This window comes from Muntiacus reevesi, chromosome 1 (genome assembly GCF_963930625.1).
Source record: "Muntiacus reevesi chromosome 1, mMunRee1.1, whole genome shotgun sequence".
Taxonomy (NCBI): domain Eukaryota; kingdom Metazoa; phylum Chordata; class Mammalia; order Artiodactyla; family Cervidae; genus Muntiacus; species Muntiacus reevesi.
In genome coordinates, this window is record NC_089249.1 from 220,232,015 (window position 1) to 220,304,103 (window position 72,089).

Here is a 72,089-nt window from a genome sequence, read left to right on the forward strand (position 1 = left end):
CTGTTGGTGAGGGGAAGTCCCAGGGTGCTAAAACACTTCCTCCTTCACAGTTCCCTCCTTGGGGTACAGGTCCAATCCTGATTCCTTTCTCTTTCTCTCTCTCTCTTTATTTTCTTTTCCCCTAACAGGTTATGTGGAAGTTATCTGGTCTGAGATCTTCTGCCAGTGTTCAGCACATATTCTGTGTGAATCTTCTACTTAGAGATTTATTTTTTATATATTTGTGGGAGGAGGTGAGTTCTACATCTTATTTCTCTGCTATTTGGTTTCTTCCCCCTTTTATAGTTTATAAAACTAAAATAAAAATAGCTACACAAAGTACTTCTATATCAGTGAAGAAATTCTTTTGGGCATACATTTATTTGTGGCTCTTTTCTATTAAATTTTTCTTGATTACTCTATTTTACCTGCATTCAATTCCAGCATGCACATTTAGGATATCATTAAACATTACTTATAATTTTAGATGGATGTAGATTATTTCATTGTGTGACAAATATATCTGATAAGCTATTACTAAAGTTTTTACCTCATAATATGAACACTTAAAATTATAAAAAATTGCCAATGGTTAAAATGTTTTACTTAAGCACTCTATTTGAGAAGCAAGTATCAATGACTAAGTATCAATGATCAGTGAAGGAAGTATCAAAGTTTTATGCTCCTGATGTCAAGAAAGCCAGTGGTCTAGGATGAAAACTATGCCCTAGTTGAAAACCTGTAGTATAGCAAAAGATCAACAGAGCCAGTTGCCACAACTGATATCATCTGTAGGAATGGAAATGAGACAAGGGCTGTGAGACACACATGAAGACTGCATTCATCTCCTCTAGCATACACTCAGATAAACAGGTATACAGAGAATATGTCAAAGTGTACCACTTAGAAAATCAGAATTCTAATTACTTTGGTGACTAAATGGCACATGAGTAGAATTTTTGAGTGCTTGTAATATTTTATTTATTCAAGTGGTGAATGCATGTTTTGTGTTTATTTACATACATAACCAACATTCTTTTATTTTTTACTATGAATTTTGTATCTTAGTTAAATTTTTATATAAAAAGAAGTGTTAATATGAATGTATATCTGATAGTTAAGTAAATTTTCTTGCTTAGTTGAGATGTGCAAGTATGGTACATGTGTATGTGCATCATGGAAAAGCAATGAATATGCTGGAGTTCCTTGGAATGCAGACATGATGGAAGGGGTTCACTCAGCTGTCTTTGCTAAGAAGAGGAATCCTTGCTCTAAAAGTGTTGAAAAGGAAAAGAAAAATAATATATGCATATTAGTTAAGTGGTATCTGGGTCACAATAAAAGCAATGGCTAGGAAGTAGCCACAGGACTCTAAACCCTCTGGGAAGTCACAGAAATCTAAGAGGACACGCATGTATAATAAATATTGAATAGCCAGTGATTTTAAGCCATCTTACCTAGATACAAAGAGTTGATGTGGCATACATATCTAACAAGACTAGAAAAGATTCTTGGATCCCAGGAATTTTTTGTAGTAATCAGGTAGTTTGTTAGTAGGGGCCATTTTGAGAGTTTTATGAGTGTAATCAAAGATCCTTAGGTATTAGTTGTATTAGTGCATTAGTCAAAGATTTCCAGACAAACATAGCCAATAGGGGCCAAATATATAGATATAGATATAGGCAGAAATAGATGGGGCTTCCCAGGTGGCACTAGTGGTAAAGAACCTGCCTGCCCCTGGGGCCAGAAGATTCCCTGGAGGAGGACTTGGCAGCCCACTCCAGTATTTTTGCCTGGAGAATCCTCATGGACAGAAGAGCCTGGTAACTACAGTCCATAGGGTCACAAAGAGTCAAGCATGACTGAAGTGATTTGGCACACATTCATAGATATAAGTATAGGTGAACATAGATATAAATGGGGCTTCCCAGGTGGCGCTAGTGAAGGAGGAAACAGAACAGTCTATTTCTTGAAAGCAGGACTCCATCTTGGACCGGACTGTGGACTTTGAGCTATATGCTATGGAAACATGGAAACGCATACCAACTGGAAAACCAGGCCCCCAGAGGAAAGAGCCCTAGGGCTCTCCGTTGCTAAAAGAATACCCTAATTATCTGTGTAACCGAATAGAATCATACATTCTATTATGCCTATTAGGGTATGACCACAGGCTTATTGATAATTGTCCACTATTAGCAACCTAGGCTTAAGGCATATGATCATGGGTTAACTTTGATTGTATCTTTCTTTTTCCTTTGTTCAGACTTGTTTCAAGGAACCTTACACACTTAGGGTATATGAGGTTTTCACAAAAACTTGTTGGGGTCCTTAGCTAAGAGGAGACTCTGCCTTGGGCCTGCCGGTGTAACAAACTGCACTCCACTATGTGCATTGTCCTTCTGAGTGAGTTTGTTTCCTGGAACAACACTAGTGGTAAAGAACCTACCTGCCAATGCAGCAGACATAAGAGATGCTGGTTCAGTCTCAGGGTTGGGAAGATTCCCTGGAGGAGAGCATGGCAACCCACTCCAGTATTCTTGCCTGGAGAATCCCATGGGCAGAGAAGCCTGGCAGGCTATAGTCCATAGGGTCACAAAGGGTCAGACATGACTGAAGTGACTTAGCAGAGCATAGATATAGATATAGCTTCTATACATAAAGAGAGACATTTGATAGATAGATAGATAGATATTTTCTTTATCTATTGAGGGAGAGAGTCAAAAAAGAAAGAGTTATTTTAGGAAATTGGCTCACATGACTCAGGAGACTGAGAAATTCCATAATCTCTCACCTACAAACTATAGGCCTAAGAGAGGTGCCAATAAAAAGCCTAGTCCAAATATAGGTGAACACAAATGTCCTGGATCAAATAGTTGACAGAGACCGAATTTTTCATTTTTTTCCTTTCTGTTCTACTTAGGTCCTGAATGGTTTGGATGATTCCCATCTTTATTATGAAAGGCGATATGCTTTACTTATCCACAAATTCAAATACCCATCTCATCTACAAACACTCTCACAGACATACTCAGAAATAATGTTTAATCTGGGCACCCCATAACCCAGTCAATGTGACAAAAAAGTTGAGCCATCACAGTTGATTTCTATGCTTGATTAATTTCATATAGAACATTTTTCTTTAGTCATAAGGCTTACAGGAAATTCTAAAATGGAGTGTTTACCATGAAAGTCCACATGTATCTTCTGTTGTGTATCCTTAATATTTATTCCTGCAACTAGAAATATGCATCACAGAAATACATTTCAGTACATTTATTTTCAATCAGATAGTCACACTCTAATGATACAGTTAAGAAATGACTTGATTATGATATATATGTATGATATATATTATTACATGACATCATATGTGAAAGGTTATTGCTGAACCATGAAAGACACCGGGATTATCGGCCTCCGGAGGAGAAGAATTCAATCCCGGGCCAGAGACGAGACTTGATCGTTCAGAGCTTTTGTGTAATAAAGTTTTATTAAAGTATAAAAGAGATAGAGAAAGCTTCTGACATAGACATCAGAAGGTGGCAGAAAGAATATCCCTCTGCTAGTCTTTAGCTGGATATTATATAGCTACTCGGAGAAGGCAATGGCACCCCACTCCAGTACTCTTACCTGGAAAATCCCATGGACAGAGGAGCCTGGTAGGCTGCAGTCCATGGGGTCGCGAAGAGTCGGACATGACTGAGAGACTTCACTTTCGTTTTTCACTTTTATGCATTGGAGAAGGAAATGACAACCACTCCAGTGTTCGTCGCACAGAGTCGGACACAACTGAAGTCACTTAGCAGTAGCAGCAGCAGTATATAGCTACTAACAGTCTGCTAATTAAAGAAAAGAAATGTCTCAAAACTCAGAGAATGGCACCAGGCCCCTCACCCGCAAGATGCATTTTGAGATAATCTTGGCACCAGGTGAGTCATCCCGGGCCATAAAACAATTGACATGAATCTTGAAGAAAGGCAGATTCCCTTACAAATATATAGTTTCATTAACATAGATTAAGAGAACAGTGTATGAGTATAACATACTGGTTTGTCAAGTCAGTTCTGAGCCTTTAGGCGAACGGGAACCAGACAGAGCCTGGGGTAAATGCATAGTACATTAACATAGCTTAAAGACAAACATTTCCACAAGAAAAATGCCTTGGTTAGCTCAAGGTTTGAGAAAAGTTAAGTTCAGGTGGGACCAGGTATCATTATGGCAACACAGAGTTTTAAGAGAAATCTCTTTAAATTTGTATAGAAAAGGGGGAAAAAAAGTATAAATCTAGTTTGTTTCTTCCTGACACTTAAGAGAGAAATAAAAAAATGTCTTACACTTACAGCCTATTTCCTCCATTTGGAGACCCCTGGCCTTCCTGCCTATTACCCTCTCATATACTTAAGAGTAGATGAGTTTACAAATATCTACTACTACTTCACAACACCAAACAGCAAGAAACATAAACTTAGAGGGTCAAAATGGTAAATCATAGCTTTGGGTTTCTCATTTTATTGAAGAGTATAACTCATTAAATTTACAATTAGCAATTATGTATAAAAAAGGCATTACTGCCACAAGTGTATATAATATAATTAATAACAAAGAAACACTTTCTATATTATTCTACAAATGCAGCAGGATTATAGTGTAGTGGAAAGAAAGCCTTTCTTTCACGTGGCTTACACATAAATGTATAATGTAAATGTAAATATAAATGTAAAATGCAGCATGCTTATACATAAACAATCTATGTTTTTACAAAAAGGAAAATCATTAAATACAAATAATTGGTTACATAGATGTTTAAGTGTTGAAAGAGTAAGAAGGAAGTAGAAATAATCACAGAATTATCTTTCCTTGTACTTTTTCCTTTCCGATCTCTTCTTCGTGCTTTTCTTTTAAGAGAATTTTGCATACTGGTAATGAATTCAGAGTAATTATAGTTGACCCAGGAACAATGTCAACTTGAACTGCACAGGTCCAGTTATACACGAATAGCTTTCAATAGTAGATAATATATTACTACAATATTTTCTGCTGATGTACATGGATACAGAACCATGCATACAGAATGCTGACCATAAATTATACTTGGATTTTTTACTGCATAGCGAGTCATGGATCCTAGCTTCTGCATCATTTAAGAGTCAACTATAATTTTCTAAACCCCTGTTCCAGCATCAAAGCAAAAAATAAACATGGTAGGTTTGGAGCTGAGAGTCCATAGAGAAGTAACTGACCGAAGTTTGACTCCAAGTGATGTTGATTTGTATCACTTCCACTATCCTGACATCTACATACACTCACCTCAAAAAACAATAACTCCACTGATTTTTATATTATATTCAATGTTTATATTATTAAGATAGTATAAATATTGACATTAAAGTCATTGCACCACTGTGATTACATTTCTTTTAAGACATTGTTTTATTGCTTTTCCATCTTTTTTCCCAGAATTAATCAGGCCTCAGACTTGTTTATTTGCTTTTCCCTTATATGTATAAGTTACATCCTGGTAAGTGTTTCCTGGATATTGTGATAACTTCATAATTCTTCAGTTTCTTCTTCCTAGGCCATCCCTTCTGTAGCCTCTATCCTCCTGCTCCTCACCCAGATTGCTTGCCTGAGGCTTACCTGCACAGAGCTCCTCTTGGGAGGATACTCCACCACTTACCCTCCTCTTTGGATACCTTGATGTCTATATCCTAAATCTACTTGTTATTTTTATTTTGATTTTTTTTTTTTACTCCCTCATTTTAGTAGAGCATATTCTTCAAAAGTTTCCTTACCAGGATGGGGAATTCGTGTAACTCTATGGCTGATTCATATCAATGTATGACAAAACCCACTGAAAAATAAAAAAATTTAAAAAAAAAAGTTTCCTAAACAAGGTGCATTGAAGAAAATTTCATTGAGAACTTGCAGGTCAGAAAATGACATTTTTTTTTTCTCACTTGGTGAAAGTTTTGCTAAATGTATATTTCTATGCTGAAAGTAATTTTCTGGCTCTTTTGTCTTTTAACATCCAATATTACTACTGAGGGGCTTCCCAGGTGACCCAGCAATAAAGAACCTGCCTGCCAATGCAGGAGATGTAGGTTTTGATCCCTAGGTGAGGAAGATCCCTTGGAGGAGGAAATGGCAACCCACTCCACTTCAAATATTTTCTTGGGTTCTTTCTCTCTCTCTTTTCTCCTTCTGGGACCCCTATAATGTGAATGTTCCAGATTCTCTTAAGCTATCATACTTTCTTTTCATTCTTTTGTCTATATTCTGTTCTGTAGCAGTGATTTCCACCTTTCTGTCCTCCGGGTCATTTATCCATGCTTCTGCCTTGGTTATTCTGCTAGGGAATCCTTCTAATGTATTATCCATCTCTCTTTGTTTGTTCTTTAGTTCTTGTAGGTCTTTGATAAACATTTCTTGAATCTTCTCAATCTTTGCCTCCATTCTTTTCCTAAGATCCTGAATCATGTTCATTATCATTATCTTGAATTATTTTTCTGGGATGTTGCCCATCTCCACATCACTTAGTTTTTTTTCTCGGGTTTTATCTTGGCCCTTCATCTAGGACCTAACATTCTGCTTTTTCATGCTGATTAACTTTCTGTAATGTGATTTTGTTTTAGTTCCTCTGGGATTGTGGTTCTCCTTGCCTCTCCTGTCTGCCTTCTGTTGGAGGAGACTAAGAGACTTGTGTAAGCTTCCTAATGGGAGGGACCAGCGGTGGGAAAAACTGGGTCTTGCTCCGGTGGGCAGGACCATACACAGTAAAGTTTTAATTCAATTATATGCTGATGGATAGGATTGCACTCCCTCTGTGGTAGGTTTTTGGCCTGAAGTGACCCAACCCTCAGGTCTACAGGCTCTGTGGTGGCAAACTCTAAGAGTGTTTATGACAAAGTAAACCTTCCTGGACAGCTGCTGCCAGTCCCCCCATCCCTGCAGTGAGTCCCTGCTGACCCATGACTTCACAGGAGACCCTGCAACACTAACAGGTATTTTTGGTTTGTTTTCCAGTGGAGTCACTGCTCCTTTCCTCTGACACTTGGCACACACAAGGTTTTATTTGTGCTCTCCAAGACTGGACTCTCTGTTTCCCCCAGTCCTATGGAAGTCTTATACTCAAATCCCACTGAGATTCAAGGTCAAATTCTGTCTCTTTGTCTGGCCCCCAAGCCTAACGTAGGGTTCTGAACCTTCACAACAGTGGGAGAACTTCTTTGGTATAATTATCATCCAGTTTGTGGGTCACCCACCTGGTGGGTATGGAATTTGATTTTATTGTGATTGTGCCCCTCCTACTGTCTGGCTGTGGTTTCTTTATCTTTGGACATGGGGTATCTTTTTTTGGCAGGTTCCAGCACCCACCTATTGATGATCATTCAGCAGTCAGTTTTGATTTTGGTACTCTCACAGGAGGAGATGAGTACATGTCCTTCTACTCTGCCATCTCGAGCTGGTAATTTTAATTTTTTGAGGAACCACCATATATTGCTTTCCATTCAGTTCAGTTCAGTTGCTCAGTCATGTCTGACTCTTTGAGACCCCATGGACTGCAGCATAACAAGCTTCCCTGTCCTTCACTGTCTCCTGGAGTTTGCTCACATTCATGTCCACTGAGTCAGTGATGCCATCCAAACATCTCATCCTCTCATCCTCTGTCATCCACTTCTCCTCCTGTCTTCAGTCCTTCCCAGCATCAGGATCTTTTCTAATGAGTCAATTCTTCACATCAGGTGGCCAAAGTATTGGACCTTCAGCTTCAGCATCAGTCCTTCCAATGAATATTCAGGACTGATTTCCTTTAGAATTGACTAGTTTTATCTCCTTGCTGTTCAAGGGACTCTCAAGTCTTCTCCAACACCACAGTTCAAAACCATCAATTTTTCAGTGCTCAGCTTTCTTTATGGTCCAACTCTCACATCCTTACATGACTACTGGGAAAACCATAGCTTTGACTAGATGGACCTTTTTCAGCAAAGTAATATCTGCTTTCTAATAAGCTGTCTAGGTTAGTGATAGCTTTTCTTCCAAGGAACCAGTGGGTTTTTTTGTTTGTTTGTTTGTTTTAATTTCATGGCTACAGTCACCATTTGCAGTGATTTTGGAGCCCAAGAAAGTAATCTGTCACTGTTTCCATTGTTTCCCCATCTATTCATCATGAATTGATGAGACCAGATGCCATGACCTTTGTTTTTGAATGTTGAGCTTTAAACCAACTTTTTCACTCTCCTCTTTCACTTTCTTCAAAAGGCTTTTTAGTTCCTCTTCTCTTTCTGCCATAAGGGAGGTGTCATCTGCATATCTGAGGTTATTAATATTTCTCCAGAAATTTTGATTCTGGCTGTGCTTCACCCAGCCTGGCATTACACAGATGTATTCTACATATAAGTTAAATAAACAGGGTGACAATATGCAGCCTTGATGTACTCCTTTCCCAATTTGGAACCAATCTGTTGTTTTTCATAGACTTAACCAACTTAAATCCCCACCAACTCTGTACATGTTTTCCCATATCTCTACATCTTTGCAACACTTCTCTTTTCTTCTTTTCTTGATGATAGTCATTTGAAAGATTGTGAGATATCTCATTTGCATTTTCCTGATAAATAGTGGTGTTGAGGACCTGTTCATGTACCTGGGGCCATTGATATGTATTCCTTGGAAAAATATATGTTTATGTTTAGTTCTTCTGCCCATTTTTTAACTGGATTTTTCTGTGTGATTGTGTTGCTTGGAACTGTTATGTACTTTGGGTTTTATCTTGAGTATGTGAATTGCAGATATTTTATCCCACTCCATAGTTTCCTATCTTATTTTTTATTTTATTTATTTATTTGCTGTGCAGAAACTTTTGCATGATATTGTCCCACTTGTTGATTTTTTGCTTTTGTTGTTATATTCAAAAAAATCAATTGCCCAGTCCAAGGTAAAAGTTTCCTCCCTATGTTTTCTTCTAGAAGTTTTGCCATTTTAGGTCTTACATTTAAATGTATAGTTTATTTTGAATTCAACTTAATTTTAAAAATTAAATTTAATTTAATTCAAATTTGAATTAAATATGAATTAAATTAAATTTATTTGAATTACACAAATTTTACATAATTTATTTTTAATTAGTTAGATTTTATAATTTATTTAAATTAAATCTATTGTGTAATAGAGGGATTCAGCTACCCTTTTCTTTTTTTTTTTTTTTTTTTAATTTTTATTTTTCAGTGGGTTTTGTCATACATTGATATGAATCAGCCATAGAGTTACACGAATTCCCCATCCCGGTCTCCCATCCCACCTCCCTCTCCACCCGATTCCTCTGGATCTTCCCAGCCCGACAGGCCCGAGCACTTGACTCATGCCTCCCACCTGGGCTGGTGGTCTGTTTCACCACAGATAATATACATGCTGTTCTTTCGAAACATCCCACCCTCCCCTTCTCCCACAGAGTTCAAAAGTCTGTTCTGTACTTCTGCATCTCTTCTTCTGCCCTGCATATAGGGCCATCGTTACCATCTTTCTAAATTCCGTATATATCTGTTAGTATACTGTAATGTTCTTTATCTTTCTGGCTCACCTCACTCTGTATAATGGGCTCCAGTTTCATCCATCTCATTAGAACTGATTCAAATGAATTCTTTTTAACAGCTGAGTAATATTCCATGGTGTATATGTACCACAGCTTCCTTATCCATTCATCTGCTGATGGGCATCTAGGTTGCTTCCATGTCCTGGCTATTATAAACAGTGCTGCGATGAACATTGGGGTGCACACAAATTTTACATAATTTATTTTTAATTAGTTAGATTTTATAATTTATTTAAATTAAATCTATTGTGTAATAGAGGGATTCAGCTACCCTTTTCTGCAGTGGTTATCCAGTTTTTCCAGCATCATTTGTTAAAGAGACTCATTCTTTTCCCTTTGAGATTTCTTGGCTATGTTGTCAATAGAAGCATGTGTATGTGGGGGGCGGGGGTGGATTTATTTATCCTATTCTGTTCCATTGCTCTACACATCTAATTTTAAGTCAATCTTTCAATTACTTGGTTAAATTTAATTCTGACTATTTTATTGGTTTTCATGCTATTGTGAATGGGATAGTTTTATGTCAGTATTTCTAAATAATTTCTTTGAAATTATCTGTTCCTTCTGAAAGGACTCTTTCTGGGGGCTTCCAGCATTTGCAGAACTAAAGTAGAGAAAGTAAACTAGGGCTTCCCAAAATTCATTGTGTGAACTTTCAACTTATACAACCACTCATAAATATGCTTTTTTTTTTTCCCCAAAAACAGGATTCTTTTTGTTCAACATCTATATAAATAGATGTGCTAGTGTTATGTCAGGTAGAGTAGGGGCAGCTTTCCAGCTCCATTAAGTGAGTCTGAGGTTCTGGGAACTGGTAGATTTCTCCACAGATTGTTAGCCAAACCTCAGTTATAGTTCTACTTGTAGTGTTTAGATATACCTGGTTACTATAAATTCAGGCTATTGAGGGTTCTTTTAGCATTATTTCCCTGTTTCTAAGCTGTTGAAATTTCTGAATTAGCCTTCTGCATTTTAGACATAATAAGTCAAATACTGGTTATACATTTTCTTTCCAGACTCACAAACTTATGAAAAAAACTTATGATTACCAAAGTGAAAAGATGAGGAGGAGAAGAATAAGTTAGGAGCTTTGGATTAACATAAGCACACTGCTTTATAAAATAGATAATCAACAGGGACCTAGTGTATAACACACAAAACTCTACTCAGTATTCACTAATAACATTTTTGAAAAAAGACTGAAAAAATGTGTATAGGTATAACTGGAACACTTTGTTATATATCTGAAACTAACACAACATTGTGAATCAACTATATCCAAATATAAAATAAAAATTAAATTTAAATTATAGTGTATTAACTTAAGAATGAAAATGATAAATTGTAATAATTTAAATTAATTCAAAATACCAATTGCATACTTGCAAGATGTCAGGTAGTGTTCTTAACCATGTGGAAAACATGAAGGGAAGACTGTTCCCAATTTTCAAAGCATATTCAACTTCATTATCTGGTGTTGATTCTGTTTCACAAAGTTCTACCAAGTATTTTGAGAAGGAATTAGCCTCATGGGAGATAGAGAAGCTGATGTCCAGAGCAAATTGTTGCCTCTCCCAAGCAATACACAGATGAGAGCCTCAGAACCATATCTCCTGACTTATGGTCATGTGATTTTGTACCAAATTTTGCTATACTTTGATAGTTTCCAAAGGAGGGAAGCCTATGACATAATATGCAGCTGCCAGCTTGTTAATCCTGATAATAAGCTGAGGGAAAAAAAATCCCTTTGGGGTTTAACATGCGGATAAAGCCTATATTCATTTCTTGTTGTATGCCAGCGAGTCTGACCTACCAAGGACTTGATGTTCCTTGCTGAGAGGAAGTCAGATTCCATGTGGGGTCTTTCTACAGGTGAGGAATATGGGCAAAAATTATCTGAATTCTTTCTTCCACATACATATTTAATTTATACAATAAATTGAAATCAATATTTATATAATATAAAATCATAATATGGATGATATAAAATTTACTTAGTAAATACTGTTTTAAGTCCTTTATTGAACATCTAGTAAGATTTTACACATAAAGAAATGATCATCAGTACTAAAAATATTTAGAGAATTATTTAGTGTGGAGAAGAGAATGCAGACCTCTGTTGCTTAGAAAGTATAGTACATTCCTGATAAATAAAACTACTCAATTTGGACAAAGTGAAGTCCTGCTAACAGTTCTGATAACCATGTGAAAACAAAACATTAGAAACTTCAGATAATGACTCTATTAATATAAAGAAGAGATTAACATGAAGTAGGATAGGTGTAATAATGGATAATTTCCTGGTATTGGAAGCTTATTTAGCACAAACAACAGACTGATTCATTTATAATTACTCCAAACCAGAACTATTTCAATTTTTTTTTAAGTTGAGAATTTGTTCATGGTACATCTGATTATATCCGCATGCTTATCATGATCTCACCAAATAATTATCAAACACCCAGTGGGTGCTTTTTTCAATAACCCACAGAAATAAATTTCAAGAAAATATTTAGAGTTTCTGTTCTACTATATAATCTGGATTTATATGACTAGATAAGGATACAATGTTGATAAATAACTATCTATAGTATAAACTCTTCTTTATTCACGTTGTTTTATTTTACTATATTTTTAAGATTACTCAGTTACATTAGATTTTCCTGATCACATAAGTAAAGACAAGGATCTTGAATTTTGTTCCCCTAGTGTATCCCAAATGCCAAGAAGTTTTCTGATGTAAAGCATTATTAGTTTGAATGAATGAATGTCATTTTATTTTAGATGACTTAACATTTGAAAATGCATATTAATATTTATGTAATTCTATTTTTTCTGGGAAATCCATATTTGAAGAATTTCAGTGAAAATAAAAGAAATGAGGGAGTTTTACAAATTTACACAGAGTTGCCTGTCAAAGGTGAAATTGGAAGCAAAAGAAAACATACTTAAATTCTTACACACTTCACCAATTCTGATGTCATTTCCATTTAAGTATTTAAAAATTTGGCTCCTGCAAAAAAAAAAAATGGTTTTTGCTAGATTTGTCTTAGATATTTGTCCTCTTTTAGGGCCAATAAGAGGTAAGTGTCATAGGTTAACATTTGCCTAGGTGTAGAGACAGAAAGATCCTTTTCCCATATTGACTAGAAACTTAAAATTAGTCTTATGATTACATATATCAGTTGACATTATCAAAATTGCCTTTTTCTTGAATTCTCACAGTGTTTACCTGCAATGGGCAGTAATTTTAACCAGTAGCTAAAAATCATAGGAAGATAAAATGAGGAAACAGCTTTGAACATAGTTAAATCTGCATCTCTGGACTTCACCTTCTGTAGAACTGATGAAGTTGCAACAGAGAGCTGTTTCCCTCTATCCCTGGCTAAATTGTGGGAAAATTTACATGAGGGAAAAGTGAATATAAACTTGAAAGAAGCCAGGACTCCATGTAAACAAAGGACTTTCTAATTTGAAAGACTGAAAGAAAAAAAAAAAAAAACTTTATATTTGAATATATTTAAGAACAAGATCACAATGTATTCAATACATGTTTCCACAATTACCAAAGTAGAGAGTTATTCATTCTGAATGAAAAGAGAGTCCAAAAATTTTTATAGCATTATTCAGTTCAGTTCAGTTGCTCAGTCGTGGGTACCAGCTAATAATATGAGGGCTTACACAAAATCCTCCCAATAACCTTGATGACAAAGGCTGCTTTAATGCACTTTTTGACCAGTAACAAACTTAAAGAGGGATTTCCCCACTGTTATATGGTTAATAAATGGTAGGCCCTGAATTTTTATCCAGGGCAGTGAGGTACAAGCTCTTCATAAAGACCAGATTAAATTGTGTGAGGAGCAAAGGGTAAACTGACATCTTAGAGTTTGAACTGATTGTAGAAAACTGGGAAATTCACTTAAAACAAACTGGAGTTGTTTACACCAGTGGATTAGTCTCTGAAACTTATGGGCATTCTTTTGTATGTATATCTCTTCTTTTTTCTAAAAAAGTTATTTTCCTTTTCTAATATGTTATATAATTACAATTTTCATAATTTCTATGTTTGATGCATGTATGTTAGTGAGGCCCTTCAAATTTAACTTATGAAAACTTAAGTGCATATTTTAAAACTTGAAGCACATGCTTCAGGTGACATCCTGAGGTATGGAGGCTTAAGATTTGGAAGGAATCGTGTGAATTTTGTTCTAGAATTCAGTAACCAATATCAGCAGGATTTTACTCTAAATTTAATGCATCTTAGTCACCCTACTGACATTTAAAAACTGAGAAGTAGAAAATTATAATTATTTAATACCACATTGTGAATAGGCTTATTCTTTGCCTTAAAATTAAATTATTTTTACATATATAATCTACAACTGTAGGAAGACAGAAGATATAGTCAAGAACAAGCTGATATTCTTGAAACCATCACAGAAACTTTGATTTACTTTATAATTACATATATAGACATATATGTGTACACACATGCACATTTAAATATATATATATGTATATGTCTGTGTATATACCCTCATCACATATAAGTTAATCAAAATATATATATAAGGATATTTTAAATGTGCCACATTTTTCACTTAAGAATACAGTTAAACTGTGTCATACCATAATGATTATAGATCCACCTATATTCTCAGCCAACAGAAAGATTGGCATCTCTAGACCACTGAAATGGTTCTTCCCCTGCCCCTAGGGACCAGGCCAACCCTCCTGACAAGGATTGTCCTGGAGCTGAGCAAGTGGTGCTGCAGCTCTGCTCTGTCTCCTGCCTCTCCAAGTGGTGATGTTCTTGTTCGCTGCTGCCTTGCCCAACCTCACTGGATGCTTGGGCTGTGTGTGTGATGTTTCATTTGTGGCAAGCCAAGCCATGTCTTGAGGGTTCACCATGTGCTGTGTATGGTTCAGAAAGCTCATCATGTGGTCTTTGTGCTCTCAATCATGTGGTCAGGGAGAGCACTGTTCCTTCCAGAGTGGGAGGACTAGATGGCCTTCTTGCAAATGTAATTCTGCCTCTTAAAGAATGCAATGTGAATTTTCCAGCACTATTGGCAATACATGGATTTCATGCTTTTTTTTTAGTAATATAGTGAGCCTATGTATGTAAGTTTTTGGAATTGGTATTAGAAGTTGAGGGGCTTCCCAGGTGGTGCAATAGTAAAAGAACCAACCTGCCAATGGAGGAGATCCAAGAGACATGGATTTGATCCTGGATTGAGAAGATCCCCTGGAGTAGGAAATGACAACCCACTCCAGTACTCTTGCTGGGAAATCCCATGGACAGCGGACCCCGGTGGGCTCAGTTCATGGGGTTGCGAAGCGTCGGATGCAACTGAGTGACTGAGCACATGTATTAAAAAGGATGCTGGAATTCTCTTACTAATTATAATACTAAAAACCAAATTATTTGGAATGTGTCCAATTATAGATTCTTCAGTTGCCTCTGCTTTCTTACTAGTGTAAAAAAATACTAAGGTGATTATGTGTACAAAGTTTCTCACATTTCTTAATTTTTATATAAAATTTCCTAGGAGTAGAAGTTTACACATACTATTTTTAAAGTCAGATATTGACTTGCAACTCTCTAACAGAAATAATATCTACTTCCATTCTCACCAGAAATGTATGATAGCTGTTCCTAGATATTCAGTGTTGATACAATCCAGCTCTCAACTAGAGGCTCAAGTTGAATTAGGTTGGCAGCTCCAACCCCATTTCTATAGTCTGTAGTTTGTGCAGCAGAAGAGAAAGTAGCCAGTGCTCTTCAGTATCTGTCTTGTTGAAGAAACTTCTTTGTGCTTATACAAAAGGGAAGAGTTGCAGAAAGTTAAACTTATGCTGCAACCCTCTATCTTTAAGTACCCAGTGCATGGCTGAGTACATTCAGGCTAACAGCTTCACAATTCATCATGTCTCTTAGCCTCACACTTCACATCAGTTAGAAGAATGTGGCACCAAGTTTTTAGTGATTCGTACATATTCAAGGGAGAAAGTGGTGGGAGTCTTTTTTTTATGAAATCATTCAAAAAATGCAAAAGGGACTAACTGGTTGGAAGAGAAAGCTGAGTACACCTTTAGTTTTCAAATGTTATTATTTAATAACTAAATCTGAGCCAGCTGCAGCAGGGAAATTATATTGAAAACTTCTTGTCCCATGTAGCCACTTGTCCTAGATTCACAGTGGGGTAGCTTTCAACGTACCACCACCTTTAGGGAGGTGTTGGTTTAAGACAATGGTATATTATGCTTCAACAAAAAAATTTAGACATGTTAAACATTATTTTATATTGAGATCTGTTTATAGAATTACCATTTGACTGAGTCTTTTTAAAAATGATGTTCAAAAAATAATGATCTCCCATTCCTATTTGGGAGCATCTGTACCTAGGCAAATATACTAGAAGAGAATTATATTTTTAAATGCTTGATAATTTAATTTATGATTTTACATCTGTATACTCTTGGCAGGATGGTTCCAGGGACATTTAATTTTATTTCATAAGGATTTGAAATGGGTTCACACCTCCATGCAATATTTTGAAATGGCTTTCTTGTTTATTCTTTACTCAACTCCATGCTCTACCACGTCCTTCTGACACACATCACAGAGGACTTCTTTCAATTGTGGATCTAAAAGGAAATATGGTGCCATCTTTACAGGAATGTACATGTAATGGTAGTTATACTAGTGAAAATTTGATGGCAGGACTTTTGGATAAGACATTATTATGTCTGCTTGGAGATAAAGTTGCCTTCAGCAGTGGATGCTCAATAGTTAGATTTGTAAGTCTGGTTTTCACAGGATCTTTCTCAGGATACATTTTGTGAGAAATTTTGTCGTTGTTGATGATGACCTCAATATGAAGCCAGGCATCTGCATGTAGGTATGAGATGACTAGAGATTGTCCAGGAACTAAGAGTATTATGAATTTCTGAAAATGATTAATTTCATTTAGTTACTTTGTAATTTTGTTGACAACTTTTAACCAGAACTTCAAGTTTTTCTTGAGTTTGATTATGGCCTTGCAGCTTATATTCTCTCGACTTTGTTTTTAAGCTGGTTGTAAACTTATCTAATACTTAAAAGAGGCCAGTGGAGTATAGCTGTGGAATGTACAGAAGAGGAAGTTCTGGTTTTGAGCCAGGACACAACTTCACTACTTGTCCTCTCCGCTTCAGTTTCTCCAACCATACAATGATGATAATTATGGTAATTTATCCCATAGAGGTACTATGAAGAGATTGCATCAAAATGTTAGAGCATGTAGAAAGATTCCTGGCATAGAATAAGTACTGCATGGGTGCTCGCTATTTTATTATTAACAACATGCGTTATACTTATGTTCAAAATCTGATTAAAAAAAATTAATGTATTAGTTTCTTATTGCTACTATTCAAATATACCAAATTAAGTGACTTAAAATGACACAAATTTATCATCTTAGAGTTCTGGAGGCCACAAGTAAAAAACTGGGCTAAAGTTAAGATGTCAGGAGACCTATGCTTCTTTCTGAAAACTGTTTGGGGAGATTCCATTTTCTAGGATTTTTCAAATTCTAGAGATCAGTCAATTCCTTGTTTCATGGTCTCTGTCACTTTCAAAGCCAGCATTTGAATGACTTCATGTTCAATGCTGCTCATAATGTTACATCTCATCCTCCGATTCCTGCCTCACTCTTTCCTACTTCTCCCTTGTAAGAACCTTTGTATATAGATTAGGCACAATGGGACACTCCAGAATAATTTCCTTTTGTGGCCATACCTAACTTAATCACAGTTGAAAAGTCTCTTTTGCCAAGTAGGGGAACATACTTCTGGGCTGAGGATTAGGACAGAGGGATTGTTGAGTTGGGGTGGGAACATTATTTTGCCTTTCACAATTGGTTGTATTTAATATTCATGGAAATCTACTATAGACATTAATAAAATATGAAATCAATAGTACATTTTTAATATGCAGTTTTTCTGATAATACATAGAAATGTGCTAAGAAAAATCATTCATAATGATTTTCTGTGGTTTTTGCCAGTAGAACTTAAGATGAGTTCAAACTATATTATTAACATCTACAATAAAATTTCTGCATGTATAATAGCATCTGAAGCTATAGTTATCTCTTACACAATATTTGAGACAATGAATGAATAACTGTGACAACTAATCTTATTCAGAGGAGAGAGAAAGGGGTGAGTTCCCTTTTCTAAAAGAATGTTGATTTTATGGCACAGAGAATGATTATCTCCAATTTGTATGCATTAATGCTCAATGATTAATATGTAAAATTTGTATTGCTCTAAGATTTTAATTATTTTTTATATATTTCTGTTTCTTAGCAATAAATATCTTATATAAAATGTAGGTGAATCCTACTTTATGATGATGCTATTTTTTGTTGAAAGTAAACAGAGGGCAAGGTATGTGAGTTTTTGTTTCACATCAACACATGTTACAGAACATACTTGGGTGAATTTTAAAGAAATTCTACTAAAAATGGATAATCTTAAAAAGCAAAAAATATATGCATTTTATGGACTGCACATGCTAATAATCATTCATTTAAATATTCAAAAAAATTACCAGGTGCTAGATAACATTTTCTAATTTGGAAGCACACAGTGAACAAAACAAGCAAACATCTTTGCTCATACTGACCTTACTGTCTAGTGCACAGGAGAAAAAGCCAATAATGAATATGTATGACATGGAATGGTAAGGAATATTAAATATGCAAAGTCATCAAGTCCTACAAAATAGATCCTTCTGAGAAGCTGGATTTTGAGGAGAGGTCTGAAATACATGAGGGGATGACCACATACAGATGTGAGGAGAAGACCAAGCCCCAAATTAAGGCAGAAGCAAAAGACTAGGGCTGGGAAATTCCCACAAAGTGGGAACAAAGGATCAGTAAGAAGGTCATATGAACTACAGCACCAGGACAAATGCGTTGGAGATGGAAGAGAATGACCTCAGAGGGTGTGGGTATCACAGTATGATCGACCTTGAAATGGTAGATGAAGTGCCAAAGCAGGTTTTGAGCATAAAATGAACTAGTCTGATGTAGATTACTCAAGATCACTTTGCTTTGCTGAGATCAGACTGAAAGAATGGAAGAAAGGGGAAGTAGATGGTGGGAGAGCTTACCTAAAAAACCTTGGAAAATAAGACAGCATAAATTTTTTTGTTTGTGATGCCCTAATAGATTTTTTAACACTTTGTGTTATTGTGATGTGTAATAAGAATTATATATTTGGTCTTTGTCCCCGTTCTTGTCGCAGAGATCTTAATATTGCCAGAATTTCCTAAATGAAAAGAGCCTTGCAGTTGTCTTTGGTTATTTATAAGTAATCCCTTCCAGCCAAATCTGAAATTATGGTGAATAAGTTTACTTATACAAAACCCTAAAGATGGTGGCCAGTTACCAGGAAAGCAATCATGCCATTAGAGGTTTTGAACTTTTAAATTTCTACCTCTTACATTTCCAAGGGAGATAGGTGTTGGGTATGTTTAATCACCAATGACTAATGGAGTCTTCTTAATACATATTTTGCCTCATATATCTCTTCCACGTGGATTGTTCCTGAGTTAGATACTCAACAATTTTGTAAGTAAAAGGTTTTCCTAAGCTCTATGAAAGACTCTAGAAAATGTAATTGATTTCATGGGAGGGATCATGGGAAACTCCAATAGATAGCCAGTAGTTTAGAAACACTGGAGGTGACCCGTACCATATGAATGGCATTTGAGGTGGGGTCAGTCTTACGGGACTGAACACTTAACCTGTAAGGTATCATATTGTTACACAGGTAGTGTGAGAATTGAATTAAGTTGTAAGACACCAAGCTAGTATCTGTAGAATTGGAAATTGTTTGGTAAGGGGAGAAAATCATGCAAATTTGATAACCAGAAATGTCAGAAATGAAAGTATTGAGAGTAGAAAAGACATAAAGGGGTTTTTGTTGTTGTTTTTCTTTATTGTTAATGTTTGTTGTTTTTGTCTTCTTTACACCCTTCACATCTTAAATTATTCATTTTGCTCACCTTTAGACACCCAAACAATAATCAATGAATCAATCATTCTATCCTCCAACCAGTATTTACTTAGCCCTACTATGAGACAAAAAACAAGATTCTGAGGGCCAAAAATTCAGAATAAATAAGATAGGTAAATTAAAACTCTAATCCAGATATAGCAAATACCAGTTTATTATGCAATTAGCAAATAGCAAAACCTATGTATTGCAACATAAATATGAATACAATATAAAAAGTATTGTTCACCAAAAAGAAAAAGAATAAATCTAGGGTTATTGATTTATGATGTGTCTCTTGGTCTTTTTTTTTTTTTCTCTAGCATTATAATTTGGAAAATTTTACCTGAACCAGTAATCTCTGAGGTGTCATCGCCATTGCGAATTTCTCACTTACAAGAAGTGTTTTCCTCTCCTTCTTTCCCCTGGTATTCGTGGCTTCCTTTCCCCTGGAGCTGTTGTAGGAAATGTCAATGAAGAATAGAACTTCTTTCTCTGACTTTGTTCTCCTGGGGCTTTTGCTAAACAGTGAAACTATAGGGATTGTCTTTGCAGTTATTTTGGTTATTTTTGTGGTCGCTGTAACTGCAAATTTGGTCATGATATTCTTGATTCACGTGGACCGTCGCCTCCACACACCCATGTACTTTCTGCTCAGCCAACTGTCCATAATGGACACCCTTTTCATTTGTACCACTGTCCCAAAACTCCTGGTCGACATGGTTTCTAAAGAGAAGACCATTTCTTTCGTGGCCTGTGGCATTCAGATCTTCCTCTATGTGACCATGATTGGATCAGAGTTGTTCCTGTTGGGCCTCATGGCCTATGACCGCTATGTGGCTGTCTGCAATCCTCTTAGGTACCCGGCCCTGATGAACCGCAGAGTGTGCCTTCTGCTGGCAGCTGGTGCCTGGTTTGGTGGATCCCTGGATGGCTTTCTGCTCACCCCTATCACCATGAATTTTCCCTACTGCCACTCCCACAGCATCGAACATTTCTTCTGTGAGATTCCAGCAATTCTCAGATTGGCCTGTGCAGACACGTCCCAGTATGAAACCTTAATGTACATCTGCTGTGTGCTTATGTTGCTCATCCCCTTATCTATTATCTCAACATCTTATTCTCGAATTTTACTCACTGTCTACCGCATGCACTCTGTTGAAGAAAAAGGCCTTTACAACTTGTTCATCCCACTTAACTATAGTTAGTATTTTCTATGGGGCAGCCTTCTACAATTATGTACTGCCCCAGTCATTTCACACCCCTGAGCAGGACAAGGTAGTATCAGCCTTCTATACCATTCTCACACCCATGCTCAATCCTCTCATCTACAGCCTCAGAAACAAGGATGTCATGGGGGCATTTAAAAAGATATTCATACAATGCTTATCTGTACAGAAAGCATCCACAAATGTTGCTTAGAGATTCAATATCTGGGAACAGTTTTCCCTAATAGCATCGCCAGTGTGTTCTGTTTCACAAGAGACTATCTGGTCAGTTCTGAATGATTTTTTATTTTTGGCAATTAAAAGGATGTACTGTGGCTGATTTTTTCCTCCCAGAAGAAGGAAATCAAAATATTTTATTAGTTATACAGAACTTTTTTATCAAACTATCAAAAACAATGCAGTAAGTAAGTTAAAGAATTCCTCTGATCTTAATTCTTAACTCTAGGGGGGGGAAGAGCAGATATTAGAGTTCAAAACAATACTTATTAGTTCCCTTCACACTTGCCTCATGGCCAAGTGGGATTCCCAGTTGGCTCAATGATAAAGAATCCACTTGGTAATGCAGGGAATGCAGGAGATCCAGGTTTGAACCTTGCATTGGGAAGATGCCCTGGAGACAGAAATGGCAACCCACTCCAGTATTTTTGCCAGGAAAATCCCGTGGACAGAGGAGCCTGGTGGGCTCTGGTCCGTGGGGTCATAAAGAGCTGGACACAACTGAATGACTGAGCATGTGGTCAAGCAACCAAAAAACTTTCCAAAGCTACAAAATTAAATAGATTGCCAGTCCAGGTTTGATGCATGAGACAGGGTGCTCAGGGCTGGTGCACTGGGATGACCCTGAGGGATGGGATAGGTAGGGAAGTGGGAGGGGGATTCAGGGTAGGGAACACATGTACACCCATGGCTGATTCATATCAATGTATGGCAAAAACCACTACAATATTGTAAAGTAATTAGCCTCCAATTAAAATAAATTATTTTTTTTTAAGCTACAAAATGTTGGTGTCAAAAATGCTGTGATTATTTTTCAATCAATATAAAAATAGTGGTTCCAAATGACTAAGAAGACAAAGCACAATTTTAGTCCAGTCTTTAATCATTGAATTTGCCCCAGTGAATTAGAAACTCTATGATCATTTTTGTAGCACTGGTGCTAAAAACAATGACTTTCAAGTAGAAGATCATAATTAATAGTAGATGAGCTGAGGTGAACTTAGTGTGAATTTATAAAATGTCTGAGCACTACATACCTTCTCAAATTGAGTACATTCTACTCTTTAACATCAAAGAATTCTGCCATGCTTCCTTTCATGTTAACATCAGAATTCTAGGAAAACTGAAGTATATGGGAAGAAAATTTACATAGCCCACATCTGAGTGATTCAATAAAAGGTTTTGAAAGCATTTTTAGTTTTGTTCACAGTGAGATAAAGTGCTCTTAAAGAATTTTCCATAAAAGTATAACTTGGTAAGATGTACATTTTTACAAGGATCACTATGTCTATATTTTGGAGAATAGAGCAGGGAACTAGGTTGGATACAGGAAGGAAACTTAGGAGGCTTCAAATGAACAACAAAGTGGGATTGAATAGGATAGTGACACAATACAGGCAAGCTTCTGGAAAGAATTACTGTTACGAAATGTTGTGGAATAACAGATAGCACAATAGTTTGGTCTCAGGTAAAAAGAAAATATTTCTGTTTACTGAGTCTTGTAAACTTCTAGAGTGGCAAGTTTCAATAGGAGAAATCAAGAATTCAGCTCCTGAGACTCCGCTGAAATGCCTACTAGATATGTGAAGTACTTGGGGTTCACATTAGAGTTTTGAACTGAAGGTTTACCTCTGGTAGTCTTCAGAGTAGAAAAAAAATATTTATAGACTTAAAACGAGTTGGAATCTCTTAGGCAGAAGTAGAGGTTTGAGACTGAGACATAAAGCACCTGTGCTCAGCGGGAAGCTAGTGAGACAAAAGTGGGACTAAGAAGTAATACTTTAGATACAGATGAAGAAATCGTTCAAAGATGGAGAATGTATTCAAATGCAACAAGCACAGATTCTTGCTGAAGTACAAAAACAAAGAGTTTACCATTGAATTTGGCAGTATGGAGACGACTTTCAAACTTAATGAGAGCAATTTCAACGAATTTGTGCTCAGAGAAGTTTCGTGATAAAATATAGGGACAATAAGAGGACAAGATGAGTATATTAGAGTATAAATGCAGTTTGTCTTTTTTCAGATGATATCAGAGATACGGAGTAGAAGCTAGAAGGATATATGATATCAATGTGTTTTTTTGTTGTTGGGAGATTTTACAGAGGTGTTTATGAAATAACTGTATACATACAGTAAATTGATGATAGCCAAAAAATAAAGAAAGTTTCTTCTAGAGGAATATCCTTTGAGAGTGAAAGAGAGCACAGAAAGTAGTTTAAAAGTGGAGAGGTTGATCTTTCCTGTCAGCCTTGCCAGTTCATTGTCTGATTGTGTGATACAAGTAAGTTCTCTTCTGACTGCGTAGAGATAGTAAGATTATAAGGTAGTCTTATGACCCCCAAGTGGGATTGACTTATGAACTTATCAAAATCATGTTTTTCAGATATGCCAGTAAATGTACTCAACGTAGAGCCATGCTAATAATAAGCATGCAATCATTGTTGTTGCTGTTCAGTCACCAAGTCATGTCCAACTCTTTGTAACGCCATGGACTGCAGCACCAGGCCTCCCAGGCCCTCACCATCTCCCAAAGTGTACCTAAGTTCACGTTCATTGCATCCTATCCAGCCATCTCATCCTCTGATGTCCTCTTCTCCTTCTGCACTCAATCTTTCCCAGCATCAGTGACTTTTCCAATGAGTCAGCTGATCACATCAGGTGACCAAAATACTGGAGCTTCAGCATCAGTCCTTTCAATGAGTATTCAGGGTTGATTTCCCTTAAGATTCACTGGTTTGATCTTCTTGCTATCCAAGAGACTCTCAGGAGTCTTCTCCAGCACCACAGTTGGAAGGGATCAATTCTTTGACACTCCACTTCCTTTATGGTCCAGCTTTCACAACCATACATGACCACTGAGAAGGCCATAGCCTTGACTACATGGACCTTTGTCCTCAGAGTAATGTCTCTGTTTTTCAACACACTGTCTAGGTTTGTCATCACTTTCTGCCATGAAGCAATCATTTTCTGATTTCATGGCTACAGTATATTACCTAAAATTAATTATGGCAACAAAAATGGCACTGGTAATTGGAAAGCAATTGCTTTCAACATTTCTACAGATTCAGCATGTCTTATGTAAGCAACACATGTTTTATATATTTATATGTATATTTTTTCAATACCTAAAATTTGCAATATATAATAGTTGCTCATAGTCTGTTTCAATGAATTTTTCTCTTTATTCAAATAAAGTGTGTAAGCAACATATAGCTGAGAAAAGAAGTTAAAGACAAAGCAGAAAAGGAAAGATACACCCATTTGAATGCAGAGTTCTAAAGAATAGCAAGGAGAGGTAAGAAAGCATTCCTCAGTGATCAATGCAAAGAAATAGAGGAAAACAGTAGAATGGGAAAAACTAGTGATCTCTTCAAGAAAATCACAGATACCAAGGGAACATTTTTATGCAAATATGGGCTCAATAAAAGATAGAAGTGGTATGGGCCTAACAGAAGTGGAAGATATTAAGAAGAGGTGGCAATAATACACAGGAGAACTATACAAAAAAGTTCTTCACGACCCAGATAATCACGATGGTGTGATCACTCACCTAGAGCCAGACCTCTGGAATGAGAAGTCAAGTGGGCCTTAGGAAGCATCACTACAAACAAAGCTAGTGGAGGTGATGGAATTCTAGTTGAGCTATTTCACATTCTGAAAGATGATGCTGTGAAAGTGCTGTACTCAACATGACAATAAATTTGGAAAACTCAGCAGTGATCACAGGACTGGAAAAGGTCAGTTTTCATTCCAATCCCAAAGAAGGACAATGCCAAAGAATGTTCAAACTACCACACAATTACACTCATCTCTCACGCTAGTAAAGTAATGCTCAAAATTCTCCAAGCCAGGCTTCAACAGCACGTGAAACATGAACTTCCAGATTTTCAAGGTGGGTTCAGAAAATGCAGAGGAACCAGAGATCAAATTGGCAACATTTGCTGGATCACTGAAAAAGCAAGAGAGTTCCAGAAAAACATCTACTTCTGCGTTATTGACTACACCAAAGCCTTTGACTGTGTGGATCACAACAAACTGTGGAAAATTCTTCAAGAGATGGGAATACCAGACGACCTTACCTGCCTCCTGAGGAATCTGAAAGAAGCAACAGTTAGAACTGGACATGGAACAACAGACAGGTTCCAAATTGGGAAAGGAGTACGTCAAGGCTGTATATTGTCACCCTGCTTATTTAACTTTTATGCAGAGTACATCATGAGAAACGCTGGGCTGGATAAAACACAAGCTGGAATCAAGATTGCCAGGAGAAATATCAATAACCTGAGATATGCAGATGACACCACCCTTATGTCAGAAAGGGAAAAAGAACAAAAGAGCCTCTTGATGAAAGTGAAAGTGGAGTGGGAAGACTTTGGCTTAAAACTCAACATTCAGAAAACTAAGATCACAGCATCTGGTCCCATTACTTCATGGCAAATAGATGGGGAAACAATGGAAACAGTGACAGACTGTTTTGGGGGGCTCCAAAATCACTGCAGATGGTGACTGCAGCCATGAAACTAAAAGACGCTTGCTCCTTGGAAGAAAAGCTATGACCAAGCTAGAGAGCATTTTAAAAAGCAGAGACATTACTTTACCAACAAAGGTCCATCTAGTCAAAGCCATGGTTTTTCGAGTGGTCATGTAAAGATGTGAGAGTTGGACCATAATGAAAGTTGAGTGCCTAAGAAATCATGTTTTTGAACCGTGGTGTTGGAGAAAACTCTTGAGAGTCCCTTCGACTGCAAGGAGATCCAACCAGTCCCTCCTAAAGGAAATTAGTCCTGAATATTCATTGGATGGGCTGATGCTGAAGCTGAAACTCCAATACTTTGGCCACCTGATGTGAAGAACTATCTCATTGGAAAAGACCCTGATGCTGGGGAAGATTGAAGGCAGGAAGAGAAGGGAACAACAGAGGACAAGATTGTTAGATGGCATCACCGACTTGGTGGACATGAGTTTGAGTAGGCTCCAGGAGATGGTGATGGATAGGGAAGCCTGGCTTGCTGCAGTCCATGGGATCTCAAAGAGTTGGACATGACTGAGTGACTCTGTTGAGCTGAACCAACATTCTTGTTAATGTGGAGCTTATTGTAAAACATGGTGTGATTTGGAATCATTAAGTAACACCCTTCTCTTCAACATTATAATTATTTAAATATACATTAATAACACATCACAACACATTCGTGCTTTGAGTTGAATTCTCATTTATTGTGAAATAGCGTCTCTAGCATCAACCACAAGCATTTTTCAGGACATTTAGTCCTGTTCAAAGTATTGGCATTTGGTCTGCCCTAAAATGTCCTTAATACTTGATCCTGTCCAAAATGTGCACTGAGATATTTGTTCTATGACAAAAAGGCCCTTGAAATTAGGTTTTGTTCAGTACGTTCATTGAGATATTTGGCCTATGATTCACTAAATAATACAAACATTTTAGATTGTTATAATCTTCATTACCTTATTTTTACTATAATTTATGATAAATTTTGAATTTCACATTTATTCTTGTTCCTCCTTCTCACAAATTTTGGCAGGGTTAATCTTAGGGCAATGATCAGTTGCTTTCAAGTGTCTATCAACCTGATTATTTGCTTGATATATTTTTCATATCTGTTAACAATTTCTCATTACACAAGTTTGAATTTGTCAGTACCATTATGAAATTTATGTCCGTATTTTAGTGTGATGACCAAGAACCTGTGCTATAATTTGTTTATAGTCTTGCTGTTTCTTTTTTTAACACTTTAATAAATCCCTGAATTGAAGGGTGATGCAATAATCATCAATTTTTGAAATCTGCTATGTCAGTCTTCCACTGATTTGTTTATCCTGCAGCCATTCAGTACTTATGTACAACGATTCCAAGTTTCTAGTGGAAGTCTTGGAGTTTCTGGTCTTCTTTCTTGGCCATGCGTTCCATGGCATAAGCTTCTTCAACATAGTCCATTAAGTCATCTAAATTTTCTTCAGCACTTTCTACAGTGTACTCAAAAGCTTTATTGACATCTTCCAAAGACACCAATAAAAAAACATGGAAGCACACTTATTGCTGTTACTTTGTTGCTATCCTATACTTACATGTTAGACACAAAGAAGATATTTGTTGCCACAATGATTATGAAAAGTGAAACAAACAGCTTTTTAATTTGTTCATTTGGTTTTTGTTGTTCATTCCCTAAATCATGTCCAGCTGTTTGCGACCCCATGAACCGCAACACACCAGCCTTCCCCATCCTTCATTATTTCCCAGAGTTTGCTCACTTTCATATCCATCGAGTCAGTGATGCATCTAACCATCTCATCTTCTGCCACCCCTTTCTCCTTTTGCCTTAAGTCTTTCCCAGCATCAGGGTCTTTGCCAATGAGTTGGCTCTTCACATCAGGTGGCCAAAGTATTGGAGTTTCAGCTTCAGAATCAGTCCTTCCAATGAATAGTAAGGGCTTATTTCCTTTATAGTTGATTGGTTTCATATCCTTGCAGTCTGAGAGACTCTCAAGAGTCTTCTCCAGCAGCACAATTCAAAAGCATCCATTTTTCATTGCTCAGCCTTCTTTATGGGCCAACTCTCACACCTGTACATTACTACTGGAAAAACCTAAGTTTGACCATATGGACCTTTGTCAGCTGGAGAAGGAAATGACTACCCACTCCAGTATTCTTGTCTGGAGAATCCCATGGACAGATGAGCCAGGTTACAGTCCATGGAGTCACAAGAGTCAGACATGACCTAGCAACTAAACCACCACCACCTTTGTTGGCAAAGTGATGTCTCTGCTTTTTAATACACTGTCTAGGAATACCCTTCTTCATTTGGTAGAACTAAGTAAATCATATTCATTTCTGGAATCTCAAATTCCATCATGCTTAATGAAGGTTTAATGTTTAGATTTCTTTCCAGCACAGATGCAGACTTTCTCATATATATATATATATATATATATATATATATATATATATATATATATATGTAAGTATCTTTTCACTTTCATTGTTAGCAGCGTAGTATAACACAATACTACACCATGCACAGTAAATATCTGAGGGAACTGTGTTGGTGTTGTCTTAAAGTTGTCATCACTGAGCAATTTGATTACTGAAACTTAAGTATTTAGTAATGTCATAAATTGTATAAATAAGAATTCTTTCCTAATCATGAGTGCCAGAAAGATGAATAAGAAACTGTTGTCTGTGTCTGGTCACTTTATATCTCTCTGGAATTTCAATTTAATGCAATGAAATTGGCTTTGGAAATAGATATCTGTCTTGACTTTTTATTTTCCTCTTTAGTGAGTTTCTTTCTGGCAATATTAACAGGACATCTTTATCATGCTTATCAGAGAGTTCTTCAAAGTACCTATGATGATGTTGCATTTGGTTTTCCTTTTCAAAGGTTGTTTTTTTACCTAATCGGTATTTTTATTTCTCCTTTAATATCAACGTTGTGCAGATAATTGTTCCATCTTGAATGATTATAATATTATCCAAATCCTGACTGGTTTTATATAGGTATTACAGATTTTCCTCTCTCCACTGTGCCAGTAACTATTACTCCTACCTCTATTGTATGTGTGCCATCTGGGTCACTTCAGCCATGTCTGACTCTTTTTGACCCCATGAACTGTAGCCTACCAGGCTCCTCTTTCCATGGGATTCTACATGCAAAAATACTGGAGTGAGTTGCCATGACCTCCTCCAGGGAATCTTCCTGACCCATGTATTGAACCTTTATCTCTTATGTCTCCTATTGACAGGCAGGTTCTTTACCACTGGGGCCACCTGGGAAGCCCTAATGTACCACTGACTTTTCTTTTTGTGAGTATATAACTTCTGTCATATTCCACTGAGCATTTAAAAAGACAGTCACAGTGCCAAACAACAGAAGAATTTTTGGTTCTTGGTTTTTGTTTGATTTGTAGTCTTGGGAATTCAACAGCCTGTTCAGTCAGTTCAGTTCAGTTGCTCAGTCATCTGACTCTTTGCGACCCTATGAATCACAGCACGCCAGGCCTCCCTGTCCATCACCAACTCCCGGAGTTTACTCAAAGTCACGTCCATTGAGTTGGTGATGCCATCCAGCCATCTCATCCTCTGTTGTCCCCTTCTCCTCCTGCCCCCAATCCCTCCCAGCATCAGGGTCTTTTCCAATGAGTCAACTCTTCGCATGAGGGGGCCAAAGTATTGGAGTTTCAGCTTTAGCATCAGTCCTTCCAATGAACATCCAGGACTGACCTCTTTTAGAATGGACTGGTTGGATCCCTTGCAACAGCCTGTTAGAGCAAGCTGAATCAGCCAGTAAGTAGTCACCAACCAAGGTGTGGTGATTCACACTACTTGGTAGCTAAATGTGGGAGTCAAATCCACTAAAACCTCTCCAAATAGCAGTAATACTTCTTACAATCTATTGCGATTATATGTCCATAAAACATTGATTCCAGGAAAGCATTGCCTGTTAATCCTGGGTGATGGGATAGCTGTACGTGCAGTCACACAGTCATGTCCAACTCATTGTGATCCAGTGGGCTATAGTCCTCTAGGTTCCTCTATCCATGGGATTTCCCAGGCAAGAAAACTGGAGTGTATTGCCATTTCCTCCTCCACGGGATCTTCACGCTCCAGGAATGGAACCAGCATCTCCTGCATGTCCTGCATTGGCAAATGGATTATTTTACTACCAAGCCACCTAGGTAGCCCCTGGGATAGCTTTAGGGGCATTAATTAGGTGTCTGGTATCCTCCTCATGCTTAAATGGTAGTAGGTGAACACTTTCTGTGTTCCAGCAGTTTTTATTAAAATGTTCATAGTTCTGTCTTTGTGTATGCCTGATAAGTGACAGTTCAGCTCTTGAACTGATTGCTTTTTATAAGTTTTATTTTCTCTTTTCATTTAAATATATTTTTTAAATTCCTTCCAATCCATACACCAATTTCAGCTGCAAATTAGAGTGACCTTAAGATCACAGGCTTGTAGTATAACTCATTGGTGTTTGAATTCCAGATTTTTTAATTCTGGGATATCTATCTTTGTAAATAAGCTGGGCTTCCCAGATGACTCAGTAGTAAAGATCCACCTGCTAATTTAGGAGATGCAGGAAATGTGGGTTTGATCCCTGATTTGAGAAGATTCCCTGGAGAAGGAAATGGCAACCTACTCCAGTATTCTTGCCTGAGAAATCCCATGGACAGAGAAGACTGACAGACTATAGCTCATGGGGTCGCAAAGGAATTGGACATGATGTATTGACTAAACAGCAACAATGTCCCAATTATTGTGCAGGATATATACTGTTTTCTGTCTTATTAAGACAATTTAAAAAATCAAGAAGAGGGAGAAACTTCTTACATCAGAGACTGTCTGAGTCTGTGACTTTTACCTTTTGAGCTAAAGGGAAGCTTGCTTTTGTCATCTGATCATTATCTTTCTGCCACCTTGTGGTAAATTAACAGCATGGTATTCTTCTAGAAATACATCATATGTCTTTGGTGTATTAAAGCAGTATGTATGATTGAAGGGATAAAACAAACAAGAAACACAACAAAACGACATTAAGATCATCTTAGAAACATTGATGCTGATTTTTGTTTTACTTGTTAAATATTTTCCACACTGAGCAGGTTTTTGGTTAGCATTGGTTAACATCATCATTAGTAGTAGAGGGAGTAGTCTGTATTTTAGAGCACAGATAAGCATTGCAACCCCAACTTTACCACCTTTGGCTTTGGGTTCAGTGAGTTAGGCTTTCCTGGTGGCTCAGATGGTAAAGAATCCACCTGCAATATGGAAGACCTGAGTTTGATCCCTGGGTTGGGAAGATCCCCTGGAGGAGGGCATGGCAACCCACTCCAGTACTCTTGCCTGGAGAATCCCCATGGAAAGAGGAACCTGGCAGGCTATAGTCCATAGGGTCTCAAAGATTCGGGCTCGAGTGAGCAACTAAGCACGTAGTAAGTTAACCTCTTTGTGATTCAGTTTCTTTATCTGTATAAGCATTAGTGTGTAACATAAAAAGACTTCTTTCCTGGCTCACTGTGCTTGTTTGAGCTATTATCATCACTCACCACCGTCATCATTATTATTGACCCTAGGACCCACAGTTCATTTTGGATTAAGGACTCAATCTTTAGAATCAGATACCTAACTGAGTCCCAGGGAATATGGACAATTCACTGTTCTTAGTGTCTGGACTCTTCATAGAAATAATTGGCTCAGCATGATATAACCTAACTGGATAAGGGGAAGGATTTGTTGGAACAATAATATTCTCAGTGATTCTGTGTAAAAATCCTGAATTGTGAAATGTCAATAACCTATTAGAGTTATCTTTGGAGATGGCTTTTATTAGGCTCTAGTCTTTATATATTCTGTCTTATTTTTGCTCCATATTTTTGCTCTAAGAATAATCTAGAAACAATTAAAAGATACAATATATTTTTTTCTTTTTCTTCAGATATATTTCTGTATTTATTAATATAAGAAAATTTTACTGGTTTAAATATTTTTCTAAGGTAAGTTCTCTCTCTTTATAACTAAAAGAAAGATAGTTATTGTAAGTATTTCTACATTGGTGAAGGAATTATTTGGGGGATACACTATTTTGTGATTCTTTTCTGTAAAATTTTTCTTTGCTGATTAATACTGATTTTCCTATTTACCATTCCAACATGTATATTTAAGACATTATTAAAAATTACTGTTTTAAAAATGGATGTATACTATTTCATTGCTTAACAAATCTATCTTGTTAAGAAGTCACTAATGTTTTTTTCAGAACATGAATATTTAAAATTACAAAATAATTTACCAATGATTACTATGCTTTCCTTAAATTCAGTATTTGATAAACAAGCGTCACTACTCCCAAGTTTTATGCTCCCAATGTCAAGAAAGTCAGTGGTCTGGAATGAGGACTATTGAGCACTATTGAGCACTATTCCCTAGTTGATAACCAGTCTTGGAGAAAAAGATTAACAGTCAGTTGCCACAACTGTCATCCTCTGCAGGGCTGGCAATGGGACAAAAAGGTTGTGAGATACACATGCAGACTGCCTTGTCATTTCCTCTAGTGTACACTCAGATGAACAAATATCTGTACAGAGTACATACCAAAGTATGCCACTTAGAAATTCAAGTTAGAAGTCAGGATTCTAATTATTTTTGATGACTAAATGGCACCTGAGTAGAATTTCTTAATGTTGGTAATATTTTCCTCATTTGTTCAAGTAGTGAATAAATGAGTATATATACTTTGTGTTTATTTACATACATAACCAATGCTTTTGCATATTTTACTATGAATTTTGTATTTCAGTTAAAATTTTATATAAAATGAAGTCTTTTTATGAACATATGTCTCATAGCTTAGTAAATTGCTTCGCATAGTTGAAGTGCAAGTATGTTTACATGTGCATGTGCATCATGGAAAAGTAGTAAATATGCTGGGGTTCATTGGAATGTAGACATGATGGTGGGAGTTCACACATCTGTCTTTGACTAGGGAGAGTCATCCTCACCCTAAAAACATTGAAAATGAAAGAAAGAATCAGAGATTTATATTAAGTAATATCTGGACCAAAGAAAACAGTAGTTAGGATGTGAACACAGGAATTATACACAGTAATGAATCATTGTGATAATACACTTAAGAAATGACCTGACTATGATAACTGAATACATAGTACATATTTAGATGTGTGTGGTCCATATGCACTGATTAAAAATATATATAAATCTAGCTCACAAGACAAAACAACATGAAACATTAACTTAAAAGGCCAAAAATGTAAGTGGAAACATCTTACTTTATTGAAAAGCATGAATCAGTATACTTATAATTAAAATTATATACAGAAAGAGCATGACTATATATAATATGATTAATAGTAATGAAATACTTTCTATATTATTCTACAAAATCAATTCATATAATTTTATTAAACACCAGGTACTGTACTAGGGTTTATAGTATAGTGGAGGTAAAAGAAAGTCTTTCCTTCACACAGCTTATGATGTAGCATGGTTATAAATACACAATCTATTTTTTTTCAAAAGAAGAAAATTAATACAGGGAATTGGTTACATAGATGCTGAAGTGTTGAACGAATAAGAAGAAAGCCGAGATAACCACAGAATTTTCTTCCCTGTTCTTTTTCCTTTTAATCTCTTTTAAGTGCTTCCTTTTGGGAAAATGGTTCTAGTTCTTTCTCAGTGCATACATGCTCACAAAGCCCACAGATGCTAAAACTAGACTCATCTCAGCTTTGGGAGCACTCATACATTCAGAAGTTCCACAGGTGCTAAGTCTACAAAGCAACACAGGGGGTAAATCTGTAACTCCTGCAGCCATAAGCAGAGATTTTAGCTCTTCTTCCTTAGTTGCACAGCCCCTAGTGCTCAGGTGTGGTTTCAACCCCACTTCTGTATGTGTTCTTCAACACATGTCTGCTCCTGAGCCTGCCTGAAGCACAGGCACCTGCCCAAGTAGACAGGTAGACAGAGGTGGAGGCATTGGTGGGTGAAGTGCACAAACCCATCTGGTCCTGTGGGACTGGAAGAAGCAGTTGTGAGCTGGGTGAGAAAGCCTATTCAGGTTGGCATCCCTCCTAATACCAGCAGAGGCTGGGGCAAGAGTTTGGGGAGGGGACTACAATGGCAGCCCTGCGCCTTGCACACACACTCAACAATGGCACCTTTCTTAAATAGCTGCTCAAGCTTCTTCCGTGAAATTTCTGGTTTTGGAGCTCCTTACTCCCACCTCTTTGCAGCTAACAGTTTTCGCCTCCCTGGACCCACTTTCTGAATCCCATGTTCCAGCATCCAGCCCCTTTCACACCAGCAGAAACAAGACTCAGGCTGGGTGTGCAGGGTTGAGGCATGGACCATCCATGTAGGTTTTAGGGTTGCTATGTTCCCTTACAAGTCACTAAAGCTACCTCTCTGTCCCAGTTGATCTCTGCACAGGTGAGGGTGCTTCTCTGAGTTAGGGAACCTCTCCTCTCTTTCAGCTCCCACCAAGGATGTAGTTGCTTCCTCTTTTCTTTTTTCTTTCATTTGTCCTACCAAGATGTGTGGGGATTTGCTTATCATTTCAGGCATCTGAGATCCTCTGCTAGTGTTCAGCAGGTGCTCTGTGAGAACTGTTTAATTAGTTGATGTATTATTGATGTACTTATGGGGAGAGACAAACTCCATGTCCTCCTGTTTCTTCATCTTGACTCCATCCTGAAAAATCTGTTATTAAACTAAGTTTTCTTTTACTCTTGAAAAATAGTTAAACTTTATTTATATACAAGACTGATAGTTTTATTCTAGGCATTTTCCTTTGAGACTCCTCTTACCTCAGTTTACTCAGATGTATACTAATTTCCACATACTTAAAGATTTTTCTCTAAATTTTAAAAACATATTGTTTTTATTTTCAGTTTTATTTCATTATTTGAGAGAGTACAGTCGGTATGATTTCAGTGTTTTAACATTTTCAGGTTGCTTTCATGACCCAGAAAACTGTCTACCTTGGTTAATATTTTTGAATGCTTAAAAATAATTTGTGTTCTATTTTTGGAGGTGAAATATGTCAGTCTGCATTATGTCAGGGCTGTCTTTTTTTTTTTTTTTTTTTAGGGCTGTCTTTTTAATTTTTTTTTTTCCATTCAGAGTTTGTTTCCAATCTTTTGAGCCTTTCAGGAAGAAAAAGTCAGGTCATTTGAAGATGCTCACTTGAAACATATTCCTTACTAAGTTTATGTCTGAAAAAAATCAAAATAATCAAACTTTATCTCTTGAGAAATTTTAACCCTGAATCTGCTCCTTATGAGTTTTAATATAAACTCTGTACTTGGACAGTAATAAAATGCTCTTCAAGGCATCAATTTTCACAGCTAACAAGACTAACAGAGTGAATAATTATTGAAGAAAATATTTTGAAATGGAAAGAAGAGGAATAAATTAAAAACTTATTTTTATAAAGGAAATTGATTGGATTTTAGGGTAATGAATAGAAAGGAAGCAAGAAAGAATGCCGGAGAAACAAGAAAAAAATAAACACGGAAACCACTACCACTTTATTGAATCAGTTGGCAGTGCAAAAAAAGTTTTCTATAATTTTTCCTTCTATGAAATATTCTTAGGCTTTTGAAAGAAACACCCTTTTTCATACAATGTTTAAAAAGAAAACTATTTGATTAACAGATCACAAATAAGCATAACATTCCCTCTCATCTTTATCAAACATTTTCATCTGAGTCTCTCTTTCATCTTTTATGTGTGTTTTAGGCATTCCACCATTCACTAGTACTCCATCTGTTCCACCTAACTTGCTAATGACATTAGGGAATCACTGTGAACATTGCAAAGACTATGATAAATCAGAAAATAGATGTCTTAAAATGTCATGTAACTGTGTGTTATCTTTGATATTCCTAATAGCATAAGTATCTATAAAATTATCAATACACTTTAATGGAAATTACCAACTCAATTGTGCTAAAATGCTGAGACCACCATTTAACACTTGATGTCCATTTGCAAAAATTCAACTGGATTTTGGCGGAGTTATTTTTGTACAACTTTATAAGAAAGATTCTCTGTTTTATCAGAGAATATGTGAGAAAATTACTTTTTTAAAATATGCCATTTTATATTTACATAGCCTTATCTTATATGGTGGCTCAGACAGTGAAGAATCCACCTGCAATGTGGGAGACCCGGGTTCAATCCCTGGATTGGGAAGATCTCCTGGAGGAGGGTGTGGAAACACACTCCAGTATTCTTGCCTGGAGATTCCCGTGGACAGAGGAGCCTGGAGAGCTACAGTTCATGGGGTTGCAAAGAGTCAGACACGACTGAGCGACTGAGCACAGCACAGCACATCTTATGTGGGTAGAAAAATAGGCATGACCAAATATTTAAGAAATTTGTATTAGTAATTACAAAAAGAATAAAATAAATATGAATTAAATTTGTAGATCTCTCTCAAAGGAAAAGAGTACCTAAACACCTCTATTCAAACACCTCAGAGGTACCTCCCTATGGTTTCATCTTATAAAAATGACCCAATCAAAAAATGGGCCAAATATCTAAACAGATATTTCTCCAAAGAAGACACAGAGATGGCTAACAAACACATGAAAAGATGCTCAGCATCACTCATTATCAGAGAAATGCAAATCAAAACCTCAATGAGGTACCATTACACGCCAGTCAGAAAGGCTGCTATCCAAAAGTCTACAAGCAATAAATGCTGGAGAGGGTGTGGAGAAAAGGGAAGCCTCTTACACTGTTGGTGGGAATGCAAACTAGTACAGCCACTATGGAAAACAGTGTGGAGATATCTTAAAAAACTGGAAATAGAACTTCCATATGACCCAGCAATCCCACTTCTGGGCATACACACTGAGGAAACCAGATCTGAAAGAGACACGTGCACCCCAATGTTCATCGCAGCACTGTTTATAATAGCCAGGACATGGAAGCAACCTAGATGCCCATCAGCAGATGAATGGATAAGGAAGCTGTGGTACATATACACCATGGAATATTACTCAGCCATTAAAAGGAATTTATTTGAATCAGTTCTAATGAGATGGATGAAACTGGAGCCCATTATACAGGGTGAAGTAAGCCAGAAAGATAAAGACCAATACAGTATACTAACACATATATATGAAATTTTAAAAGATGGTAATGATAACCCTATATGCAAAACAGAAAAAGAGACACAGATGTACAGAACAGACTTTTGGACTCTGTGGGAGAAGGTGAGGGTGGGATGTTTTGAGAGAATAGCATTGAAATAAGTATACTATCAAGGGTGAAACAGATCACCAGCCGAGGTTGGATGCATGAGACAAGTGTTCCGGGCTGGTGCATTGGGAAGACCCAAAGGGATGGGATGGAGAGGGAGGCGAGAGAGGGGATCAGGTTGGGGAACACATGTAATCCATGGCTGATTCATGTCAATGTATGGCAAAAACCACTACAATATTATAAAGTAGTTAGCCTCCAACTAATAAAAATAAATGGAAAAAAATAAATAAATAAAAAAGTTTCCCAACTCTGAAAAAAAATGTAAATAAAAGGAAAATATAGCAAAATATGTACATGTAAGATTTCTTCTTTATACCCAAAATGTCATTCTTATAGTCAAATTAAAGAAGGAAGACTGGATGTGTAGAAAGAACTTAAGAAAACTCCAGAAAAATTTTCCTTCCTTTAGGCTTGTCTAAAAAAATTCATGATAAACATTTTCCTTTTATTTTTTCAACTTTAAAATATATGAAAGATAATTTATAATTTATTGTTTTTATAATTTTAAAATGTTTAGCTCATGCTGCATGTGTTGCTTAAGAAAGATAAATTCATCAAAACTTCATTCTGCAAATGGTGCATCTCCTTAGACAAATATATTTGAACACTAAATAGATGAATAAAATATTAATTTTGTACAGATATTTTTACAAAAATGACATGCAAATTGTAGGAATAAAGAGTAACTCATAAAGTACTGTCTTTGAAGTAAATCCACCCAATTTTAGTAATAATTCAAAGACTCTCATGTAGAGTGGATGTCATGATTTTCTGCACTGTGAACATTCTGGTTCAAAAGATCAGTTTCTTTTTTTTTCTTATGCTGATGCCCTTCCTCAGCTGTCTTTGCAAGACACTCTTCACTTCTTTGTTCCGCAGGGTATAGATGAGAGGGTTCAGCAATGGTGTGACCACAGTGAAGAAGAAACTGACAAACTTGCCATGTCTTGAAGCAAATTGGTTCTTAGGGTCTGTGTAAACCATGGCCACTGTCCCATAAAACATGAAGACCACAGTGAGGTGGGAGGAGCAGGTAGCAATGGCTTTCTGCCTTCCCTCCTCAGATTGGATTTTACCTAAAGTTTGAGCTATGTAGCCGTAAGAAGTCAGGATCAACCCCACTGGCAAGATGGTAAAGAGAACAGCAGAGACTGTCATCTGCCACTCAGTAGTGGAACTGTCTCCACAAGCCAATCTTATGAGAGAAGGAACCTGACAGAGAAAGTCATCCAGACAGTGGTGGGCACAAAACGGCAGCTGGAATGTGATAGGTGTTTGGGTAACAGATTCGATCAGTCCAGACAGCCAAGACATAAGCACCAGTTTCCAACAGAACTGAGGATGCATGATGATAGTATAGCGCAGGGGCTGGCAGATAGCAACATAGCGGTCAAAAGCCATCACCACCAGCATGCCACCTTGTGTGGCACCAACACAGAGCACCATGCCCAGCTGAATGATGCATCCGGTGTAGGTGATGCTCTTGTCTGGCCCCCGCAAGTTGAACAACATTTGGGGCACAACAGTCATGGTAAAACAGAGATCCAAGAAAGAGAGATTGCTAAGAAAGAAGTACATGGGGGTGTAGAGTTGAGGGCTCATGTATGACAGCAAGATGATAGTCACATTGGAGAGAATGATCATGGTGTATAAGAAGATCACTATCCAGAAGAGAACCATTTCTAGCTGGGGAAATTCAGAGTAGCCAAGGAGTACAAATCCCACAGGGAAGCTCTCGTTGGTGCTTCCTGTTGCTTTTGGCATAGAGTTTTGGACATAATTTTAAGGAAAAAAAAAATGTGAATAGATTTGAATAGGTTAACTAGACAGGAAAAGAATTTGTTTTCCATAGGGTCTTGGGAAATGGGACATACTGGTGATTTTCTTACGTTAGACCAATAGCATACAATCTTTCTTCTAAAAAGCTGTGAGTTTAACATAGAAAGGAGTATTCATTAAAAATTAACCTTGGGATTCATTTCCATAATCTGTAATCATAACATTCCCATCAGACATCCTCATAGACACACCTTAGATCACATGCATTTTCCTCCCAGATTGTTCATGCCATGTATGTAGTAGCTAAATAAAATGTTGAACAGCAAGGTTTTGCTTTGAAATATGTAGTATCTAATTTATCAGGGTAAAATTTGCAGTTTGGTGATATGAATAGGAACACATGAAATGGAGGTTCTAAACAGTGATACCCTGAACATAAATAATTTTTTAGTGTCTGAAGAACAGAAATTTGGGATAGGAACCATACCAATTTTTAAATGAGGCAAATCTAAGTTGAATGTCTTACCATTTTTAACTAAAGTAATTTAAATTTACTTAATAGATAACTTTAAAATATGTATCAATATTCTTATCTAATGAGTAGCTATAAGAACTCTTACCTCAGGTGTATCGCATGAATTATACCAATTATTGTATAATAATTCTGAATTATATGAATAATTGTATAATGTTCTCAATAATCACTTGGGGATAATACAAATCTTTAATATAGAACCATAACTTAATAATAGAAACATCAAACTAATAAAATTATAAAATATGTGTTTTTAAAGCTTTACATCATGGACAGGAAAGCAAAGAAAGGTGATTCATGGGCTAATGCTAATTAGTAGAAAGGTATGGTATTAGTTTTGGCTATCATTGTCTTGGGGTATTAATTTTGTCTTATAGGAACTTTATAAGAGCTCAGAGAATTTTAAGAATGTAAGAGGCATCAGAGACAAAAATACTGTTAGGTATACAAACTTGATATTTAGACTGTAAATATTACATTTTGCTAGTGGTCAAACAATACAAAAGTCTGAGGAGCATTACAGAGTTCTGCTACCATTCAGTAGTAAGTTCATGTGTATTTATTTAGAACCTTCCAGGTGCCAGCATGGGGATATCACTCTTTGTGACTCTATATACTGTAGCCTGCCCAGCCTCTGTCCATGAATTCTCCAGGCAAGAATACTGGAGTGGGTTGTCATTCCCTTCTCCAGAGGATCTTCCCGACACAGGGATCAAACCCGGGTTTCCTAGAGTTGCAGGTAGGTGCTTCCCTGGTAGCTCAGATGGTAAAGCGTCTGCCTACAATGCGAGAGACCCCGGTTCAATCCCTGGGTCAGGAAGATCCCCTGGAGAAGGAAATGGCAACCCACTCCAGTATTCTTGCCTGGAAAATCCCATGGACTGAGGATCCTGGTAGGCTACAGTCCATGGGATCGCAAAGAGTCGGACACAACTGAGAGACTTCACTTCACTTCACTTCTTTACCAACTGAGCCACCAGGGAAGCCCCGACTGGAGAGAGAAGAAATCCTTAATGCAGGCCCGTGGGAGAGAGAGCAAGTGGAAAAAACAAGCAAATAAATCATAAGTAGAATTCAACTATTTTAAAGATAATTCTAAAAGTAATAATTTAAAAATCAAGAGTACAACATGTATATCATCTATGGTGAAACAGATCACCAGCCCAGGTGGGATGCATGAGACAAGTGCTCGGGCCTGGTACACTGGGAGGACCCAGAGGAGTCGGGTGGAGAGGGAGGTGGGAGGGGGGATCGGGATGGGGAATACGTGTATCTCTATGGCTGATTCATATCAGTGTATGACAAAACCCACTGAAATGTTGTGAAGTAATTAGCCTCCAACTAATAAAAAAAAAAAAAATTTAAAAAAAATCAAGAGTACTGTCATTAAGGATAAAAATGGAGGATATGAGAACAGAAGAGGATCATTTTACTCAGAAGAAACAGGAAGACAAAGCAGTCTAGTACTGAGGAAGTGTGTCTGTACAAGGAATCCAGCTGGCTGACAGAATGTTAAAGCCTTGTACACTAGATGTGGTGAGACAAGTCAGATGAACTCAGCTTCTCTGTGCTAAGTTCCCATGACCATGTCCTGAACTGATTTCATTTTTTTTTTCTGCAGGATTCCTGAATCAACTATAAAATATCCATTTGCTTTACCAGACTGTATTCTTCCTTTAGTTCTCTCATTATTTGGAGTTTTTTTCATGTACTTACCTTCTCTTGGCTCAAAATGTGTCATACTCAACATTTAGACAAAAATGACCTAGTTCATATGGATTTATTTTTAAATGATGTCATGGGCTCATTTGTCATTACATAAAAAAAAAAAATCTTTAAAAATAATTCAAAGGAATTTGTAAATATTTGTAAAGATTTTTTTTACTATATAAACACATTTTATGAGCAGTATAGTATATATCCCTGGTGGCTCAGTTGGTAAAGAATCCACCTGCAATGCAGGAGACCTGGATTTGATCCTTGGATTCAGAAGATCCCCTGGAGAACAGAATGGAATCCACTCCAATCCACTCTAGTATTCCTGCCTGGAGAATTCCATGGAGAGAGGAATCTGGAGGGCTACAGTTCATGTGACCACAAAAAGTCAGGCAAGACTAAGCAGCTAACAAACTTACAAATAATTTAGCAACATAAGTATGAAACAAAACCAAAAATAAAGTCACCTTTAACCCCACCATCAAATATGAATTTTTCTGTAAAACTTTGGTTTCTTCTTTTTAGAATATATTTTAATAAATAATGCACATAGATATATAGATATAATATATAAACTATATCTGCTATATAGTATACTTAAAATGTGCATGGCTCAATATTATACCTTTTACACATTCTCATGACTAAATACTTTTAGAAATATAATCTGCTTGAGTATAATTTTAATGATTCATAGCATTTTATGTTACTAACAAAGTTTATATAAAATATTTTATTTTAAATGTATCTTTAAAAATTTTTGATAACCTAAACAACACTCTATCTATATAAAAATTCCTTTATTCTAACTAATACATTTGCATTAAGAAAATATTGTCTTCTATAGTTTCAGATTGCTTTCTATGAAGGCTCTTCCCTGATCTATCAGAAAAGGCAATTTTCATTTTTACTTTCCTCACAATCAGTAAGGGTCATCATTTTTCCTATTTGTAATTTATCAAGTAAATAAGTGAATCCCTATTATGAATTTAACTTGCATTTTTGTTACTTATGTTTGTTTGTTTATGCAAATTATTCTTCAAAATGTCTGTGACATTTTTAACTTGATATGCTTCCTTTTTCTGATTTTTCTGATTAATAAGTAGTAGGACACATTGCTTTTAGCTTTTGATATATGTTTACATGATTCAAATTATAAATTCTGCAAATTTAAATATATCTTATTATAGTTCATCTTTTTCTTCTCCCTATTTTCTGCAAATCCTGAATTACTTCCCATAATATCTTTAAATTTATTTGTTCATAGTTTATTTAAAATTTTTCATATACTTTTGCCTTACTGCTTGAGTTTTAAAATTTTTAGATCCAAATCTTTAATTAGTTTAATTTTTAAATGTAAACCTTATATAGAAAGTCTATTTCTAATTTGTTACTATATTATCAGAGTATTTTACTAAATAATCTTTTTTCAATTCACTGATTCACAATGATGATTTTGCTGTATTTATTTGCCAAGAGTTCAGCTACAATCATGATTGGGGGTTTCACATTCCATTGGAGAATCCAACCCCATTTTGATTCTCCTTCAATTTCCTTTCTAAAAAATACAGAAAGACAGATATAATTCTCTGTTAAGAGAGCTCTCCAAAATGAACCTGAGAGGACACTGATGAAGTGTAGCTTAAGTATGTCTCTGCCTCAGTGGAATTTGTCCTTTTGAACATTTACTATTCTAATAAGGACATCTAAAACATCTGCCAGAAACTCAAGTTACTCATCAGGTCCTTACCCTAAAATGACTGATCACAGCCTATCTCACTTGGATAAATAATTTTTTCTTGTGTCAGAATACAGACTTTTGGTTTTGCCTTTATTAGACCCTGACTCTTTTTTTTTCCCAGAATACTCTCAGCTTTGCTAAAATATGTCTCCTGAACTACATTTCTTAAGACCCTAAATAAATCTGTTTTTTGCAGCCACAATATTGATTATTGTTCAGCACTCTATTTTAATCAGATTATGATGCTAAAAATTTTTGTGATGACACTAGTCATACCTAATAAATAGCTTTATATGTAGATATTTGCTTGAATAGGCAATGAACACATTTCTTAAGACTGACTCTGCTTCAGATTATCACATATAAAGTGTTTAAAGAAATCATTAAAATCTAGGATTTATTTTAAACTATATTATACTAAAAAATAAACCAACTCTGTAGCTTTTAATATGGGGGAGTTGTAAAATTTATTTTTGTGATGTAAGAAATGAATCTGCCTCAATACAGGAGACCCCAGTTTGATTCCTGAGTTGGAAATATCCCCTGGAGAAGGTAAAGGCTACCCACTCCAGTATTCTGGCCTGGAGAAGTCCATGAACTGTATAACACATGGGGTCACAAAGAGTCGGACATGACTGAGCAATGTTCACAGGAAATGAAAGTGTGCAATAAAATGTCAATAACAAAACATTAAAAAAGCTCAGTTATGTGTGTGGCTGTATTTTAACATATACATTGTACATAAGTGAAAACATTATATCCTTGAGGTTAGAAAGGGCACAATAATAATCTGTTCATGTTAAAATACATCATGTTCCATGACATTCAACAGAAATGTGTATAGGTTTCTTTTAAGTCTAAAGACATATTATGACTTGAATTTATTAATATGTAAGCCTGATTATTTTTCTTTATTTTTAACTATTCTACATGGCAAATGTAAGTAACTTACCTGAGTTGGAAAACAGATCAGTGGCAGAATGTGGAAAACATAAGTTAGCTTGCCTGAGAGCCATTCAGAAACTCTTCCTTGCTCTTCTTGATATCAGCCTCCCCTACTCTGAGCTACTCTGCAGTTAAATAAATGTCACTGTGTAGTCATCAGGAGATGTGATCAAAGCAGTGAACCTTTCTTTCTATTAAGGAAAAAAGCATAAGCAGCCCAGAGGAAACAGCACTTCCCAGGAGGTCCCTGAGGCCTAATCATTGCAGATAATCAGCTGACAGTCCAGAAAAGTTTTAAAAGCCTATAAAATTAAAAAAAAAAAAAAATCCTTTGTTTTAGCATATGAAATGAGGTAGAAATTTAACTATTTTCAATTAATTCTTTTTAATTGCTCTCCCAACAACATTATCAAGCAAACAATCAATTATATATACTAAAATGTAAAGTCATTGGTTTACTTATTTACAAATTTTTACTAAATGACTATTTTTTCCCTATCCCTATGCTAGTATTAGGAAACATTAGAGATAAGAGAAAATCAAGAAGCATCAAAAATTATTCCTCAATCTAAAATTGATTGTATACACTATTATATAATTTAAAAGTTAGAGGACATTGGATAATTCAAAGCAGTATTTACACAAGAGAAAAGAAAAAAATAAAGTTAGGGACTGAGGATAAAGTAAAAGATGAAAACAACTCAGTTTTATCTTAGCCATGCATTGATGAAAAAATCAGTCTATATAGGACTGTGTAACACTTCATTAATGGTTACACCGTGAAGCATGGTAATATGATTAACAGATCTGAAATTCTTTAAAACATGTTTAAATGTAGAAGATTATGTCATTGGCATATGGTGAGAGTTTTACTTCTTCTTTTCCAAGAAAACAAGATTCCTTTTATTTCTTTTTCTTCTCTGATTGCTATGGCCAGAACTTCCATAACTATGTTGAATAGTAATGGTGAGAGTGAGCACCCTTGTCTTGCTCCTGATTTTAGAGGAAATGCTTTCAATCTTTTGCCATTGAGGATAATGTTTGCTGTGGGTTTGTTGTATATAGTTTTTATTATGTTGAGGTATGTTCTTTCTATGTCTGCTTTCTGGAGAGTTTTTATCAAAAATAGATGTTGAATTTTGCCAAAGGCTTTCTCTGCATCTATTGAAATAAGCATATGGTTTTATCTCTCAATTTGTTAATATGGTGTATCACATTGATTGATTTGTAAATATGGAAGAATCCTTGCATCTCTGGAATAAAGCCCACTTGATCATGATGTATGATCTTTTTAATATGTTGGATTCTGCTTGCTAGGATTTTGTTGAGGATTTTTGCATCTATGTTCATCAATGATATTGGCCTGTAGTTTTCCTTTTCTGTGGCATCTTTCTCTGGTTTTGGTATCAGGGTGATGGTGGCCTCATAGAATAACTTTGGGATTTTTCCTTCCTGTGTAGTTTTCTGGAAGAGTTTGAGTAGAATAGGTGTTAGCTCTTCTCTAAATTTTCTGTAGAATTCACCTGTGAAGTCGTCTGATCCTGGGCTTTTATTTGTTGGAAGATTTTTTTTAATTACAGTTTCAATTTCTGTGTTTGTGACTGGTCTGTTCAACTTTTCTATTTCATCCGGGTTCAATTTTGGAAGGTTATCCTTTTCTAAGAATTTGTCCATTTCTTCCAAGATGTCCATTTTTTTGGCATATAGTTGCCCATAGTAATCTCTTATGATCATTTAAATGTCTGTGTTGTCACAATTTCTCCATTTTCATTTCTAATTTTATTGATTTGAGTCTTCTCCCTTTTTTTCTCTTGAAGAGTCTGGCTAATAGAGTTTATCTATTTTGATTATCTTCTCAAAGAACCAGGTTTTAGTTTTACTGATCTTTGCTATAGTCTCCTTCAATTCTTTTTCATTTATTTCTCCTCTGATTTTTAAGGTTTCTTTCCATCTACTAACTTTCACAAGCAGCTCATGCAGTTCAATACCAGAAAAATAAACAACCCAATCAAAAAGTGGGCAAAAGACCTAAACAAACATTTCTCCAAAGACATACAGATTGCTAATAAACACATGAAAAGATGTTCAACGTCACTCATTATTAAAGAAATGCAAATCAAAACCACAATGAGGTATCATCTCACACTGGTCAGGATGGCCATCAACAAAAAGACTACAAATAATAAATGCTAGAGATTGTGTGGAGAAAAAGGAACCCTTTTACAACATTGGTGGGATGAAAACGGATACAGTCACTATGGAGAATTGTGTGGAGATTCCTTGAAAAACTGGGAATAGAACTGCCATACAACACAGCAATCCCACTACTGGTCATATGCCCCGAGAAAACCAGAATTGTAAAAGACACATTAACACATATATATGGAATTTTGAAAAAGGGTACCAATGATCCTACATTCAGGGCAGCAAAGGAGACACAGACATAAAGAACAGACTTTCAGACTCAGTGGGAAAAGACCAGAGTGGAATAATTTAAGAGAATACCATTGAAACATGTACATTGCCATATGTAAAATAGACGACCAGTGCAAGTTCAATGATTGAAGTAAGGCACGCAAAACCTGTGCTCTGGGACACCCTAGTGGGATAGGGTTGGGAGCGAGGTGGGAAGGGTGTTCAAGATGGTGGGGATACATGTATTCCTGTGGCCAATTCATGTCGATGTATGGCAAAAATCATCACAATGTTGTAATTATCCTGCAATTAAAATTAATTAACTTAAAAAATCCTAATGGAAAAGAAAATGAAAAAGAATATATATGTATAACTGAGTCACCTTGCCATGCATCAGAAATTAACACAACACTGTAAATCAACTATAGTAAAATAAATTCTAAGAAATAAGTTAAAAAACATACTTCAAAATCAAATTCTGAATAAAATATGTTGAGAGCTAAAATAGAGACACATGAAAAAATAAAACTTAGACAACACCTAAAAAGAAAAAATATGATTTGACAAAAAAGAATCACAAAAGCAAGACTGGCATCATCATTATATTGACATAAGAGGCTCCGTGATTTTGTGCCCCCATAAGCAAACAAACAAACAAACAAAAACATCATCCTTCCATGGACAAAAATATTTTTGATAAAACTGTTTTCATATCCATATGCCAGGGGATTCTGGAAGGGTCTGGTACATTTACACATTGAGTAATAGGCAGACATACCTCAGTTCTGACTATAGTTCCTGAAGTGGCCAATGAACTAGGCTCAGGAACTCTTAGCTGTATTCTAGGATTCCCTGGAGAACACTTCTTGTGCAATCATCCACACACATTTGAGTGTGTAAGAGGAACAGTTTAGCTTATCCATATTACCCATCCGCAAAGTGGCCCATCCATGAAATTTATTTTTTTGTTCAATATTTTATCCCCAGAGGAGAAAGAGTGTGCCAGTGAATACTTAACCTCACCAGTTATATGGAACAGGACAAAGGGGCTCATTTTTCTCACCTCTTTCAGAGAACTAAAGCAGGTGCTCCATTACTGGGGATTGGAAAGTGTGGAAGAACAGCAGATAGGAATAGCAGAAGGCATTAAAGAGACATGGATATGAACCACATTACAGATTTCAATGAGAAGTCTAATCACAAGCCACTGGAAATGTGTTTTCCATTAATTTCCATACCTGGGCCATGGGCATGCCAGCACACTGCCTCACCGACATGTCCCCTCCCCCCACTTTGTGGCCATTTTCCTGTATGCACTTACAAGGATTGCATAGCAGGTTTTGACAGATAGCTAGTGAATGTACAAAGAGTATTCATCAAATCTGGAGGCCAGGGAAATATTACAAACATGGGTTCTAGAGTTATATGTGAGAAAGCAAAAGAGAGATTGACAGAATTCCAACTGGTGAGTTGCATGATCCAGAGAAGGCACACAAGCTTAGGAGCTCTGCCCCAGTTAGAGCAAGAAGCATGGAACAGGTATATCAATAGAAGGTTGAGAAAGCTTCAGAGTCTCTGTGCAGCTCACAGTGTTTCCCCTCTTAAGACAAGCAGTAAAACCTAGAAGAGATAACTGTTACTTTAAATGCAAGAGGATCAAATAAAAATCATAAGAAATATGAGAAGTTTAAAAGCAACATACACCAACAAAGGATCACAATAATCATCTTGTTAGTCAAACCGAAAGACACAGAGGTCTTCAACTTATCAGATAAACATTTTAAAACATCTGCTGTAAGGGAATTCAATGAGTTATAAGAGATCTTGCATGCATGCTCAGTTACTGAGTCATGTCCAACTGTGTGCAAGTCCATGGACTGTAGCCCTCCAGGCTTCTCTGTCCATGGGATTTCTCCCAGGCAAGAATACTGGAGTGGGTTGCATTTCCTTCTCCAGGGGATCTTCCCAATCCGAGAACTGAACCTGTGTCTCCTGCATTGGCGGGCAGATTCTCTACCTGAGACAACAGGGAAACTCTACAAGAGAATACAAAAAGACAATTCAGCAAAATAAGGGAAACAATGCATGACCAAATAAACTTTAAAAAGAAGTAGAAATCTTTAAAATATTCTGGAATTGAAGAATATAATACATGAAATGATAAATACTAAAGAGAGCATCAAAACCTGATGTGGTCAAGCAGAGGAAATAAATTGCTGAAATTGAAGACAGGAACTTTGAAATTGTCCATTATAAGAGAGCAAACTAAAATAATTTTAAAAGATGAGAAAATAATAAAAAATTATAAAGAAAGCTTATGGTGTATAAATTACAACTTAAAGGGTAAAATTGAGAATCATTGGAATTTTAGAAAGAGAAGAGAGTGATAAAAGAACAGAAAGTTTATTTTTTAAAAATAGTAATGGCTAAAAGCTCTCAAATATGGCAAGGACATAAGTATTCAAGTTCATGATGCTCATAGGTTACCAAATAAGGTCAAATAAAGAGATTCTCTCCAAACCTTGTTAAACTAAAATTGTTAAAAATCAAAGACAAAGAGTGAATCTTCATTGATACATAAGAAAATGTTTGTAACATACAAAGACATTTACATACCAATATCAATGGGTTTCTTAAAGACCAGAAGAGATTGGGATGATATATTCAATACAAAAAACCAAATTAAGCTGTTAATGAAGTATATTATTCACAGAAAAACAGTCCGACATTCCCAGGCCAAAAAAAGAGGGAATTCTTCACCATTACATCCACTTTAGAAAAAATACAAAAACAGTCTTTCAAATACTTATTAAATAAAGTTAGTTTGTAACATGAAAGCATGTGAAAAATTCACCATACTGGTAATATAGTCAAATCCAAGCATTAATACTTTAACATGGTAATATATTAGTAACTTAACTCTAGTATAAAGGTTAAAGGACAAGAGTATTAAAAGTAACTATAGGTAAAATAATTTATTAATAAATACAGCAAAAATAAAAATAAGCTGGAGAGAAATATAGTTTTGGTAGATCATTTATCAGTTTCGGATAGATTGTTGTATCTAAGATGTTTTATATAAGCCTAATAGTAACCACAACAAAAAAAAAAAAATCTACAAAGGATTTACAAAAGGGAAAGCAAATGGAATCAGTGTACCATTACAGAAAATTATCCATTTCAAAAGGAAAGTAACAATAGAGGAGGAAAAGAACATGGCAACTACAAGACACCTAGAAAACCACAAGACGTTATTATCATTATTAAGTCCTTACCTATCAACAGTTATACTACATACAAGTTGATTGAATTCTCCAGACAGAAGGCATTAAATGGATAGATAAACTAGGGGAAAAAAACAAAAGTGAAACTACTCTATGTTGCTTATAAAAGACTCACATCAAGTTTAAAAATATATGAAGGCTCAAAGTTAATAGATGGAAAAAAGATGTCTCATACAATTGAGATTCAAAAGATAGAGTAATTCTACTCACTTTAGACAAAATAAACTTTCATACAAAAATGGTAACTAAAGACAAGGTCTATATATAATGATAAACAAGATTAAGTCATCAAGAAGACATAACATTCATAAATATATCTGCACTTAACACTGGAGTGCCCAAATATATCAAGGAAACATTAACAAATCTTAAGGGAGAAATGGGCAGCAATGCAATAATTATAGGGTTTTCCAGTAACCCACTTTCAAAAGTGAATATCATCAAGAAAAAAAATCAGCAAGGAAACTTTATACTAGGACCATGCCATACATTATATAAAACTAATAGCCATACACAGAACATTCCATAAAACAGCAACAGAATACACATTCTTCTCATAAACACATGTAACATTTTCAAACATAGTTCATTAGGTCACCAAAGAACTCTTACATATTTAAGAGATTGAAATTACACCAGGTATATTTTTCAAGCACAATGGTATAAAACTAGAAATCAAAAGTAGAAGGAAACCTGGAAAAATGTTTAGTAATAAACAACTGTGTTAGGAATAAAAAGAGAGAACTTAATTCAGCAACTTAATTTTACACCTCAGGGAACTAGAAAAACAACTAAGCCCTACTAATGGAAAGAAATAAAAATCAGAACAGAAATAAAACAGAGATTAGAAAAATAAAAGAAATATTTTTAAAAGATTAAAACAGGTTTTTTGAAAAGACAAATAAATTTGACAAAATTTCCAACTAGAAAAATAAAAAAGTAATGGGGAAATACAGTAAATAAAATCACAAATTAAAGAGGAGTCATTACAACTGATACCACAAAATGCAAAGACTCATGTTTTGTATTATATTGACTACTATGAATAGGTATATCCCAACAAATTGGATAACCTAAAAGAAATAAGTACATTCCTAGAAAACTATAATATACAAAGATAAAGTCATAAAGATATATAAAATCTATGCTTATATAACTTATACACAGTGTACATCATGCAAAATGCAAGTTGGATGAATCACAACCTGGAATCAAAACTGCCAGGAGAAATAACAATAACCTCAGATATGAAGATGATACCACTCTAATGGCAGAAAGAGGAACTAAAAAGCTTCTTGATGAGGGAGAAAGAAGAGAGTGGAAACGGTGGCTTGACATTCAATATTTAAAAAAACTAAGATCATGGCATCTGGTCCCATCACTTCATGGCAAATAAATGAGGAAAAAGTGGAAATGGTGACAGATTTTTTTGGGGGGTTTCCAAAATTGCTATGGATGGTGACTGCAGCCATGAAATTAAAAGACACTTCCTCCTTGAAAGGAAAACTATGACAAACCTAGACAGTGTATTAGAAAGCAGAGATATCACTTTGCCGACAAAGGTCCATACAGTCAAAGCTATAGCTTTTCCAGTAGTCAAGTACAGATGTGAAAGTTGGGCCATAAAGAAAACTGAGCATTGAAGAATTGATGCTTTTAAATTCTGGTGCTGAAGAAGACTCTTTTTTTTTTTTTTTTTTGCAGATCATAGTGCTTTATTAAACATATTCATGTATTCTTTTCCCATTTCTTTTAACACAAAAAATTTACTCAATCATCAGTAATTTTCATCTGACATTTCACTAAGTACAGGATTCATGATGTCAACATTATTAGATCAGTCATTCTAGTGGGTCACACAAGTTTATCCTCATTGTGCCAAATACCCACTTAAAAGATAAGCTGAATAACAGATGCCTCCAGGTGTATACAACAACCTCAGTTTCTTGAAGTTAGCTAGTACTGTTCAACAGGTCAGATTGCTAGTCTACAAAAATAAACTGGAAAAGACTCAAGTGTACAGCTTTACATATCAAATGGCAAGTTCATTTCAACAAGAACCTCTACAAGTATCAGTTCATTTGTACAAGTTCTCTGCTGTCATCACAAAGCCTCTCCTGAACAAAGTTATAAGTTTAAAATTTAAAACAAGCTTGATGAGATAAAATGTACCAGGTGGCTTTTCTGTAGCAGAAATTAATTACAACCATTTTTTCTCAAGCAATTTTAAAGACAAGCCAAGTTGAAAATAAGTATTCAAGCACACAGTAAACTAAAGTCTATATGTAGAAATTCAGGTACAAAGCACAGCAGAGCCTATGAAGATAATTTAGAAATATAAACTAGCAACAAAGCAATAATTTCTTTCAAATAACAGGAAAAAGTTCTCCAATACCATTATTGAGATCATTTAGTGTTTATTAATTTCAGAGTTCTTTTAAAATCCTGTTTCTAATTATATTTGATCACAATATACCAACAGATACTTCCCTGGTGGCTCAGAGAGTAAAGCGTCTGCCTACAATGCAGGAGACCTGGGTTCAATCCCTGGATCCGGAAGATCTCCTGGAGAAGGTAATGGCAACCCACTCCCAGTATTCTTGCCTGGAAAATCCAAATCGACGGAGGAGCCTGGTAGGCTACAGTCCATGGGGTCACAAAGAGTCGGACATGACTGAGCGACTTCACTTTCTTTCTTTATACCAACAGATAAATCATACTGGATGAAATAAATGGCAATTTAATTTCTGATTAACTCCTTAATGACGTTCCAGATTTGTATATGGTAGAAAGGTTCAGGAAACTGGATTTGCATAAATCCCTGCTGGTATTTATAAAAGCTTTTAAAAGTTAAGTTTTGTTCTTATCCATTTGTTGATCCACATTATTAATGTAAAACTCTTAAGGGTTTGCAAACAAACACTTAAGTTTTGGGTGTTGGAGTGATTTAAGTTCTCAGGAGTGCTATTTTGACTTACTGACTAAATAGTATCACCTCTTTTCTTCCCCTTGCTCATTAAAAAAAAAAAGTGCAGAATGGTAGCAAATTTCCAAACTTAAAAAAAATTAAGATTTTTCAAACTTGGATTAAAGCCTTGGTTAAGAGATATGCCGAATATATATTCCACTTTAAAAATTTTTATGAACTGAACATGAAACAAAGATGAATTCCAGCTAAGTCATACTCTTTTAGAATGAAAGAGGCATGATGAGATGTTATTAAGATATGACACACTTATCATCCGTAACCAAAAAATTCAATTCCCTGCCTGAAGTTTATGTGGAAAATGATACAAAGTCTACTGCTGATTTAAAGGACTGTAAGATAACATTTTTAAAGCCTGTCAAACATTGATAGCACTTATCAATATACTTAATCTTCAGCATTAATCTGTGGAGCCCATTCCATTCAACTTAAGTCACATATCCATAGTTGCTTTTACTGTGTTTTTTAAAAGGGGTACTGCTAATAATTTAAGTCATCCTTGTGCCAAGTGGCACAAGTGGTTAAGAATCCATCTGCCAAGCAGGAGACATGGGTTTGCTCTCTGCGTGGGGAAGATCCCCTGGAATAGGAGATCACAGCCCACTTCAGTATTCTTGCCTGAAAAATTCCGTGGACAAAGGAACTTGATGGGTTATAGTCCATGGAGTCACAAAGAGTCGGGCACAACTGAGTATGTAAGCATGTGAGACCAAATAGATGTGAAGAATTCTTTTTATATCTTGGATGCTTCAGATAATTCTTAAGAACTTAAAATGATTTATGTGTTCCTCCTTAATATGAAACTTTTTTAACATAGCTTCTGACCAGCAAAGAAATGTTCCTTAGGTACTGTAAGGTTTATTAATGACGGAGCATGAACCCAGGGTGAAGTGTACAATTTGGTATAACTACTGACAGTTAACAAGCACTATCTTATCTGCTGAGAGCAAGAAATGCCTTTACCCCACTAATCCTGAGATTCTTGAGGGAAAACTAGTTTCACAAACAACTTTTGAAAGAACCCATATATAATAATAATCCTAAGAACTGCACATATTCAGGGTATTAGAAAAGATGTTTTCTTTTGTAAGGCATCAATGATTAAATTAATATAATGCATGTCTAATACAAGATGGTTAATACTCACAAAACCATGAATCTTTTCTTTTAACCTTCTCTAGTTCCTGCTACTTTTACCACCTTAAATAATAAAAGAATGCCTCTTGGTCTAATCAACTATGGTTATTAAAAAAAAACTAATTAAAACATCTGAAACTATTAGGCACATCAAAGGTACAGTTTATGTAGTTCAAGGTTCCCTTCTTAAGGGGCAGATGAGTTACCTGGCACATTATACATATGGAACTGTAAAGATCATCCACTAAATTCAACTTGCACATTTTTAGTTAAACTGAAAGACTTATATAGTAAATATTCAAATACACCATATCTTCAGTTACAACTGAATAAGTGTAACATTTTACCAGATAAAAAGCTGGAATTTAAGTATGAGAATCCTTCATACACTGTGCTAGTATTGGTCTCTTCTTTTTAGACAAAAGCCAGTCAGTCAGTCATCAATACTTTCAACACAGCAGTTAAAAGATAAACGTCCAAAACAGGTGACTCGGTTGTAGTCCATAATTTAGCAATTCAATGCCACTGGCATCATAATGCTGTGGAGAACAGCTGTATCTCCATATTTTAGTCAGATTTGTCTTTTTTCTTTCCTGTTAAGGGCACTTTGTTTACAACAGCAGACCCAACAGCTGTAACACCTCCAGCCACAGCAGACACGCCCCCTTTCACCAGCCCTATTCCCATGGAAGGCACAGTTGTAACAGCTGTTTTGGTCACCTCCAGACTCTTTCCACCAATCCAAGCCACGCCACCAATGGTGGCACCAACAGCTCCCTTTGTAACACTGAAGATACCCCAGTCACACGGGACAGCATGCCTGGTTGCTGTTGTGGGTGATCTTTCATTGAACCTTCTGGTGGCTCATCGCTAAGGTATGATGGGATTTCTTGTTGGTTTTTATCTGTCTGATTCGTGATCACCACCGGGTCGGGGGCCGGCGCCGGGGCCGGGCGGAGGAGCAGGCAGCACCGAGGAAGGGCGAGGCGGCCTGAGCGGCCGGCACAGCCTCAGGCAGTCGCGGGCTCCGGAGACGCCTCCTCCGGCTGTGGAGTCAGAAGACACCCTGAAGAAGACTCTTGAGAGTCCCGTGGACTGCAAGGAGATCAAACCAGCCAATCCCAATTGTTTACGATTGGAACCCTTAATATTCATTGGAAGAATTGACGCTGAAGCTGAAGCTCCTATACTTTGGCCACCTGAATGTGAAAAACTGACTCATTGGAAAAGACCCAGATGCTGGGAAGGAACAAAGGCAAAATGAAAAGCAGGTGGCAGAAGATGAAATGGTTAAATAGTATCACCAACTCAACGGATATGAATTTGAGCAAACTGGGAGATAGTGAAGGACAGGGGAGCCAAACATGCTGCAGTTCATAGGGTTGCAAAGAGTGGACGGAACTTAGTAACTGAACAACAACAATATGATATGTATAGTTTAAAATGATATATATAGTGTGGAAATTTTTAGTATTTGTGTTTAATTCCCCAGCCCAGAAAGATGGGTATCTCTACTCATTTCAGGGAAATCAGTTTCTATCATTCTGTCCTGTTAGCTTTCTTCATTTTGCGTGTTTTGGAAATGTAATTTGATATATAGTATTTATTCATCAGTGTGCTAGAGAAAGATTGCACTTTCTTGTAAGGGGTAACTTGACACATCTTTTCATAATTCTGAAGTCAGTGATATTGCATTGGCAACCTGAATTTACCATGGTGGAAATACTTAGACCATAGAAATTTGCAAATGTAAGTCACACCAAAAATTAGCAGAATTTTTGTTTGTTTGTTTTATGTGGTTTTCTTTTAAGAGAGAAATGATCAACACTAATGCTTCTTCAACATTTATTATATATATCATGTAAATATATATGTTATGTATATGTGTGCTCAGTAGCTTCAGTGGTGTCTGACTCTTTGTGAACCTATGGATTACTACCCACCAGAGTCCTCTGTCCATAAAGTTCGATGGAATTCTCCCAGCAAGAATACTGCAGTGGGTTGCCATGCCCTCCTTCAGGGGATATTTCTTTTTTGTTCCCCCCCAATTATTTTTATTAGTTGGAGGCTAATTACTTTACAATATTGTAGTGGTTTTTGCCATACATTGACAGGAATCAGCCATGGATTTACATGTATTCCCCATCCTAAACCCCCCTCCCACCTCCCTCCCCATCCCATCCCTTGGGTCATCCCAGTGTACCAGCCCCAAGCACTTGTCTCATGCATCCAACCTGGACTGGCGATCTGTTGCACTTGATAATATACAAGTTTAGATGCTTTCTGAACCAGGGATCCTACCCAAGTCTCTTGTGTCTCCTGCAGTGCAGGTGGAATCTTTACCACTGAGCCATGGGGAAGCCCATGTTATCTATATATAATTTATGCATTATTTATATATAACATATTATCTATGTTTACTTATTTTTCTTATATACATATATATGTGTTTCCTTTTTCAAAATATTCAGGGAACATTTATAGACTTTATCTTCCATTTGATAAACATTTTTCTCATCTGTGTTTCTTCTATTGAGTCCTATTGTTATGTTTTCTAAATTTAATATTTTTAAAAGTCGTGTGTTTCCAGTTATTTTTTATTTTTCCCACTACTTTTGAAGCTATTAAAAAATTTTTTTTAGTTTATTTAGACTCCTTTTTGGTATTTAGTGATTTTTTTTCCCTTTATCTTCCTCATTTCATTGTTTTCCTTATTTTAATTTCTTTGGTTAGTTTGGTTCTGCTTAAATATGAGGAAATTGTTTACTTCATTCCTTTATTTTATATATGTAGTAGTGTATATTTTCTTTCCTCCATTGTTTCTGAGACTCTTTTTATCATATGGAGGCATAACTACAGTTTCTCTTCTGAGCATTATTGTGATTTTTTTTTCCTTTCTTTTTTATTCCTTAAACAGTTTTCTAGGGGGGAGGAGAGGGGTACATATTTGGGATGGGAGTCATCATGATCCTCAACTCCTCTACAAATTATCCTAGATGAACTGCTTTATAATTCCTGCATCTGTATCTATAAACTTCAAAATGTTTCTATTTCTTTGTCTTAATATTTAGGCTAGATTTGTGCTGTGGTTTCCCTCAATTTTTTTAAAAATCTTATCCAATATCTCTTTTCCTTGAATTCTTCAGCATTTCCAATATATGTAGCTTTTTAAAAAAATTATTCTAAAAAGTACATCTCTTGCTTCATGGAAGGATTCTAAAAAGTACATCTCTTGCTTCATGGAATTATTTATTTATTATACCCTTTTAATTGTATAGGTTAAAAGCAATTTCAATATGTAACTATCACATATTGCCCCTTCCATGGGGATGAAATGGAAATAAAATTGGAAAATAAATTGGTAATGTATGTAACCCTACTTACGTGTCTTTGACAATTGCATTTCTTTTTTTTTTTTTTTTTAATTGTAGTGGTTTTTGTCATACATTGACATGAATCAGCCATGGATTTACATGTATTCCCCATCTCGATCCCCCCTCCCGCCTCCCTCTCTACCTGATCCCTCTGGGTCTTCCCAGTGCACCAGCCCGGAGCACTTGTCTCATGCATCCAATCTGGGCTGGTGATCTGTTTCACCCTAGATAATATACATGTTTCGATGCTGTTCTCTCGAAACATCCCACCCTCACCTTCTCCCACAGAGTCCAAAAGTCTGTTCTGTACATCTGTGTCTCTTTTTCTGATTTGTATATAGGGTTATCGTTACCATCTTTCTAAATTCCATATATATGTGTTAGTATACTGTATTGGTCTTTATCTTTCTGACTTACTTCACTCTGTATAATGGGCTCCAGTTTCATCCATCTCATTAGAACTGATTCAAATGAATTCTTTTTAATGGCTGAATAATATTTCATGGTGTATATGTACCACAGCTTCCTTATCCATTCATCTGCTGATAGGCATCTAGGTTGCTTCCATGTCCTGGCCATTATAAACAGTGCTGTGATGAACATTGGGGTGCACGTGTCTCTTTCAGATCTGGTTTCCTCGGTGTGTATGCCCAGAAGTGGTATTGCTGGGTCATATGGCAGTTCTATTTCCAGTTTTTTAAGAAGTTTCCACACTGTTTTCCATAGTGGCTGTACTAGTTTGCATTCCCACCAACAGTGTAAGAGGGTTCCCTTTTCTCCACACCCTCTCCAGCACTTATTGCTTGTAGACTTTTGGATAGCAGCCATCCTGACTGGCGTGTAATGGTACCTCATTGTGGTTTTGATTAGCATTTCTCTGATAATGAGTGATGTTGAGCATCTTTTCATGTGTTTGTTAGCCATCTGTATGCCTTCTTTGGAGAAATGTCTGTTTAGTTCTTTGGCCCATTTTTTGATTGGGTCATTTATTTTTCTGGAATTGAGCTGCAGGAGTTGCTTGTATATTTTTGAGATTAATCCTTTGTCTGTTGCTTAGTTTGCTATTACTTTCCCCCAATCTGAGGGCTGTCTTTTCACCTAGCTTATAGTTTCCTTTTTTGTGCAAAAGCTTTTAAGTTTAATTAGGTCCCATTTGTTTATTTTTGCTTTTATTATCCTTCCAGAGGACTGATGGCAACAGAGACACCAGTCTTGGAAGGAACAAACAAAATTTTATGCATAACAAGGTCTAGAGGAGAGGCACAGTGACCCCACAGGAGACTGAACCAAAACTACCTGTTAGTGTTGGAGGGCCTCCTGTGGAGACATAAGTTGGCAGGGGCTCACTGCAGCAACTGGGGCACTGGAGGGTTCACCTTGGCATAAACCCTCTTGGAGTTTGTCATTAACTCTACCATAGAACCCATAGACCCACAGCTGGGTCACCTCAGGTCAAACAACTACCAGGAAAGGAGTGCAAACCCACCCATCAGCAGATAATTGGATTAAAGCTTTACTGAGCAAGGCCCTGACCACAAGAGCAAGACTCAGTTTTCCCTATCACCAGTCCCTCCCATCAGGAAGTTCACAAAGCCTCTTAGCCTCATCCATCAGAGGGCAGACAGAAGAAGCAAGAAAAAGCACAGTCTCACAACTCACAGTGGCCAAAATAAAAACCATATTGCTGAGAATTTATCACAAGAATAAAGCAGAAAGTTGTGCCCCAGATGAAGGGACAAGATAAAATCCCAGAAAAGCAACTAAATGGAGATAGGCATCCTTCCAGAAAAAGAATTCAAAATAATGATAGTGAAGATGACCCAGGATCTAGGGAAAAGAATGAAGACAAAGATTGAAAAGATGCTGGAAATGTTTACCAAAGACCTAGAAGAACTAAAAAACAAACAAAGAGAGATTAAAAATACACTGGAAGGAATCAATAGCAGAATAACTGAGGCAGAGAACAGATAAATGACCTGAAGGACAGAATGGTGGAACTCACTGCCACAGAACAGAATATAAAAAAAAGGATGAAAAGAAATGAAGACTGCCTAAGAGACCTCTTGGAAAACAGTAAACACATCAATATTCACATAGCAGAGAAAGAAAGGACCTGAGAAAGTGTTTGAAGAGATAATAGCTTGAAAACTTCCCAAACATGGGAAAAGAAACTGTTAACCAAGTCCAGAAAGCACAGAGAGTCCCAGGAAGTGTAAACCCAAGGAGGAGCACATAGAGACACATAGTAATCAAACTGACAAAAATTAAATACAGAGATAAAATATTAAAAGCAACAAGGGAAAAGTGATAACATTAGAGGGAACTTCCAAAAGGCTATCAGCTGATTTCTCAACAAAAACTCTACAAGTCAGAAGGGAACAGCACGATATATTTAAAGTAATGAAAGAGAAGAACCTCCAACCAAGAATATTCTACCCAGCAAGACTCTCCTTCAGATGTGATGGATAAATAAAAAGCTTTCCAGACAAGCAAAAATTAACGGAATTCAGCACCACCAAACCAGCTTTACAACAAAAGCTAAAAGAATGTCTCTAGGCAAGAGACACAAGGGTAAGAAAAGACCTACAGAAAACAAAACTCCAAAATATAAGAAAATGGCAATAGGACCATGAATAGCAATAATTATCTTAAATGTAAATGGATTAAATGCACCAACCAAAAGACATAGACTTCCTGGGTGGAATACATGTTCATATATGCACTTCCACTTACCACATAACTCTGTTTGACCCTCCCAAATTGTATGCGATTATTTTATATTGTTAAGTTAATCATAGACTGGTTCCAAGTTGGGAAAGGGGTACATCAAGGCTGTATATTGTCACCCTGATTATTTAACTTGTATGCAGAGTACATCATGTGAAATGCTGGCTGGATGAAGTATAAGCTTGAATTAAGATTACCTGGAGAAGTATCAATAACCTCAGATATGCAGATAACACCATCCTTATAAGAGAAGAGAAACTAAAGAGCCTCTTGATGAAAGTGAAAGCAGAGAGTGAAAGTTCAGTTCGGTCACTCAATCATGTCCAGTTCTTTGTACACCAGTCCTCCCTCTCCATCACCAACTCCCGGAGTCCACCCAAACCCATGCCCACTGAGTCAGTGATGCCATCCAACCATCTCATCCTCTATCATCCCCTTCCTCTCCTGCCTTCAATCTTTCCCAGCATCAGGGTCTTTTCCAATGAGTCAGCTCTTCACATCAGGTGGCCAAGAGAGTGAAAAAGCTCACCTAAAACTCAATATTCAAAAAACTAAGATCATGGCATCTGGTCCCATCACTACATGGCAAATAGATGGGGAAACAATGGAAACAGTGAAAGACTTTCTTTTCTTGGGCTCCAAAATCATTGTGGATGGTGACTGCAGCCATAAAATTAAAAGATGCTTGCTTCTTGGAAGAAAAGCTATGATCAGTCTAGACAGCATATTAAAAAGCAGAGACATTACTTTACCAACAAAGATTTGTCTAGTCAAAGCTGTGGTTTTTCCAGTAGTCATGTATGAATGTGAGAGATGGACTATAAAGAAAGCTGAGCACTGAAGAATTGATGCTTTTGAACTGTGGTGTTGGAGAAGACTCTTGAGAGTCCCTTGGACAGCAAGGAGATCCAACCAGTCCATCCTAAAGGAAATCAGTCCTGAATATTCATTGGAAGGACTGATGCTGAAGCTGAAGCTCCAATACTTTGGTCACCTGATACGAAGAAATGACTCACTGGAAAAGACCCTGATGCTGGAAAAGATTGAAGGCAGGAGGAGAAGGGTACAATAGAGATGAGATGGTCGGATGGCATCACCGACTCAATGGACATAAGTTTGAGCAAATTCCAGGAGTTGGTAATGGACAGGGAGGCCTGGCATGCTGCAATCCATGGGGTCACAAAGAGTCGGACAGGACTGAGCAACCAAATTGAACTAAACTGAACTGAATTGTGTTCCCATTATGGCTTGCAATTGTAATTATCTTTTATGTTTTATCCGGCTATTGATTGTGAGAACTAATAAACATACATTACTACTGTGATTGTGTAACTAGTACTCACTTAATAGTGTTGTATCATGATTCAGTTGAGTTCAGTTGCTCAGTTGTGTCTGAGTCTTTGCAACCACATGCAGCATGCCAGGCTGGTCAATAAAAAAATAGTAGAACTCTATATCACCAACACTACCATTTCATAGAAAAACTTGTAATCACTTTTTAAAGTCCGGATGCATTTCAGAATTGTCTTGAAATTTTTTTGAAACATACAAATGCTCAGGTATTGCCTTCTTTCTCCAGATTTCCAGATATGTTTCTAATGAGTATTCATGTTTAAAAACAACTCACTGTATGATGACCTTTTACTTTTATCTAGTTTGTTTCACTTTTTCTATTTCATATTCAGTAATCCCATTTTGTTTTGCTTATGTTCTCCAATCTGTCTCTTTATTTTTATGTTCTTTCTCAAGCCTCTATCAAGTGTAATAGAAAAGCTTCTGTATACATATTAAGTATGTATAATATACATATTTTGTAAAACTCAAGAGTTTTTGCCTAACTAGAAAATTTATGACATTTTGATTTCACATGTTTGACTAAGTATGAATAAATTGCTGGATATCTAATTAAAAAGTAGATATGCAACAAGCAACAAAGGTTTACTGTACAGCATCCTTTTGGATTCAGCCATTTCACCTTCAGTCCAAGCTTTGGCAGTAGAAACAGCTCCAAACTTTATCCATAATATTATAGACTGACAGCAATATTCTAGTACCAACTGAATTTAAATGAGCCTCAGTTTTCCTCTCTGTTATCATGAGTTTAAGTCACATACGAATTTGATTTTTTGTTTTCATTGTTTTCATGGGTTTTTTTTAACCTTGAAATTATTATGAAAGAGGAAGTGAACCTAATATGTAGATTAAATTAATCTCTCTCTACTTGCACAGTTTTCTTTAAATACTTGAGATTGACAAATTGATCAATTCTGCTCTTTTTGAGAGAAAGAGACAGAGAGAATGACACACACTGTCACTTTCACTCGACTTCTAATCCTTTTAAAGAAAAGGGGAACAACTCTAAATTATATATGGACTGATCTGTTTAATGAGATATTACTTATCACATTTGTAAAATAATAAAGTGAAAATTTGCATCATAAATGTATTCAATGTATCATAATTCTGTTTTATATTTTTTCATAATATAAATGAGCCAATATAATAAGACCTGTCCAGTCTCTGGTTTAAAATGACATTGTGGGAAAATGGTCATATGTTATTTCCAAAATGGCCTCTATATTATTAGAGAGAGAGAGAGAGAATGCTTCATGTTTTAAGGAAGCATATATTATGAACCTGTTTTACCCAGAAGGTTAGATGGATCAAGTTTCAAGATAACTCAAAAGTACAGGTAAAATTTATTTTAGATTTTAGAGATAAGCAGAGATTTACCAAATAGACAAGTATTCCAGGGTGAAATAATTTGTGTTGAAATTTGATGGCATAGTGGAGGAAGAGCAGAGAGTTTTCTCTAGATAGAACATAGAATCTTGGACTTCATGAGACGAATGTTTGGAAAAAGTGAAACACTATTGTGACTCGAGAATGTTAACTTTTTATAGAGTTCTGTGTCTTTTATTATCTCTTACAGCACTGAATAAGAAAATTGCACTTAGAACAAATAATTCGTAAACTAAAACCAACCCACTAAAATTATGCCTACAGCTCATACCCTTTATGAACTGAAAACATTTCCCATTACCAGTGTCCTCATGGCCCCTTTCACATCTTTATTTCTCAAAGTATAGATAATGGGGTTTAAAAGTGGGGTGACTATGGTGTAGAAAAGGGAGACAAACTTTCCCTGGTTTTTGGAGCTACTTTTAGCTGGCTGAAGGTACATGAAAATGATGGTCCCATAGAAAATAATGACCACGAGCAAGTGGGAGGAGCAAGTCCCAAAGGCCTTGCTACGCCCTGCTGTTGATTTAATCCTCAACACAGCTCGTGTTATAAAGCCATAGGAGATTAAGATGAGTGACACAGGGACAATTAGAAAGATTATACTGGCCACGAATAGTTCTACTTCATTGAAAGTTGTGTCCACACAGGCCAGTTTTATGAGCACTGGCACCTCACAAAATATATGGTCCAATTTGCGATGACCACAAAGAGGCAGCTGCACAGTAAGGGAGCACTGAATAAGGGAGGTGATGAGGCCACTGAGCCACGCTATGCTGGCCAAGGATACACAAAGCTGAGGATGCATAATGCTCGTGTAGTACAGAGGCCGGCAGACAGCAGCACAGCGATCATAAGCCATGACCGCTAGGAGAATGCACTCAGAGGAGCCCAACCCGGTGGCGACATAGAGCTGGGCCACACACCCGCCATAGCTCATGTTCTTGTCTTTCTTATTCATGGTAACCAACAACTGTGGGGCAACACTGGTGGTGAAGCAGATGTCTACACAAGAGAGGTTGCTAAGGAAATAGTACATTGGAGTGTGGAGTTTGGGGTCCAAGTAAGAAACCAAAATGATGGCGGTGTTTCCCAGTAGGTTTAAGACGTAGAAGAGCAAAATTATAACAAAAAGTATTCTCTCTAGTTGGGGCTGATCAGAAAATCCCAGAAGAAGAAACCCTTTTTCAGAGCTGCTGTTGCTTTCCTCCATTATCTTGCAGACTTTAATTCATAAAAGGGTTTATACTCTGGAGATAGAAAGTGAGGAGGTGAATATTAGTAAACTGTAATTGTTTCCAATATGATTATTTTTCTCTTACAACATTCAACCATGTTGTGGAAGAATGATAGCAGTTTCCTCAATGTATATCTTTAACAGAAAATACCTCTCCCCATGTTTCCTTGAAGCAGATTCCACTCTAATAGGAGGAACTCTAACACAGACACCGTCACAATCCCTGATTCTTTTCATTCTTAATCCAAAAGTGTACCATCTGCTTTACATTCTTCATCTAGAAGAGACATCTCTGTAAATTTAGTAATGTGCATTTGTGAGACTCTATTCTATCAATAGTGGTTTCAGACTCCTAGAAGAGTCTGCTATTGTTTTCTAAAAAAATTATCCAATGGCAGACAAATATGGAAGAAACATTGGGAAAAATAACAGTTATATGTGGAGAGAATATAGGCTAGATGCAAGTGATGACATATCCCAGGCATGGAAAGAAGTTTGATCAATGTGGCCAAGAAGGAAACTCCTAAAGAGGTGGGTGGTCTTGAGAAGAGAGGAAAGAGACTAGATGAGAATAACAATAGCATCACCATGATGCCCACTAATTGGTTTGGACGCTAGCATTGACTTAACACAGAGTCTGAGCTGCAGACATTTTTAACTAAATACCCAGTTAGCAATCTCTCACACACACATTATCCCATGGTTCCTTCTTCATTTCCCACCTCCTTCTCTTCAATTACCTCCTTTCCAATAATTTTTAACATTTTTTGGTTATTGTAGAGTAGCTTACAAGTATTTAGAGATGTTAGAGAAGTAGTTTATCTTGTCTCTCTCCTTTGTAGGTATTTCCACTTAAAATTTTCATACCTTTTTCCATTAAAATCCAATAGTTGAAATATGTATTTTTGAAATAATTTAATGCTGCTTATATCACCTAATTGTTTATTATTTCATTTGAAAATGTATTTTGAACACATTACATTTTAGTATATAATACTTGAATAATAAAAACTAATTTTTAAAATAGTATTTACTTATGATATCTTCACTTAAAAATGATTATTGCTAACAGCTTAGTATACTAGGAGAAACAACTTAGTGATATTAAGAGAACTTACTTTCATCTCCATGCTCCTTGCTCAACACCTGTAAATATTAATAAAAATTTACATATTTATTATTATAATGGGTATAAATATTAAACTGGTGGCAGTCAGAGTATAAATTAATAATTTCTATAAGCAAATACATATCTATTTTTATAATTTTTAATACTTTATGCTGCTTACACTTACCATATATCCAAATCTTGTATTTTTATGTTATATCAAAAATTTAAAACACAACAAAAAAAAATCTAACTTTCAAAGATTATGTAAGCTTTCATATGTAAAGAATGTGATTTATTTTATTGTTTGCCATTAAAGTTGGTTATAGTTTGTTACATTTATATATAACATAATATACTGTATTTACATAATTTATAAATATATATATACATAGATATATATAAAATTATATGTGATTCAATGATATACAAAATTTTCACAGGATATTGTCTTATCTAAAAAAACCTATATATTTATTCAAGTTTACAATCTGTGGAATTTAAGACTGTCTTTAATATAATGTAGAAACAAAAAGAACAAAATCCCTCTGTAGTTAAGGAAAAAATATGAAAAATAGTGTTTTTATTTGAACTGGAATAATATAGAAGAAAGAAGAGTAAAAATTTGGTCTATAAGCACTCTGCTTACAGTTTTAGTTAGTTATTAGTTTTGCTAACAGACTGTGGTGTTGGAGAAGACTTGTCAGACTCCCTTGGGTTGCAAGGAGATCCAACCAGTCCATCCTAAAGGAAATCAGTCCTGAACATTCATTGGAAGGACTGATGCTGAAGCTGAAACTCCAATACTTTGGCCACCTGATGGGAAGAACTGACTCATTTGAAAAGACCCTGATGCTGGGAGAGATTGAAGGCAGGAAGGGAAGGGGACGACAGAAGATGAGGTGGTTGGATGGCATCACTGACTGGATGGACATGAGTTTGAGTAAGCTCTGGGAGTGGTGATGGACAGGGAAGCCTGGCATGCTGCAATCCATGGGGTTGCAAAGAGTTGGACTCAACTGAGCGACTGAACTGAACTTAATACAAGGATTTGTTAATTGCTCAGTCATGTCTGAGTCTTTGCAATCCCATGGACTGTAGCCCCTCAGGCTTCTCTGTCCATGGAATTCTCCAGGCAGGAATACTGAAGTGGATAGCCCCTTCCTTCTCCAGGGGAACTTCCCGACCCAGGGATCCAACCCAGGTCTCTTGCATTGCAGGCAGATTCTTTACCATTTGAGCAGCCAGGAAAATGTATATGAAGATCAAGACAATGTGTGTGTGTGTGTGTGTGTGTGTGTGTGTGTGTGTGTGTGTGTGTACGCACCAAAGTCCCTTTATGAGTTTCAAAATTGAAAATCCTTTGCACTCTTCCCCCACACATCTCCTTCTTTACAGAGGGAAACAAATTTTAAAAATTTCAAATATACAAATTTCTATACATAGAAAACTATAAAACACTGATGAAAGAAATCAAAGAGGACACAAACAGTTGGAGAAACATACCGTGTTCATGGATTGGAAGAATCAATATTGTCAAAATGGCTATTCTACCCAAAGCAATCTATAGATTCAATGCAATCCCTATCAAGCTACCAACGGTATTTTTCACAGAATTAGAACAAATAATTTCACAATTTGTATGGAAATACAAAAAACCTCGAATAGCCAAAGTAATCTTGAGAAAGAAGAATGGAACTGGAGGAATCAACCTGCCTGACTTCAGACTCTACTACAAAGCCACAGTCATCAAGACAGTATGGTACTGGCACAAAGACAGAAATATAGATCAATGGAACAGAATAGAAAGCCCAGAGATAAATCCACGAACCTATGGACAGCTTATCTTTGACAAAGGAGGCAAGGATATACAATGGAAAAAAGACAATCTCTTTAACAAGTGGTGCTGGGAAAACTGGTTAACCACTTGTAAAAGAATGAAACTAGAACACTTCCTAACACCATACACAAAAATAAACTCAAAATGGATTAAAGATCTAAATGTAAGACCAGAAACTATAAAACTCCTAGAGGAGAACATAGGCAAAACACTCTCCGACATAAATCACAGCAAGATCTTCTATGACCCACCTCCCAGAATATTGGAAATAAAAGCAAAAATAAACAAATGGGACTTAATGAAAATTAAAAGCTTTTGCACAACAAAGGAAACTATAAGTAAGGTGAAAAGACAGCCCTCAGATTGGGAGAAAATAATAACAAATGAGGAAACAGACAAAGGATTAATCTCAAAAATATACAAGCAACTCCTGAAGCTCAATTCCAGAAAAATAAACGACCCAATCAAAAAATGGGCCAAAGAACTAAACAGACATTTCTCCAAAGAAGACATACAGATGGCTAACAAACACATGAAAAGATGCTCAACATCACTCATCATCAGAGAAATGCAAATCAAAACCACAATGAGGTACCATTACACGCCAGTCAGGATGGCTGCTATCCAAAAGTCTACAAGCAATAAATGCTGGAGAGGGTGTGGAGAAAAGGGAACCCTCTTACACTGTTGGTGGGAATGCAAACTAGTACAGCCACTATGGAAAACAGTGTGGAGATTTCTTAAAAAACTGGAAATAGAACTGCCATATGACCCAGCAATACCACTTCTGGGCATACACACTGAGGAATCCAGATCTGAAAGAGACACGTGCACCCCAATGTTCATCGCAGCACTGTTTATAATAGCCAGGACATGGAAGCAACCTAGATGCCCATCAGCAGATGAATGGATAAGGAAGCTGTGGTACATATACACCATGGAATATTACTCAGCCGTTAAAAAGAATTCATTTGAATCAGTTCTAATGAGATGGATGAAACTGGAGCCCATTATACAGAGTGAAGTAAGTCAGAAAGATAAAGAACATTACAGTATACTAACACATATATACGGAATTTAGATAGATGGTGGCGATAACCCTATATGCAAAACAGAAAAAGAGACACAGAAATACAGAACAGACTTTTGAACTCTGGGGGAGAACGTGAGGGTGGGATGTTTTGAAAGAACAGCATGTATATTATCTATGGTGAAACGGACCACCAGCCCAGGTGGGATACATGAGTCAGGTGCTCGGGCCTGGTGCACTGGGAGGACCCTGAGGAGTCGGGTGGGGAGGGAGGTGGGAGGGGGGATCGGGATGGGGAATACATGTAACTATATGGCTGATTCATGTCAATGTATGACAAAACCCACTGAAATGTTGTGGGGTGATTGGCCTCCAACTAATAAAATAATATTAAAAAAAAAAAAAAAAAAAAAAAAAAAAAAATTTCAAATATACAAAAAAAAAAAAAAAAGAAAAAAAAAGAAAAAATAAAAAAAAATAAAAATTTCAAATATAAAAAAGGAAGTTCTAGGTCCTGGTAAACACTTTATATAATCTTCTAATCTTAATATTTCAATTTTTATTTTGAAAATATATACTAAACATTTTGAACAATGGCTAACATTGTACCTTCATTATCATCAGGAACAAAACAAACAAAACCTCACCAAATTAAATGTAATAAAGAAAAAAGGTACTGACATTCATCAGAATTGTTGCAGAAATCCCAGAATGGGACCAGTAGGCCTTGAAGGGAAGAAGAGGTTATTCAATGTCACTGGTGTGGGCAACACCCCCAAAATATCAAAAATAATTTCCCTTTAAATGAAGTTCTTACTATTGTGTGAACAGTTGTCCACACATCTAATGGACAAGGAGGCAGGGAGCAATCAGGGAAAATGTGTAGAGGAAACTCTGGCAAGGGACTGGTAGAGCTATCAAAGTAGCATTGTCTAAACTAAGGGAATTATTATCCCAGTCATGGCAAAGGATGAGAAAGTGATAAGAAGTAGAGCTTAGAGAAGAATGTAGGTATTCACACAACAAAGGAACAGAAATCACGATAGGATTCTCAATGGCTGCAACCCCATGGAATCAATCTGATAATAATGCAAGATAATGTAATGTAAACTTGCCAGCAAATTTGAAAAAACAGTGGCCACAGGGCTAGAAAAGATCAGTTTCTCATTCCAATCCCAAAGAAGGGCATTGCCAAAGAGTGTTCAAACTACATTTTCAAACTAAATTTTTCAAACCACAGTTATGCTCATTTCATATGCTAGCAAGGTAATGCTCAAAATCTTTCAAGGTGGACTTCAACAGCACATGAACAAAGAACTTCCAAATGTACAAGATGGATTTTGAAAAGGCAGAGGAACCAGAGATCAAATTGCCAACATCCATTGAATCACAGAAAAAGTTAAGGAATTCCAGAAAAAAAATCTACTTCTGCTTCCTGACTATGCTAAAGACTTTGACTATGTGGATCACAGCAAACTGTGGAGAATTCTTGAAGAGATGGGAATTCCAGACCACCTTACCTGTCTCCTAAGAAACCTGTGTGCAGTTCATGAAGCAACATTTAGAACCAGACATGGAAAAACAGACTGGTTCAAAACTGGGAAAGGAATATGTCAAGTCTGTTTATTGTCACCCTGCTTATTCAACTTATATGCAGAGTACATCATGCGAAATGCCGGGTTAGATGGAGCACAAGTGGGAGTCAAGACTGGTGGGAAAAATATCAATAACCTCAGATATGCAGATGATACAACTCTAATGGCAGAAAGCAAAGAAGAACTAAAGAGCATCCTGATGAAGGTGAAAGAAGAGAGTGAAAAAACTGGGGTTTTTTTCCCATTTATTTTTATCAGTTGGAGGGTACTCAACATTCAAAAAACAAAGATCATGGCATCTGGTCCCATCACTTCATGGCAAATAGATGGGGAAACAATGGAAACAGTGAAAGAATTTATTTTCTTGGGCTCCAAAATTACTGTGGATGGTGACTGCAGCCATGAAATTAAAAGACACTTGCTCCTTGGAAGAAAAGTTATGATAAACCTAGACAATGTAATTAAAAAGCAGAGACATTACTTTGCTAATAAAGGTCCATCTAGTCAAAGCTCCAGTTTTTCCAGTAGTCATACATGGATGTGAGAGCTGGACCATAAAGAAGGCTGAGTGCTGAAGAATTGATGCTTTCAAACTGTGGTGCTGCAGAAGACTCTTGAGAGTCCCTGGGACTGCAAGGAGATCAAACCAGTCCATCCTAAAGGAAATAAACCCTGAATATCCATTGGAAGGACTGATGCTGAAGCTGAAGCTCCAATACTTTGGCCACCTGATGTGAAAAGCTGACTCACTGGAAAAGACCCTGATGCTGAGAAAGATTGAGGACAGGAGGAGAAGAGGGTGACAGAGAATGAGGTGGTTGGATAGCATCATTGACTCAATGAACATAAGTTGAGCAAATTCAGAGAGATAGTGAAGGACAGGGAAGCCTGGTGTGCTGCAGTCCATGGGGTTGCAAACAGTTGGACACCACTGAGTGACTGAACAACCGCAACCTTCTTTATGGCTGAAAATTCTCCCTTACCAGAGAGCCAAACCAGCAGCTTCATCCATTTGTGAAGACAAACTGCAGCCCCATATGACTAGTATGCACAGTCTGCAGTTCTGCTTGGCTAAGGTTCCTGAACAGTAGTTCAGTCCATTGATAGAGACAAGCCTACAACCCCACCTAACTGCAGAGCAGCTTTCTTCAGAGCTTCAACCTTATTCAAATGCATATCTCAACCTGCAGCCCCATCCAAATGTGTGGTTTAGTCAGAGGTATCATCCTACCTGGGACTCCAGTGACCACACACAACCAAGCACTGCCACTGGACCTATCTGGTCAGAGTCCAGTCTGTACATCTGTTCAAACCCAGATTACAGCCCTTCCAAAAACAGAGCCCAGTCAGTATCATCACCAGACTTGGAGTATAGCCTGTGTCACATCTTACAAGGGCTGATTGCAGTGGTAACTCTACATGATTGCATAATTCAGCCAGCAGTATTACCTATTCAAAGAGTTCAGCCTGCAGTCTCACTCATTTGCAGAATCTAGCCTGTGACACTGCCTCGTGAGAAATCACAGCATGCATTCCTGCCTGATCAGGTTGCCTAGTAAGTGGCCCTGCTTAAATATAAAGCCCAGTCAGCTGTTATCCCCTATTGCAGGGCCCAGCCAGAGAACCCACTAGACTATAGAGAATAGTCAGTGGTGTTACCCTCCCAGAAAGTTCAGCCAGGGGCCCTACTTGATAAAGGAGCTCAGTCAGTGGAACCATCAGATCACAGAGGCCAGCCATTAGGTCTTCTCAATTAAAGCTCAGGCAGAGGTCCTAGCTGACTTCAAAGTGCAGGCATTCACCGCACTTCATCAGAGACTTTAGCAGAATGCCCCACTTCCCCATGTATGCTACAAGCTAGCTTGGCTGGAACACCAGGTTGGGATGATTGGTAAAGGTCTTTTGGCCTTTGCCAAAATGAGCTTGTAATGAGTGGAAGAGATGCTCAAATATACAGACACCAACATAAAGTTACAAGCATCGTGAAAACAATAGGAATGATGGCACTGCCAGTGAAAACCAATAAAACTCTAATGATCAAACCCAAAGAAAGGGAAATCTATGAAATGACTGACAAAGCATTCAGAATAATTATTTTCAATGTTTAGTGAATTATATGAAAACTATACAACTATATAAAATTAGAAAGAAAAAGTAATACATGAACAAAATGAGATCGCCTCAACAAGGGAAAAGAAACTACAAACAAAAGCAAAATGAAATATTACAGCTGAAGAATACAATGCTTGTCTAAAACATTCAGTAACAGGAGACTTGATCAAGAGGAAGAATTCTTCCCTGAACTTGAAAACAATTCATTTGAAATTACTCATTCAGAGGAGCAAAAAGGAAAAAGAAAGAAAGAAAGAATGTGACAAAGAACTTACAAGACTTAAGAGACATCTCGTAGGTATACAATATAAACATTTTAGGAGTCTCAGAAGGATAAGAGAGTCTATTGAAAGAAAGAATGACTGAAAACTCTCAGTTTTGAAGAGGGATACAGACATCCAGGTACAAAAATACCAAAAATTCCCAGACTCAATCTGAAGAGGACTTCTCTGAAACATAATATAATCAAAATTTGAAATTACAACAAAGATAAAATTTTGAAAGCCACAAGAAAAAGAATCAAAAAATAAAAATAAAAAAATAAAAAGAATCATCACATAGAAGGGAATCCCCATAAGCCTTTTTGTAGATTTCTCAGCAGGGAACTTTCAGGCCAGGAGAGAATGGGATGATATATTCAAAGTAGTGACAGAGAACAAATACCAATCAAGAATACCTGACAAACTGTCCTTTTGAAATAAAAGAAAATTTAAAATCCTTTCACTTTAAACTGTATGAACCTAAAGAGACACATTTAGCTTTAAAGATAAGTATAAGCTGAAAGTGAAGGGATGGAAAAAGATATTCCACACAAATGATAACCATAAGACAGGAGAGGTGGCTTTACTTATATCAGGCAAAATAAACACATTGCAATAACTCACAAGAGACAAAAAAGGCATCGTATGATAAA

At 36.5% G+C, this 72,089-nt stretch overlaps 2 protein-coding genes and 2 pseudogenes across 2 annotated transcripts; 1 reads left to right on the plus strand and 3 right to left on the minus strand.

Annotated features, from left to right (window-relative positions):
- Positions 1–20,084: 20,084 nt before the first annotated feature.
- Positions 20,085–21,039, plus strand: LOC136157926 (olfactory receptor 2T11-like; annotated as a pseudogene).
- A 16,626-nt stretch (positions 21,040–37,665) lies between these two features.
- Positions 37,666–38,637, minus strand: LOC136157936 (olfactory receptor 2H1-like). Its single transcript, XM_065919717.1, has one exon. It carries the CDS (start codon positions 38,635–38,637, stop codon positions 37,666–37,668), a length of 972 nt encoding a protein of 323 aa, XP_065775789.1.
- A 14,582-nt stretch (positions 38,638–53,219) lies between these two features.
- On the minus strand, positions 53,220–54,395 carry LOC136167540 (transmembrane protein 263-like; annotated as a pseudogene).
- An 8,133-nt stretch (positions 54,396–62,528) lies between these two features.
- Positions 62,529–63,467, minus strand: LOC136157941 (olfactory receptor 2G6). Its single transcript, XM_065919732.1, has one exon. It carries the CDS (start codon positions 63,465–63,467, stop codon positions 62,529–62,531), a length of 939 nt encoding a protein of 312 aa, XP_065775804.1.
- Between the last annotated feature and the right edge of the window lie 8,622 nt (positions 63,468–72,089).

What these genes read in the sequence shown, in the direction of transcription:
- LOC136157936 (XM_065919717.1), bottom strand. Translation starts at nt 38,637, where the DNA reads ATGCCAAAAGCAACAGGAAGCACCAACGAGAGCTTCCCTGTGGGATTT.
- LOC136157941 (XM_065919732.1), bottom strand. Translation starts at nt 63,467, where the DNA reads ATGGAGGAAAGCAACAGCAGCTCTGAAAAAGGGTTTCTTCTTCTGGGA.